The 55236-nt window shown below is 57.8% G+C and overlaps 1 protein-coding gene across 1 annotated transcript; it reads right to left on the reverse strand.

Annotated features, from left to right (window-relative positions):
- Nucleotides 1-2471: 2471 nt before the first annotated feature.
- Nucleotides 2472-51181, reverse strand: DCHS1 (dachsous cadherin-related 1). The gene is made up of 20 exons (XM_026063658.1): nt 49430-51181; nt 28364-28552; nt 28019-28250; nt 26768-27004; nt 25343-26362; nt 24977-25164; nt 20047-20143; nt 19709-19866; nt 17108-17942; nt 16539-16778; nt 15925-16050; nt 15410-15619; nt 14110-14973; nt 13505-13618; nt 9109-9320; nt 8782-8936; nt 7312-7442; nt 6506-6792; nt 5342-5480; nt 2472-5089 (listed from the first exon to the last, which is right to left on the reverse strand). Exons 1-20 carry the CDS (start codon nt 51179-51181, stop codon nt 2472-2474), a joined length of 9804 nt encoding a protein of 3267 aa, XP_025919443.1.
- Nucleotides 51182-55236: the final 4055 nt, after the last annotated feature.

Consider the following 55236-nt stretch of genomic DNA (forward strand, 5'->3'; position numbering starts at 1 on the left):
GGCACGGGGACAGCCACGGCACGGGGACAGCCGCGGTGAGGGGACACCGGTGGCACGGGACAGCCACGGCACGGGGACAGTTGCGGTGAGGGGACACCAGCGGCACGGGGATGCCCATGGCCCCGGCTGGGCTGGGGGCTGTGGCACACACGTGTGCAGAGGTTTGGGGCTGAAACGCTGGCAGACATGGGGCAGCAGTGACAGATGGCTCTGAGCTGGGAATAACAGAGGGGAGTGGACAAAAGTGGTGGGTTTTTGGCTGCCGTGGGGCTGGGTTGCAGCCACGGTGCTGACAGGTTTTGGCTGAAGCTGGGGGAAAAGGGGTGTGATAGGAAGGAAACTCCCAAACACCTTGTACAGCCCCAAAGCACCTTCTCGGATGGTAGGGGACCCCCCCCAGTATCACACACATGCTGCCACGGTGCCCCCGCACCACGCGCACCTTCGCGCGGGCCCTGGCGGCAGCAGCTGCAGGCACCGGGCGCCCCCGGCACGGGGCCACGCGCAAGCGCCGTGCCGCTGCGCACTGCCACCGACTGCGGGACCAGCAGCCATGGGGCTGGTCGCAGGCAGCACGGTGCTGGCGCACGGCTCCTGCACGAGCGGTGCCAGCACGGGGATGGGGACCAGCCCCAGGGAAGCGTGGCTCCGTCCCGYGCTCGCAACGCAACGGGAAGGAGCAGCGCACGGCAGCTCCGAGCGGAGGGCTGGGGCCCGGGGCAGGGGCTGTGGCACCCCCCGCGTCGTGGAGGTGTCCCAGCCTGTCCCATGCGCGCATCGCACCGCAAGGCCCTGGCGGAGGCCTATCACCCACCGTCCCACGCTGCGGCTGCCGGACACCGTGCCGCCCCCACCACGGCAGCCTGTGGCCGCGTGGCTTTTGGGGGAACCCCCCCCCCCCGCGCTTGCTGCCCTGCGGCAGGGGCTGGCTGCCAAGCCTGGGGGAGATGGGGCTGGGGGGGGGGGGGGGGGGGGGTGGCAGCACCCGGGTTGCTGGCCGCTGTTGATGAGCAGCCACCTTGCTGCCTTCCTGGGAGTCAGAGCGGCTCAGGGCCAGCTGACGCAGCCCTCGCGCTGCCGCTCCTTCCGGCCCTGCTGCGCAGCATCGCCCCGACATCCCCAGCCTGTCCAGGCAGCATCTCCCCGATGCCCCAGCCTGCCCGTGCGCCCAGGTGGCATCGCCCCCGACGTCCCCAATCTGCCTGCGTGCCTGGACAGCATCGCCCTGACATCCCCAGCCTGTCTGGGCAGCATCACCCCAATGCCCCCAGCCTGCCCGTGTGCCCGGGCGGCATCGCCCTGATGTCCCCAGCCTGTCCGGCAGCATCGCCCTGATGCCCCCAGCCTGCCCATGTGCCCGGGCGGCATCACCCCAATGCCCCCAGCCTGCCCGGCAGCATTGTCCCCAGTGTCCCCAGCCAGCCGGCACATCCGAGCAGCATCGCTCTGGTGCCCCCAGCCTGCCCAGGCAGCACTGCCCCAACATCCCCAGCCTGCCCATGTGCCCGGGCAGCGTCACCCTGACGTCCCCAGCCAGCCGGCACACCCCGGCAGCACCACTCCAACGCCCCCAGCCAGCCCAGGCGGCATCGCCCCAACGGCCCCAGCCAGCCTGCGGCCGGGATGGGCGCCCGGCCGACGGGCATGGCCTCTCCGGGAGAGGGGCTCCTGTGCAGGGCAGGGCCCCCGGCCTCCCAGCCCAGGCCCTGAGGAACGGGGCTCCCTGGCAGCCCTGGGAGGGAGATCCCTTACGGGGGGCGCACGCAGCGGTGGGAGGTGGAAGGGCTTGGAGGATCCCGAAGGATCCTTCCCTGCTCTCCCAGCCACGGACAGGCAAGCAGGCAGCGGGCACTGCCCTCTCCTCCCCCTGCAGCCGCGCTGGCATGGGGTTTGCCCGGTATCAGGAAGCGGCATCAGCCATCGTGGGCCCCGCAGGCAGCAGGGCAGGCGGCAGGCCACCGCAGCTGCGCCCGCTGGGCGGCACATCCCTGCCCTGGGACGGCTCCCCGGCCCCCGCGGGGAAGGGGCCAGCTCCTGGCTCAGCAGGGAGGGCCCAGCCTCCCGCCGCAGCCAGGCTGCCGTGCGCCGGGGCGGGGGCCAGGGAGGCGCAAGGGCTGCGGTCGGCAGGGCCGGCGCCCCCGGCCGCCCCCGGCCCCTCAGAGCGGAGTACCATGAAGCAAAGTCGCACCCGTTGCCGATCGGGGGGCACCAGAAGCAGTACAAGGAACCGCGGCCTCGGCGTGCCGGCGCTAGGATCAGCAGTCCACAGGGCATCGAAACCAGCACCGAATCTGCCAGCCCACAGGGAGCGATGGGAACCGACAGCCCCGGAGGACACGGGAACCCGCGGGGGCCCCGGGCCAGGCGAGGTGCTGGGACAGCGGGACCAGCACCCGTGCGGAGCAGCCCGGGCCTTGGCCCTGCTCCCAGCCCCGTGGCCGCGGGGGCAGGGGAGTCCACGGGGCCCGGGGCTAAATCCTGAGCTCTGCCTCCTCGGGGGGCTCCAGCGAGTGCTCGGCACTGATGGCGGAGGCGGACGGCCCCTGCGAGATGCCGAAGGGCGAGACCACGGGGGAGCGGGCAGCCAGCGGGGACAGCGAGGGGGAGAAGCTGGGCGACATGGCGGAGGACGAGATGGAGCCCTCGTGGCTGATGGGCGAGCGGCGCAGGGAGGACGGGTGCGGGAAGGTCCTGCCCGCCGGCGGCTTGGGAGGCACGGACTTGGCGCCCGGGTGGGCCACCGAGGTGATGAGGGGCGGGGGGTCGATGCGGGGCTTGGGCTCCGCCTTGGGCTTGGCTGGGAAGGGCTTGCGCAGGGAGCTCTCATCCTTGAGGCGGGCGATCTCCGTGAAGACGCTGGCCAGCGGCTGGAACTGGGGGCACCAGTTCAGCAGGTAATCCCAGTTGTAGCTGCCGCGGAGCTCCTCGTCGCTGGCCACGATGGCGGTGAGCGAGCCCTCCACGGAGGGCTTGCCGTCCTCAGGGAAGGCGTAGTCCTGGGGCTGGGAGGAGACGCCGAGGCCGCAGCGCACGCCCAGGAAGGCGCTGCCTCCCCCGTCCTCGCGGTACAGCTGCGGCGGCTGCCCCGGCAGCAGCAGCCCCGAGCCCTTCTTGCTCTTGAACCACTGGGCGCTTTCCAGGGCGGCCGGCTCGCAGGAGATGTCGGAGAGCTGGTCGGCATCTTGCTGGATGCCAGAGTCGGGGCCGCGGGCGGAGATGTGCTCCTGCATGGAGGCCGTGATGCTGGCCACGCGCGGGTACTCGTTGATCATCCGGATCTCATCGTCCTCAGCGGCCTCAGCAGAGCCTCGGCCGCTGGAGTGCGAGGGGTCCAGGGAGCCGCCCCGCGTGTAGGGCCCCGCCGGCTCGCCCCCGTACCCCGGCAGGGCCTGGTGGTAAATGTGCTCGCCGCCCGGCAGCGTCGGCTCCTCACGGCCAAGCTTCTGCAGGGAGCTGCTCTGCGTGCGGCCCAGCTGCCCGTCGCCCTCCGGCTTCTTGTGCCCCCGGCGGTGGCGGGAGCGGACCAGCGCCAGCACGATGGCCACGGCAGCCAGCACCACCACGACGCCTAGCGAAGCCGCCACGGCCACCACCAGCAGCAGGTTGAGGTCCGGGGCCAGGCCGAAGGACGTGTGCGTGACGTCGATGGTGACCTGCGCGGAGGCCGAGCGGGAGGCAGGCAGCGGGCTGCGCGCCTGCACCTCCAGGCTCATCTCGCGCGGCTCCCTCTTGGCGCGCCCAGCCCCGGCTTGGGGCTGGCTGTCCATGCGCAGGTAGATGGTGCCTGTGGTTTGGTTGACAGCGAAGTAAGGGGAGGGCTTTGCAAGGGAGTACAGCACGACGCCGTCGGCCCCTTCGTCCTCGTCCGTCGCCAGCACCCGCCCGATGCTCTGTCCTTTGCGGGCGCCCTCAGGGACCTCGAAGCTGAAGGAGGGGCTCAGGAAGATGGGGTCGTACTCGTCCTCCCCTGTCACCAGGACCCGCACGGTCACAGTGGCAGAGGCGTTGCCGGCATCGGTGGCCCTGACCAGGAGCTGGAAGGCCTTGGCCCGTTCGTAGTCAAAGGTGAGGCGCGAGCGCAGCTCCCCAGAGCTGCTGTTGATGGCAAATGCATCCCGGCCCTCTGCCACGCCAGGATCCCCCACCGGCTGCTCCAGCACTGCGTACTGCAGCTCCCCAAAGATGCCGGTGTCCGCGTCGACAGCACGTAGCGTGGTGACCAGCGTGCCGGGCGGGAGGTTCTCACGCATGCTGGCGCTCAGCACCTCCACCGGGAAGTAGGGCTTGTTATCGTTGACATCCTTCACCTCAATGGCTACAGGCACCAGCGCAAAGTGCCCCCCCGGCACGTCTGCGGCCTGCACCACGAGGGCGTGCAGCGCTTGGGCCTCTCGGTCCAGGGGCCGCGCCAGGCACAGGACGCCTGTGCTCTCGTGAAGTTGGAAGATCCCGTGCTGGTCACCCGAGCTGACGGTGTAGCGCACGCGGCCGCGGGGCCCCGAGTCAGCGTCCTGAGCCACGACGCGCAGCAGCTCTGTGCCGGGGGGCGCGCTCTCGCTCACCGCCGTGCGGTACTCGGCTCGGGCGAACACGGGCGGGTTGTCGTTGATGTCCCGCACAGTGATGAGCACGGGCACTGTGGCGCTGCGCTGTGGCAGGCCCCGGTCAGAGGCTGCCACGGTGAGGTTGTAAAGTGGGATGGCCTCAAAGTCCAAGGGCTCCACCAGCACCAAGGCGCCCTGCGTGCGGAGGTGCCCCCCCGCCCAGGCCACTCGGCTCTCCACCTGGAAGGCGTTGCCGCTGTTGCCGCTGACGATGGTGTAGTCGAAGCCGGCATTCTCCCGGGAGAGGTCCGCATCGCCTGCCTCCAGCGTCAGCACCGTGGTTCCCGGGCGCAGGTCCTCAGGGATGCTGGTGTTGTAGCGCGGCGCCTTGAAGCTGGGGCTGTGGTCGTTCACATCCAGCACCTGGAGCTGCACCGTGGCCCAGGCCGAGAGGCTGGGAGAGCCACGGTCACGGGCCTCCACCACCAGGTCCAAGGTGGGCTGGCTGGCATCGAACTCCACCCGCCGGATGGCGAACAGGGTCCCTGTGAGGGCACAGAGCCAGGGTCAGCATGGGAGCCGTGCAAGGTATCAGGGATAGCGGCTGGAGGGACGGGCATCCAGGATGCCACGGTGGGGAGGCTCATTGGCCACCACCACGTTTGCCTCACTGGCTGCCCTAGACAGCTGCCCGGTGAGGGGGCTGAGCCCGGGCCAGCACGGGGGGCACCTCCCTCCACAGGCACCGTTGGAGCAACCCACAACACGTGCCCCACACAGCAGCCAGCCCCACACACCATTGCTGGGGTCGATAGCGACGTCAGGGCTGGGCACGGCCAAGTGGTAGGTGACATCCCCATTGCTGCCCGAGTCCAGGTCAGCGGCGCTAACGGTGAGAATGGTGCTGCCGGCAGGCGTGTGCTCTGGCAACGTCACCTGGAGGAAGATGGAGCCATGGTCAGAACCCCCCCCCCTACGTGGGATCCTGCTCCCTGCTTCCCGGAACCAGCTGGCAGGGTGGGGAGAAGGTACGGGGCCAGCTGGGGCAGCAACGGCCAGGCTGCCCCAGCTCAGCCCCTGTCAGGGCCTTCCCCACCTCTGCACCAGACTGGGACACTAAGGGGGCCTGCCCCCCCACACAGCACCCAGCCTTGCAGGTGTGACTTCTGACCAGCTTCAGCTTCCAGTTACTGATCCTTTACCTTTCTCTGCTAAGCTAAAGAACTCTAATAGCCGATATTTTCTCTACAAAAGATAATCTAGACAAATCAAAATACCCCTTATCTCTTTGGTGTGCCAAAGGGAGAACGCTTGCAAACAGACAGTACTCCACCGCTCAGTGTTCTCCCACCCCTCAAGTATTTCTGTGGCTTCGTTCCTGAACAGCTTTCAACATCTTTTTTAAAACTGTGGCCACCAAAATGGGAAGCAGTAGCCAACAGGGTTTCTTTTTGAGATCAAATGCAGAAGTAGACCTGCTTGCCAGCTTCCTGCATCTCTGCTCCAGAGATGCACCACATTGCACTGGTTGGCTTTTGCCCAGTGACCTGCCTGGGGGGGGGGATGGGATGACGACCCAGGCCAAGCCCTCATCAGAACCACTTGTCCCGGTCATGACACATCTCCACTGATTCCGACTTTCCCACTGTTCCTCCAAGGATGGTGTGCATGCAGCTGCGCAGGCCTGCAGCTGCTGATTGCAGTGCTGTGTGCCTGGCCTCAGTCTCCTGCCCACACCACAGGGACAGCATGAGGGGCAGCAGGATGTGGGTGGGAAGCCCTGGAGGAGAGGGGCCAGGATGGGCTCAGACCCATCTCTGCAGGGACCTTTGCTCTGGGCAGCCCTTGTAAGGCCAGCTGAGTCATGCCAGGCAGCGCAGCAGGAGCAGCAGAAGGGGTCTGGCCTGGGAAAGCCTGCACTGCCTGGCACACGCAAGCTCAAGCGCGTGTGTGCACAGTACCTGGTAGAAGCCCTGGCTGAAAGTTGGTGCATTGTCATTCACGTCCTCCACGACGACGGTCAGGTTGGCCTCGGTCTCGTGGCGGGTGTCAGAGGCGCGCAGGGTGAGGGTATAGTGGTTGCGCTGCTCATAGTCCAGTGGGCCCGTCAGGGCGATGTGTCCCCCGTACCGCAGCACGCTGAATGTGCCCATGGCATCACCATCCAGCATAAGCGTATAGGAGAGCACGGGGCCTGAGTCCACGTCGTTCCCCGTCAGCTGGGCTATCTGGGTGCCCAGCAGCGTGTCTGGGAAGAAGCAAGGCATTAGCAAGTGCCCTGTCTCCTTGGCAAGGACAAGACAAGGCTCACACTGGGGGAAATCAGCTCAGCCCAGAGATGGCAGCACTGAGGACAACAGGGAGATGCTGGTAGTGAAGGGACAGTTCCCAGGGGCTAAGCAGGGCAGGTTGAGGCTGGCACGGGGACAGGACACGCAAGCCATGGGCAGAGAGCAGGCATGGCAGGCACGCGCAGTCAGAGCTGCTGTAGCACGGACAGGGGCCAAGGATGCACGGGGACCGCAGCAGGCTTCCTCAGGACATGGCTGCAGCAGTGGGGCTGTGCATCCCCGGCTCCAGGCCGCCCCAGAGGAGTCAACGCCTAAGGGCAGGGGGAGTTCAGTCAGCAAGGTCAGCACAAGCCAGGCCCTGGCAAGGGAAGGGACAGGCCTCTCCGGGGGCTTCTCCCCCACCCACAGGCCTCTGTTGGGCCTCCACTCCTCTGCTATGCAGCCCACATCACTTCATGGGGCTGAGATGCACTTACTCTCCGGGACTTGCACCTCCCAGGGCAAGGGGATGGTGGGGCTGTTGTCATTGACGTCCATCACCACAACAGTCAGCGTGGCAGAGCCCACAAGAGGCGGCATCCCTCTGTCCATCGCTGTTACCACCAAACTGTGGGCAAGCACAAGGGCACAGGATCAACACAGGCAGGACTCAGCATCTCTCCACAAGGTTCACAGACATGTGGCTGCAAGTGTGAGGAGCAACGCATGCACACGCAGCATCTGGAACTTGGGGGGGGGGGGCACTGCATGCATGTGCAGAGTCTGGAGTGTGTACATGTAATGGATGTGTGCACAGCATCTGTAATGTTTGGGGGGACGGATGTGTGCACAGCATCTGGAGTGTGCATGTGGGGCAGTGGTGGATGTACGCACAACATGGGGAGCGTGGAGAGGCAGCAGACAGACGCACATCTGGAGCACGTTTGGAGGGCAGTGGGTTTGTGCCCAGCATCTGGAGCATGCGAGTGGACAGTGGATGTGGGCACCGTGTCTGGATCACGTGGCGGGTAGTGGATGTGTTCACAGCCCCTGACACACGCGCATGGGACAACCCTCGTGTGGTTGGGAGCATTTGCGGGGCAGGCCGTGACACACCCGTAGCATTTGCAGTCTGTGCAAGGGGCAGCAGTATGGAATGGATGTGGGGCAATGCAGGCAGAGCATCTTGGAGGGTGCAGGGAGACGGGTCACAGCATTTGGAGCATATCTGGGTGTTGGGGAATGCATGGAGGCTCTGTGTGTGTGGAGAGGTGATGGACATGTGAATGAAATGAATGCCCTAAGCTTCCCCATGTCTGGGAAGAGGGCAGCGAGTTGTGTAGACATCAGAGTGTTTGTATGGGGGGGAGGGAACAGAAGCTGGGGTGGAGTGGTGGCAGTTGTGCACTATATCTGGACCACACATGTAAGAGGGTGGGGGTGGACTTGAATTCACTGTGTGTAATGTGTGCCCTTATCTTACGCACATGTGACTGGAATGACTGCAGGATGCCTAGAACATGTGGTGAGGGGCCCAGAGGACCTGGGCTGAATGCAAGAGGCCTTGCAAGAGGGTTGTGGGCAGTGCACAGCTCCTGGAAGATGTGATAGGGTAGGAGGGTGCAATGTGTGGGAGTGGGAAGAGACTTTAGCATACATGGTCTAGATTAAGGAGGCAGGAAAGGGAATGGCCCCCTTCAAGATCTTCTCGGATTTGCTGAGATCAGGCTGAACAGAGCACTGGCTCATCTCATGGCTGTCTGTCACGCCCTCGGGACCGTTTGCTACCCATGTTTCAACTGAGCCCTAGTTTCCACTGTTGCTTGGCAAAAGCATTTTACAGATCGGGTTGAAACAGCTTTGGGTGGCACCAAGTATCAGAGGATCTTCTGCAGCCTTGGGGATGCTGCTCCATAGCTATGACCCCCCCTCGTATTTGTGGCACAAGTTGGTCTGGCCCCACTCACCGGGTCTGGGACCAGATCTCCCTGTCCAGGATGGCAGCCGTAGTGATAGTGCCGGTCTGAGGATCGATGTGGTACAAGCCTGTCATCGGCAGGGACTGGTTGATGGCATAAGTCACCTGCCCATTCGCCCCCTGATCCAAATCATCTGCCAGGACCTGCAAAGCCACATTCAGCAGTAGTTGTGGAGCACTGCAAACCAGAGCACTGCAGGCTAGACCTACAGATGCATAAGTCCCAGCCCTAGCCCCCGGCACAGCCACCCGCCTCTTCACCCCATAAGGGGCAGGCTGAGGGACCAGGTGTCCCTGCTTGTGCCCCCAATGCTACCTGGATGACTGGGGAGTCATAGCTCTGTGACTCCCAGATGAACGCCACGTAGTTCTGGAGCTGGAAGCGTGGCAGGTTGTCATTCACGTCTTGCAGGTTAAGGTTTATGGCCATAAAGCCGAAGRAAGCTGTTGTCTCTGCCTGGACCACGAGGCGCAGCCGGGGGCTGGCCTCGAAATCCAGGCTGCTGGAGTCCTGAACTGAGATGGCACCTGGGAGCGGGGAAACAGCAGGATGTTTTGGGGGGGAGACGGGGGAGCGATGCACCACCACATTCATCACTTATCCCTTCTGTCCCCCTGTGCTCAGTCCATCCCTCCGCTCATCCATCCTTTCCCAAATACATGGAAAAATATACTGAGCTCCTCCAAGCCCTCTCCAAGCTGACAGCCTTCTGATCAGCCCCAGTGAGCTGCCCTGGGTGATCAGTCCTGCAGTTCACAACAGAGATGTGCAGAAAGCAGCTAAGAGCTAGTCTCCCGATGCAGACTCAGCAGCCTGCTCCGAGTCAGGCTCTGCTCCAGCTCTGCTCACCACCATGAGCCACCCCCTTTCCCAGGCTCAAGGTGGCTGTTTGCCTGTGTACCCCAGGGGATCTCACAGACCTCCTGATTCTGTTAGCTCTGCATGCCAATGCCTCGTGCATGACTCATGTTCTGCCCAAACTAGTCAATGCATTGCTCAGAAGAGTCAGCTTCCCCTTACATTCAAGTATGCAGCAGTTCTCCCACTGGAGACACCATCTGAGGTATGACCAGTTCAAAAAAGAACTGCCCTGTGTCAAATCCCGTATTCCCGAGTAAGCTTATCAAGCTTCAAACCAAAGTCACCTAATTGGAGCTGTTATTCTAGGCCTGGTCAAATCCCTACAGAGACACTGTGGGAGCTGTCAGCAGATCTCCTGCTAGTGGCCTGAGGACAGACATCCATTCTTATCCTCCTGAGACACTGTGCCTGGCCTCTCATAATAAGGAGGTATTGCTTTCCCATCCAAAAAAGTACACTAAAATGATTGGCAGCATTCCCACAGGGATGCATCCAAACGTAATGAGGAGGAACTGTGCTCCTATGGCTAAATTCCTGCCTCAGGGAGTTCTGCAGAGTCTCCAGTCCATTTCAGGCCTCTACATGCAACTACTAGGTGAACTAGTCAGGCAACAGGGATGCAAGCAGTGGGCATGTGGAACAGCTATGTGGCCTCAGACAAGCTTGGATCCTGCACAAGAGCTCTGCTGCCAGCCTTGCCTGATAACATAAGTGCAGATAAACACAGCTGAAACCAGGCCATACATCTAGGAACGGAAAATACAGTTTACAGCTTCTCTGGAGAACAGCTGCGTCCTCACCTCCTGCAACCCAAGGGCTGGGAGCCGGCTGTGCTCCCTTCTGCCTCTGGTACCATTTAGCTGCTGGAGAAGGCCCCAATTACAGGGCTTGGCCCAGAGCAAATACAAAGCAAGCAGTCAACAGCAGTCCTTTTGAAGGGCTATTCCTGCCCGGGCCAGGAGGAGCAGAGCCTGATGCAAAACTGCATGGGGCTGAGGATGCTCCCACGACTTCCCCTGCTCTGGCCTTGCCCACGGCAGGCGTTTCAGTCTGCAACACAGTGGGTGAGGGCTCCTCTCCCATGCTAAGCTCTCGCACAGCTCCTGGGGGCACTACCTCTGGTCCTCTCTGGAGAGGAGACAAGCTTGGGGACAGCTCAGCACAGTCACAGACCAGTGCCCACGCAGCAGCCCCCTGTCAGAGCAGGGCCAAAGGGACAGGGCCCAGCGTGACGCTGCCTGGCAAGCTGGCAGAGGGCAGGAGAGCTGCGCCGTGCCATGCCATACTGCGCCAGGCCCCCTCCAGGGAGCTGCAGTGCTCCAGTGAACCATGGCCAGCCGTAGCACGCAGCCCCTCACCTTGGGAGAGAGCAGGGCAGTGTCTCACAGACAGACAAATCGGACTCAAGGAAGGGCACATTTTAAAGGAATAACCCTGTATTCTGGGCACTTTGCCAGAGGGAACTGTTTCCTCACTGAGATGAAGTGACATTGCCACAGCAACCAAGGCACAGCCAGGACATGGCCAGGGTGTCTTGGGAAGTGCTGGCAGGCACAGCCTGAGCAGAGACAGGACGGAGGGACACGAAGAGACAGGGATCACAGTGAGGACGTGGGGGATGCCATTCTGCGACCAGATCAGGCCTTCCTGCAGCACAGCATCACAGTGTGCCGCACAGATCAGTGCCGCGGCCACGCAGCGTGGCGGAGCACTGCTCACGCTACCCAGGACAACAGGGATGAGCATGACTCCGCTCACTGGGTCTCATCCTCCCATGCTGGGGGAGCAAGATCCCAGCGCACAGGGTGAGAGGGGCAAATCCCAGTGCAGCAGGGGAGAGGAGAGGGGCTGTGTTGCCTGCACAGGGATTCAGAGCTGAGCTGCTGTGGTGGTTGCAGTGTTTGCAACAGCCTCTTTGGAACAGGTCTGCTCAGGGGCCCCCAAGCAGCTGCTGTTGTCGCACAGCCCGGCTCTGAACCAAGCACAGGGCAGGAGGCACAGCTCTGGTGGCCCTGTGGGCAGCCCGGGCATTGCTTGGGGCTGCCTTCATCTCTGGGTCACGACAGCAGCCATTTAGGCATCATCCGAGAGGCCTGGCTGCACGCGGGAGCATGGTGGCTGCTAGCTCAGGGAGCAGGGTGCTGCCAAGGGACCAGAAAGGATTGGCCAAGGTGCCACCCCATCAGCCCTTCCTGCACTTCATGGACACATCAGCTCCAGGCCAGCTCCACAGCTACCAATGTTCACTTCTGAACAGCAGCTTGAGATAGCCACATTCCCCTGGGGGTGTGTGAAGCCTGGTCCTTCACAGGTAGAAATCCCTGGGACTGAAAGTATGCAGGTGTCAGCCCTGAGCAGAGTAGCCCTTCACAGCTCAGTCTGGGGCAAGACCTGGGTCAAAGCGCTCTGCGAGCCTGTCTGGGGTCTCAGTACACCCAGCATTTGGCTCTGGTTTCAGGAACGGCAGAGTATCAGCAGGCTCTTGAGCTCAGTCCAGACACAGGAGTGGCTCTGCTGAGGTGCTGGTGGGTGCTGGGTGCTGGAGGAGTCATGGCCAGGACATGCACATTGCTTAAACCGAGGTGGCATTAGGCCCCGTGGGGCAGGCGGGGTGCAGGCAGTCCTGCGGGACAGGCCCTGTGGGGCAGCTCACGGCCGCAGCAGGATGCCTGCAGCCGTGGGTCAGGCTCCTCAGGGCCCAGCAGGTCTCAGGGCTCGCAGCGATACCACGGTGCTGAGGGTGCCTGTGCGGCAGCCAAGGGGATGTGTGGTGGCTCTGGGTTGCCACGGTCGCTGCGGCTTCCTGCGGGCACTTGTGCATGGCTGAGTGTTCACCGCCGTGCCCATGGGCCACTTGCAGCGGCCAGCGGCTAATCAGGGTGCCAGGGGTTGCATGTCGTGCCATGGATTGCTCGCAGGGCCCGCACGGTGGCCACGGGCTTCAGAGAGCACAAGCGCCCTGGCTTGAAAGAGCTCTAACAGCCTGGGACCCTGTCCCAGCCCCAGCTGTCTGGCAGGCCACAGGAGAACAGGGTCTTCACAGGAAAGCTCCAGCTTGACTGCTGAGATCTGAGGACTGACTTTTTCATACCCCGGTCCCTTCCGAACTACAGGGCAAGCACCAGTCTCACAGCAAGGCACTCCTCACCCTACCCTCAGCCTGCCCTTCCCTGAAGTCAAGGGATGCACAGCCCTTCAAAGGTTTCCTTGTGAAGCTCATGGTGCACATGACCCCAGCTTGTCCAGCATCACTGGGCAGCACCCTGTGACCTGCCTCAGTGCTCTTCCAGGGTTATCAGACACCCACAAGCACCAACATCCCGTCACTGCTCAGGGAGCAGTCTGGCACAGAGGGAGGGCTTCCTTTGAAATGCCCACTGGACAGCAGGTCCTCATTTACTGTCACCTTTGGGGTTGTACACAGACAGCTGTCATGGTTGCTACATGCACACCAGAGAATAAAAAGGGGCAGTCTAGACGCCTGACTCTGAGAGTCCGGCATGGGATGTGTTGTACGGCTGAACTTGCCATCTAAGGCAGGGGCCGCACTCAGATTGCCTCTTGGCAACGGTGCCTGGCCTCTGCTAATTCCTGAACCGGACCCGGGAATTTCTGATGAGAAGCCTAGTTAGCAAGGAACAAAACTGTGTGGAGAGCTTTGCTAACAGCCTCTGGATGATGACAGGACGGTGCCCAGGTCCAAGTCCCAGGGCTATTTAATTTTTTGGTTTAGGTATACACTGTGTCCCAGGGCCTCTGGGGAGCTCTGCGCTTTGTGATAGCTGAGCAGGCATCGGCAGAGCACAGGTGACCCCCCTCACTGCTTCCCCAAGGGGCCCCAGGGCTGTACCTGAACTGGGCTGGATAAGGAAAGCATTCTTCTCGTTGCCGCTGACGATGCTGTACGTGATGCGCCCAGACGAGCCCCCTGTGTGCATAGCTTGGATGCTCACCACCGCTGTGCCTGGAAGGGAGGGAGCAGTGTGAAGGGGCAGCAGAGCCTCAGGGCAGCCAGCAGAGAGGGGTGGGGTGGCGGGTGGGCAGCACGTGCTGTACCCATGGTGACATGGCTCTGCCCAGGGACACTGCAGCCAGGGGAAGTGAGATCCAGTGGAAAACTCTGGGCTCCTGGGGTCTGTCCACAGCTCTGCTACGGTCTGTGAACCCTGGAGACCTTCCAGGAACCACCAAGCACCTGTGATCATCTACAGTGACCCGAACACCCCAAGTCAAATCCCCAGGGATTACCACTGTCAACATCCTGGGCACCATCAGGCTCCGCTGTCCCCTGGTATCCCCAAGGCATAACGGGGCTCCCCGAGACCCTGCAGTGCTCCCCGAGACCCTGCAGTGCTCCCTGAGTTCCCCACAACTATGCTGCCCGGCACCAACTCATCCCCACCATCCTGTCCTGTCTCATCCCAGCACCCACTGATCACTCTGCCCAGCCGATACCTGGGGCAGCATTCTCTGGCAGAGCCACTTCGCTGGTGCTCCGGGGAAAGCGCAGCCCTCGGTAGGGCTCTTCCTGCAAGTGGATCACCACCACTCCGGTGGAGAAGAGCGCCGGCTGCCCCAGGTCCGTGGCCAGGATGAAGAGCGTCCGCTGGCGTTGGCTGAGCGAGCCCAGGGGCTGCAGCGGTTGGATATCCCCCGTGTAGGAGTTGATGGCAAAGGCAGGGTTGGGGGTGGCAAGGCGGTACAGGATGGAGGCATTGGCACCTGCGTCCCTGTCCTCTGCCCTCATGGTGGCCACGACCTGCTTGAGCGGTGTGTGACGGGACAGGTTGACAGTGAGCGGACTATGCAGGAAGGCAGGGGCATGGTCATTGACATCCCGCACCATGACCGTGACACGCACGGCTGCACTCTTGGGCTCCCATGGTGCCGAGTCCACAGCCTTGGCCAGGAAGCTGTAACTGGGGTGGCGTTCCCGGTCCAGGGCATGGGCACTTGTAATGCGCCCACTCTGTGGCTCCACCTGGAACATGCCCAGCGACTCATTACCCAGGTAGTAGGAGACTTGCCCGTTGGTGCCCTCGTCGGGATCCTGAGCCACCAGCTGCAGCACCAGGGTGCCAACGGGCAGGTCCTCTGGCACCTCCACTGTGTAGGTGGCCTGAGCGAAACCAGGTGCGTTGTCATTCAGGTCCAGCACCCGCACGCTCACTGACATGGTGGCACTGCGTGGGGGGGTGCCATGGTCTTGCACCACCACCGTGAGGCTGTACGAAGCAACTTGCTCCCGGTCGAGGGCACGTGCAGTGGAGAGGATGCCAGAGACAGGGTCTAGACTGAAATCCTGCCCAGGGTCTCCATCTGGAGAGAAGAGAGAGAACAGGAAGAAAGCATGACTGGTTCCAGCAGCTCACAGGTCAGGGCTGCTTCCACAGGTAGCCCACAGATAAGGCATGGCATGATAGCGGCAAAGAGACCTTGCTTTGCAATCTGTAAATTCAGCAGGCCAGAGTAGCCAAGAGGGGAGTATGGAGCTAGTCTGAGCCTGGGGAACCAGCCTGAGGCTGAAGCAGCAAGTGCAGCCTGTCCGCATCTTGGGGTGATCTTTACTGGGGCAAAGAAACTACAGGGCTGAGAGGAGGGAGCAGCCACCTGTGGTCTGGAACAGGAGAGCTGAGACAGAACAGGAATTGTCACAGCTGATGCTTCCCAGAGCCGCTGGTGTCCCAGGGAGAATAGCCCTCACCCGCGACCAGCGATGAAGTTGCAAAGCTCCCTGTATCCTTGTGCTCCTCACCTGCCACATGGTACTCCAAGCGCCCATTCTCGCCTCCATCAGGATCGGTGGCCCTCAGGGTGTAGAGCGCCACGCTGCTCTGGTTCTCAGGAACCTCAAGGGAGCAGGACTCGCTCTCCAGGTGTGGTGCGTGGTCGTTCTCATCCCCTACTGTGATCCGCACAGTTGCCTTTGAGAGGTTGGGAGGCAGGCCACCATCCCGGGCATAGACTGCAGGGACACAGCAAGAGAGCTGCAGGGACCCCACTAGTCGAGAGCTACTGCCAAGACTGCCACATGCACGTGCCCAGACAACTGCAGGGGCAACCGGGCACGGCATCACCAGCATTCCCATCTGCTGCACCCACCCAACAACCAAGCATGCCCCACAAACCCTGTCACTTCCCCTGGTCTGCCCCCCCCCCCCCCGCAATACTGCCCTACCCCAGCAGTGGAGAGCACCCATCTGCCTCCTCCACGCTCCTTACCTGCTCCCTCCTCCCATGCACCCCTCCCGTGCACCAGCACAGCCATACCCATCACCACATGCTGCTCCTGCTCCTCACGGTCCAGTGCTTGCGTGGTAACAATAAGCCCCGTCTGTGGGTGGATGGAGAACGGCCCTCCAGAGAGACCCCCGTAGGACACCTGCCCGTTGGCACCTGTGGGGACGAGTACCTTTGAGGACAGCCCAGTAGCAGCCCCAAGGACCTCTCACTGGGCTCTGAGCCCTGCATCTCCCTCCTCCCAGGCTTCCCACCCAGGGGTCGTACACATCGTGGGAGAGGACAATCTCACCCTCTAGCAAAGTTGGGGGCAGAGACGTGCAGTGCGGGGGGGAGGCCCCAACCCAACACAGTTTCTGGAAGGGAAGACGGGACAAGAAACCGCCTTAAAACAGCACAAGGAACAAAGGCCACTGTCTTGAGGAGCAGAGAGAGTCACAGTCCCCGTCCTGATTCCGAGTTTTCCCCAAGGATGAGCCCCTCTCTCACCTCCTCCAGGCCAGGTGATGATCCCCCCCCTCCATGGTTCCCCAGGCTTTCTGAACTGGGGAAGGGGGGAGCAGAGCGCACCCTGTCTGGGGTGCTGCATCCCCAAAAGGGCCCCTGGCCAAGCTGGACAGCTCACCCTCGCCCCGCATCCTCACCCAGGTCCTGGTCCGTGGCCAGCACCTGCAGCACAGGGCTGCCAGCTGGCAAGTTCTCCATGACGTGTGCCTCGTACTCGGGCCTCTCAAAAACGGGAGCCTCATCATTGACATCCAGGACGAGCACAGAGAGCAGCTGCGTGGCCGAGCGGCGCGGGAAGCCGTGGTCCGTGGCCACCACGGTCAGGTTGTGCTGCCCCACCTCCTCCCGGTTCAGAGCCCGCACGATGGAGAGCGCGCCTGCAGACACAGGGAGAGGGGCGAGCTGGGACCCGCACCCCGCAGGAGCTGACTGGTCCCAGGACAGAAGAGCTGCAAGGCCCCAGGCACCGGGGTGAGCCAGGGACAGCCTTGTCCGGAGAGAAATGGCAGAATCATGCCAGCCAGGTGGTAACGCTCAGGCCTCCCTGCGCCCAGCAAGTCTCCCTTACCTCCGGGCGACCCCGTGTTCCCCCGGCCATGGTCTCCTCCTGTGCACTGTGCCGCATCCCCACACGTCCCTGCACCCTCCTTGGCCCCCACATTCCCAGCGTCCCTGCCGCCCACCCTGCATCCCCCGGGCCCCTCACCAGTGCTGGGGTTGAGGTGGAAGCGGCCGTCACTGTTGCCCGCTCGCAACGAGTAGCTCACGCGCCCGTTCTCTCCCAGATCGTCATCCTGRGCCACCACATGCAGAGCCACAAACCCGGTTGGCTGGTCCTCCAGGACACTGACGGCAGCAGGCGAGAGGAACACAGGCGTGTTGTCGTTCTCGTCAGTCACAAACACGCGGGCCGTCACAGCCGCCGAGCGGCGCTGACTGACGTTGCGGGCCTGGTCCGTGGCCTCCACCACCAAGAGGAAGGAGGCGGCAGCCTCCCGGTCAAGGCCCTGGCGAAGCGTCAGCAGCCCTGAGCGGCTGTCAAGCTGGAAGGGAGCTCCGGGGGGCTCCTGGCGCAGCAGGGCGTAGCGCACCTGGCTGTTGGGACCCACACCATCCCCGTCCAGTGCCTGGAAGGTGAAGATGGACGAGCCAGCTTGGGTGTTCTCGGGCACCACGATGGTGACGGGGTCTTCAGGGAAGGTGGGCGCCTGGTCATTGCAGTCCTGCACGTGGATCTGTACCAGCACCAGCCGGCTGGAGGGATAGCCGTGCTGCGTGTCCTCAGCGCTCACCTGCAGCGTGTGCCGTGCCCCAGCTTCATAGTCCAGCTCCCGGGCTGCATAGATCTCCCCTGTCACACTGTCGACCACAAACGTGCCATCCCCACCGCCTCCTACCACCGTGTACGTCAGCTGTCCCCGCGCAGGAGCATCTGGGGGGGCCACCGAGCCGATCACAGACCCTGGCTTGACCCCCTCGAGGGGGTGCAGGGTCAGCACGGTGGCATCAGGCCGTGGCAGCACCCGGGAGGACGGCAGCACCTGTGAGGAGAGACAGCAGTGAGGGGGTGCTGCATGACAGGAGGACGCATCGGGGAGCCAGTGGAGAAGGGGACATGGGGCCTGCAAAGGACAGGGGGAGGGAGGCAAGGTCACAGGCCTTGCAGCCTCACAGAAGAACAAGAACCTGAAAAACACACTGAGAATAAGAACAGGTTTGACAGGGTGGAAGAGAATCTTCATCTGGGAGGCTATGGTAGGTAAGGACAGAGCGCACTGCTGTCTGGGTTAGGCCCTGCAAAGGAAACGGACACCAGCAGAAACCATTCTGCAGAACACAAGCAAGAGAGGGCAAGAAGGGAGGAAAGGCTCATCCAGATGGGAGATGTAGAGAAGAAAGACAATTCACAGAATCACAGAATGGTTGAGGTTGGAAGGGACCTCTGGGGATCATCTAGTCCAACCTCCCTGCTCATTCAGTATGACCCAAAGATAAATAAATACTATCACCATTTTTATTAAAGATACTGAAGTTAAATCAGGGGTGAGGGGCAGCTGCTGGTGGGAGTGAGAACGCACAAAAAGCAATAGTGTCATTTGAAGGGAAAATGTGTTGAAGGACTCAGTGAACCAGGCCAGGGAGACGGGGAAAGAAAACACAGCAAAACTGTCAACCCAGAGGGGTATCAGACCGCCAAGCGAGTAGCTACATTATGGGAATATGAATGAGCATTTCAGGGACAACCAACCTGTCAGCCTGGCCTCAGTACTTTGAAGGCTGTAGAACAATGTTGAAGACAAGAACAGCTACAGACATGACACATAAAGGAAACAGAATAAACATATTGTGGGAAAACATATTGCGGGATGGCTAAAGGCAGATGTGCCAGGCTAACGCAGTACTTCTCAAGCACAAAGGAAATGCAACAGATCTAACTTGCCTGGGTTTTGGTTGAACTTTGATGCAGTAGCAAATGGAAGATCACTCTTTAAACCGGCGAGAGGAGCAGTATGGGAATTGCCGTGTCATAAGAAAAAGACTAAAAGATAGACTGGCCCAAGGAAGGTCCCGAGCAGACCTCTGAGATGAAAAGAGAAGGCTCTTGGTGTAGACATTTGCTATTGGTAGGTGCAAGAGCAAAAGAAAGCTGCGTACAATATGAGCTTGCTAACAGTGTTAGAGGGCACTGCCAGCACAGAAAAGCAGCAGAACACCAAATGAGCAGAACTGAGTGGCCTTGGGAACTGCAAGGACAGGGACAGGAGGATGCGAAACAGCATACCGTGAACGTGCATTGATTAGGGAGAAACTGGAGTCTCTGCTGTAAGATGAAGCTCATTACTAAGAAACAACAGAATAAGGACTTGGCTGGCTGAGCCAATAGAGCAGACAGTGAGCACCAGAGTTACGCAGACATGAAGATAACCCCACCTGTCAGGAGCATTATTTCCAGTAGAAGCTGAAAAGAATTAATGCCTCTGTACAAAGTACCTCTAAGGTCTGTCCTGAAACAACCTATCTAGGATAGTGCTGGCCATCCCAGTCCAGGAAAGACAGAACTGCTTACTGTTAATGCTGATGGTGACCAGTTTACAAATGGGAAATTGCATGGTGGCAGCCAGACCCATCCCTTCCCTGGGTTCTCCACCCAGGTGATGGGGCTGAGCAAAGGCTGAGGATGCCTTGGGATGAGGGTGCTGGGGGTGAGAAGGCAGGGAGGAAGGCTGCCAAGTAGCTGAATGGTGCCCTCCAAGAGGTGGACGAAGGGCAGATGGGCAGGGATGAGGGGAGCTGGGGTGCTGGATACCTGAATGCGAACGACGGCTGATGTACTGCGAGGCACCGTGCCCCGGTCGCTGGCTGTCACAGTGAAGATGTACTCGGCACGATCAGGTCGGCGTAGCACTGTGGCAGTACGCAGCTCTCCGGTGGCTGTGTGCAATGTGAAACGCTCGGCCCAGGCTCCTGCAGAGAGAAGGTGAAATGCCGCAGGAAGACACAGGGAGGATGGAGGGCAGGGGACAGGTCGCAACGGAGGAGGAAGCGTGGCACAGCATGGTTTGTGTAGCAAGCACCCATCTGCCCATGAGGGTCACAGCTGCAGGGCAGAGAGCAGTGCCAGGTAGCCGTCTCTGCAGCTCATACCTGTCAGCGAGTAGATGATGGTCCCATTCTCACCCTCGTCTGGGTCCTTGGCCTGCAGGGAGGCAACTAGAAGTCCTGACGGCTTCTCTTCCAGCACCTGCAGTACAGCATGGGGAGCAGCTGAGTGGCACCGGGCACCCCCAAACTTCCCCCCAAGCACAGTGCGGGATCTGCGTGGTCCTACAGCAGCCCTGCACCTCACCCAAGGCACAGACCCACCCCAGCCAAGACACACAGGCTGTGCCCGGGGCTGGACAACACAGGGGAGTCGGCAGCAAAGCTGGTAAAATGAGTTCCTGCCTTGTCAGCCCTCCTCCCGTGTCGCCCTGTTTAATAACCAGCTCAGCAGCACTGGCACAGGCTGCAGCTGGGAGCTGTGCAGTGACGGGAGGACGCTACTTCGCACATGTTACATTCAAAGCCTCTACCTCCTTTAACCACAACCAGGGAAAATTCAGGACTCCGCAGGCGTCCTGGTTCTCTCTACCCCCGTCAGACCCCTTCAGATGCAAACACAAACGGTTGTGCTGACACACGCAGGGGCTGGACACTGGCAACAGAGGGAGATTTCCTCAGTTCCCACCAATTAACCCACCGGAGGTTTGCAATCTGCAAATGCAGCTGACGGCTCTTTCTGGGCCTGGATACCCTGATTCGTAGGGCTTTTCTCTCCGCTCCTTTGCTCCCAGTTAGCACTGCCGACAGACTGTCTGCAGTCAGTTAAGACTGCCGCTTTATGCTAATGCATCGCAGTGCCATCAAGACATTAATTATACACGTGCTCAGCTAAGCCCCCATTCTGAGGAGAGCTGCCAGCTTCCTGACAGAGACCAATAGGACACCTTTGCATGCAAGCACTTTTCCTGGATATTTATGGAAATGGATGTATCCCCACTACTGCCCCTCATCAGCTGTCAGCTTTTGGGGGTACCCTCAGCAAATAACCCACCGCTGCTGGCAGACCACTCTCTCCCTCAGCGCAGACTCCTCGCACTTATCCACACCTCACAAACAGAGCAGGTCGCTCACTCGGCACGGCTTCTGTGGTCCCTTGCCCATCACACGCGTTGCCACAGACCTCAAAGTCACATCCTACAGCGCAAACCATCCTCACAGATTCAGCCGTGCTAGGTGCTTGCTGTGGGCTACCACTTTGATGCACACATGAAAAGGACAAGCAGAATCCAAGCAAGAATCCAGGGAAAGAGGCCGCAGGCTCCTGAGAGTAGGCAAGCGTTAATGCCGTTGCACAAGCTGCTGGCACAAGCTCCACACTGGTGGTGCTCGGGAGAGGAGACCAGAGGAGCTGGACTTGTTTAGCCAGGCCAAGCAGTGATGTGACTGCACTCTGTAAACACTGGGGAAGGGGAGGGAAATTCCAAGGAGGGAGAAGAGCTATTTAAGCAAAAACACAATATTGGCACAAGAACAAATGAGTATGAAGTGGTCAGAAATTAGTTTAGGCTGGAAATTAAGAGACGCTTTCTAACTACTAGATCAAGAAATCTGGAACAGCCTTTCACAGCAGTGATGGAGGCAGAGGACCTTCTAAATATAGCTTGGCTGCTTTATGAAAATGAGTGTTCGCGTAGTCACCTCCAGCTGGGGCCATGCCTCCTAAGGGGCCTCCTAAGCCCCTTCCAACCCCTCTCCTACAAAAGGCTAGGGCAGGATCTGCCCTCCCCAGCTGTCCCTAATCGCCCCTGACCAGGACACAAGGGGCTCCTGCTTCACACGCATAGCCACGCTCCTCTCCCGCAAAGAATCAAGCTCCATCTCATCAAAGTAATGACTTGGTTGCAGGTGGTAAATGAGCAGCATCCACATGGGCTTCACGTACAAATGTCATTAGACGCACAAACAGCAGTAGAAGTGGTCCTGCCTCTGCGAAAACCTCAGCCTTGGTAAGACTGCTACCGGACAGGCTTGTCCAGGTCAGGTGTCTACCCTCCAAGAAGGTAGTGCAAATACCAGCTCGGTCTAAAGATCAAAATGCCATCTCACCCAGTGGCATAGCTTTGACAGTGACCAGCAGTGGGTATATAGAGAAGACGCAAAGAAATAGGACATGTATGGAGTAATCTGCCTCCGAAACCTTCCCAGCTTCCAGCAGTCTGTGGCTAAGTCACTTCCTGAGTCACAGATTATATTTTTGTCCAGCAGTCTTTGATGGATTTTTTTTCTTTCCATGAATTCATCTAATTTTGAACCTATGCAACTTTTGGCAATGATTTCACAATTTAATTGTGTTCTGCATGAAAAAGTACTGTTCTTGTTTATTTTAAACCTGCAGACTGGTCATTTCCTATGAAGCTGCTTAGCTCTTGTACTGTGAGAAGAGCAACTTTAATTCCCCTGTGACTTTCCCTGTGCCATTTACTGCACACCTCTGCTGTATCCCTGCACTCTCTTCCACGCCAAAGAATGTTCAAGCAATTTCTTTCTGCATGGAAACCATTATCTACTGCAGATCATATTAACACCCTTCTCTGAACCTTTTCTAGCACTGCTGCTGATTTAGTGGAATGGAGGCAGGGCAGAGAGCGTGTGTGCAGAATTTGAGACGGAGGGTAATAACGTTCTCTTTCATTCTCTGTTCCTTTTCTAATAATACCCATCATTTTATTTGCCTTTTTGACTGCTGCTGAGCCCTGAGCTGATATTTTCCCAGAACATTCACAGTGATACCCCCAATCTTCTCCTTAAGCTTCAGTAGCCAGTTCAGAGCCCACCGCTGTGTAAATGAAATTCAGATTGCTTTTTGTCATGTATATCACTTCCCAGTTAGCAACAACGAATTTCATCTCCCATCTTCTTTACTAGTTAAACGGTAACACAGGATCCTCCTGCAATTCTCCACAGGCAGTCCTCATCTTTATTACTCTGAGTAGACCAGTATCATCAGCAAACCATCACCTTTTCTGGAGAATATATGAAAATGCTGAATAGCAAGGATACCAGCGCTCGTCCTGGGCACCCCACCAGCAACATCCTGCCTCTGTGAAAACAGACCATTTATTCCTTCCCTTTGCTCCCTTTCTTTTTCCTAGTTATTAATCCCTGGGAGGACCTGTGCCCACTGCAGCTCTTGTGCAAACACCACATGCTCCTGACAGCACATTACCAATGTGTTCAATGAGCTCTTGTCACAGCATTCAGTGGGAGACACCCCTCTAGTTCATGCATAAAGAAAAAAGTACAGAAACTTCTCTCTGCTTTGTCTAATGAATGCTGATACGAATAATTCACTGAGCATGTCTGCCATAAATCACTGAGCTTTGCATTTATCATTTATTTTTCCCTTTTTCCTCTGAGTCTTTCTTTTACACCTAGATCATGATTAACACTGACTTCTTCCTGGGCTTCACCCTTCTCTGCCAGTGTTTCTAGCAGGAGAGCTTCAAACCAAAGTGTCCAGGTATTTGTTCTGCTTGGACTGTTGTAGCATTTACTTGTCTTCAAGACTCCAAATCTGGCCCAGCCTTGCCCTGTCTCCCTGAGGATGCATACGATTTTGCAGTACCTTTGCATGAGAAAAGACCTCCCCCCAGATCCAGCAGAGCACCCTCAGCGTTTCACGACTCCTCACACACTGGAACTGATTGCAGAGCCGGCTGCGCGGGTGCGTTGCAGGTGTCCCCGAGGACATGCTGCAGACACCCAGTCCGAGCAGGGGCATCCTGCAGAGGCTTTTCACATGGCAGGTCCCTGGCCTGCAGGGGTGACTCAGAGGCCAGAGTGCTGCTCACAGAGAGGATAAGACTAACTCTGCCTTCCTCTGCCAAGCCCCGAGAGGTGCCCCCATCCAGGCCAAGCCTTGCCAGACAGTTTTGCAAGGAGAGACATGCAAGAAAAAGGCTAGGCAAGGGAAGGCTGCGACCTGGAACAGGAAGGGAAAAAGCAATGAACATGTGCGGTCTGACTGGAGCTGCAGCGTCCCCAGGGTCCTGTGCTGACAGCTTCCCAGGTGCAGCAGAGACCTGCCAGCACCATCCTGCCTGCTCTGACCTGCCTCTGGTGTGCAGCTCAAGCAGGACCTGGGCCAAGAGGAAGACTACAGTCACCATGATGATTTAAACCCAGCACAGCGCAAGTGGCTTTAGGCGCGCTGCCTGAAGTGCTGTAACGGTCTGGTCCATCCCTTCAGCTGCAGATTCATCCCCAGAGGCAGTGAGGACAGGGCCTGCACTGCCCACCCAGCTCCATCGCTGGTGCCTCGCCAGCACCACTTGGCCGGCTCCAGGGAGCCCTCAGCGAGCAGCCGCTGCAGAGGGGCCAGCCCACAACAGAGCAGACGCAGGCAGCTGGGGGAGGCAGGGAGTAGATCCCTGCCCACTTGTATTTAGCAGCACAGACACAACTAGGGCTGCAGCACACTGCGCCTACATGACTGCTGCCATCAGCCAGCGCTCAGAGGGAAAGCTGGGCTGGGGCCCATAGCACACACTGAGACTCTCATTCTCAGGAAACCTTTGTGAGCGCAAAGCTCAGCTGGGCTGCCTTTCCTTGTCCTCTCAGAAAGTCAAGCGGCTACATTGAAAGTCCTGAGACCCAGAAGATAACAGCTCCTCGTGCCTCCCTGCTTGCAGGTGTTTCACCTTGGCTCCACCGGGTCAGGGTTAGGGCTCCCTTTCGCCTTCCCTCCTAACAGACACGTGTGAGCCAACTGCTTCTGCCTGCCAGTCACTCCTATCTGTCACGGAGCCCTTTGCATTCTTCACCTTCTCCATGCACATGCCCCTCTTAGCACATCTCCCTCAGATTTGCCAGACCGCCCTGGCTTCTGCACGCATGCAACTCGTGCTTGCTTCACCCCCACCCCAAAACTCTCCTGGAACCCCCTGCCCATTCCTCTTCCTCCTGCGGCACCCCCTGCCCCCCTGGGCTCCCATGCCCCTGTCTCCCCAGGTCTGTGGCCTGCTGCCCCTACCTGCACAGGCAGCTCCTGGCCGCTGGCCACGTGAAGGAAAGCGGGGGCATTATCGTTCTCATCCAGCACGGTGACATAGATCGTTCCTGTGGCACTGCGGGGTGGTGCTCCCCCATCCTGCACGATCACCAACAGCTGGTAGCTGGACTGCTGCTCCCGGTCCAGGCTATGTTTGGTGCTGAGCTCTCCTGTGAGGGAGAAGTAGGGACAAGATCAGCCCAGAAACCTCTTCGGAAATGGGCCCATACTCTGGTACCTGCTGGCAGATGAACATTCTGTTGCAGTGCCGGCCTGAACTGCAATGCTTTGGACCGGCCCTGCGTCTCCCCTGCTGGCCCCAGCCTAGGAACTCAGCAGGTCTCTCACCTGTCTGCGTGTGGATAAGGAAGTTGAGATCATGCTGGAGCAGGCGGTAGGTGAGCCGACTGTTCTGCCCGGCATCCCTGTCACTCGCCGTGACCCTCCCCACGCTGCTACCAGGAGCCTGATTCTCAGGAATGGTGAAGAAGTAGCGCTCCTCACTCAGTCGGGGGCTGTTGTCATTCTCGTCAGTGACGCTGATCCGTATAGTGCTGGTGCCTGTTTTCCGAGCTTCCCCTCCTGCACCACTACCTCCTGCCGAGGCCAGTACCGTGAGCACATACAGGTCCCGCATCTCCCGGTCCAGCGCACTTTTGACGTACAGCCAGCCACTCTCAGGCATGATGCCAAAGCTGGCAGCATCCCCGTCTGCACGCAAGTGGTAGGTAAGAGTCGTGGCTTCCGCGTCRCGTGCCAGGGCCCGCACCTGCAGGAAGCGGGTGGAGACAGGCACGCCTTCCCGCACCTCCACGCGGTAGGTAAGCGTGTCAAAGATGGGCCCGTTGTCGTGTTCAGCCTGCACGTGCACCAGCAGCGTGAATGTGGAGCTGAGCTGGGGGATGCCGCCATCCCGGGCCACAATGGCCAACCCGTAGGCAGCGCTGGCTTCGTACTGCAGTGCCCCAGTCAGTCGCACCGCCCCTGATGAGCGCTCCACACTGAAGATGCCATCGCCTCCTGAAACCAGCTCAAAATGCACCTGACCATTGGCACCGCTGTCCCGGTCCTCAGCTTGCAAAGTATACACCGTGGTCCCCGGTTCTGTGGCCTCTGGCAGCAGAATAGAGTCAGAGGGGGCTGGGAACACTGGCACGTTGTCATTCACATCTGACACAGAGATTTTCACACGTGTGTTGCTATAGGCAGGGGGTGAACCACTTCTGGCCTGGACGTCCAGAATGAGGACAGCCTGGGACTCATGATCAAGAGGCAGGCTGGTGCGGAGTTGCCCTGACCCAGAGTCGATGGAAAAATAGCCATGAGGATCCCCCGAAGAGATGGAATAAAAGATGTCATCAGCATGACCTGTGGGCATGGAAACGAAGATAGGAGTGATTTGTGTACCCAGCTCACCTCCTCAGCCCACTACAGACAGCGACAGGATCGGGCAGGGCTGCCTGGGCAGCCCTTGCTCTGGAGGTAGAGAGTAGCACTGTGTGTATGCGTGCATACGCACAAGCATGTGCACAAGTATGTATGTACACACATACTCATGCCTATCCTTGTGCGCATGCATCTGCATGAGCACGTGTGTGCAAGTATGCAATGGAGGCAGGGCAACAATCATGTGGGTGCGCATTCGGATTTGAGCCTCTTAGTGCTCGTGGGGCTCCCGAAAGGGGGTTGCTCTATGACGGAATGCAATACTGGACCTTCAAGATGATGCAGAAACAAGGAAAACGATCGTGTACAAAAAGGACCAGTCCATACCTGGAGGGTTCTGGGCCCGGACAGCCCCCACACTGGCACCTGGCAGCATGTCCTCAGGCACTGTGAAGAAGTACTGAGCCTGCTCGAAGACAGGGGGTGAAACCGTGCCCTCCACAATGCTGATGTTCACCCGGGCATTTGGCTGTGCCTGCAGGCCCCCACCATCTCGTGCAGAGATCACCAGTTGCACCAGGGTGTTGGCTTTGCCACTCAGGGACCATGAGAGGGAGATGACACCTAGGGAAGAAAGCAGTTCAGATGGTGCTATGCCTGCACCCACTGCCTGTCATCTTCCACCAAGGGAACAGGCCCAATGCCTTGCCAAATCACGGGCCTGAAAAGAAGGACCTAAAGGGGCAGCAAATAGAGATGGAATTTACCGTGGAAGAACTGGAACAAAGAAGAACCCTCCTGGGAAAGGCTCCTCAAACTCTCCCTCCTCACCCTGAAGCCCAACCCTGAGCTAAGCGGTGCTAAGGGCTCAGGGAGACAAACCAGAGGGCAGTTCTTGGGAGAGGGAAAGGAGGGAACGGAAATTCCAACCTGGGGGGCAGGGCAAGGGTTGGGGCGCAGCAGCAGCTGGCGGGATCTAGGCTGTGGGGAAGCTCCTGGAGGGCGGGTAGGACAGAACGACCTAATGGGACAGACCCTATAAAGGAGGTGGCCCTGCACTAGGTTGACCAGTAGGCCTGCCTTCTCCCAGTCTCATTCTGGGAGCTTGTGGACCAGTGTGGGAAGGGCCTGATGTCTGTGCTGAGCACAGGCCACCCTGCCTGTCCTGCTGAGAGCCCCTACTGCCACATGCAAGCGTGGACTCACCCACCCAGCAGAAACAGAGCGGAGCGGAGCAGGGGAAGCCAGGGAGAAAGGTGGGACCGAGTAGGACAGAGCTCTGGGGAAGGAGAGGGAACCAAGCAGGGAGAAGGAGCCAAGCAGGATACAGCCAGATGGGGCAAAGCAAGCAGCGTGCAGGAAGAAAAGTACAGTGAGTCAGGGATGGAGAACGAGGGAAGGGATGGGAGAGGGGACAAAGGAAGAACAGGGCAGGAAGCAGAAACAAGAGAGCAGAGAGCGAGTCTGGAAAGGGGCATACAGGGACTAAAGAAGCCGGGGCAGAGGTGGCATGTCGGGGAGAGGAATAGACACATTCCGGGGGCAGTCTGCACAGCTGAGGCAGCCCCACAGCAACCCTCAGGCTGGCTTTTACACCTGCCCGCATCCTGCTGCTCTGGCTGCCCTGCGAGCTCTCACCCGTGTCCTTGTTGAGGGAGAAGAGGGGGGGGGTGTTCCCCAGGACAATGCGGTAGGTCACTTTCCCGTGCAGCCCCTCGTCCTTGTCGTGGGCAGCGACACGCAGCACAGCCGTGCCCGGCATGCTCTGCGTGCTGATGCTGACAGCATACTCCAGTGGGTAAAACACGGGCCGGTTGTCATTTACATCCTCCAGGAAAACCTTCACGTACACCATGGAGTTCAGGCCGCCCTGGGGAAGGACCAGATCAGACATGGGGCAAGGAACGGGGACAAGGACAACTGTACCCCCTACACAGTGCCGAGCCGGCAGCATCGCATCCCTGCGGCCTCTCCAACACTCACCCCGTCAACAGCAGTGACGGTGAAGTCGTAGGCGGACGTGCCCTCATCGCGATCCAGAGGCTGCACAGTGCACAGCTGCCCCGTGTTCTCATCGACGCTGAACTGCGTGGGGACAACGCTGCCAATGCCGGAACCGATGGAGTAGGAGAGGGAGCCAAACGGGCCGCTGTCCGCATCCGTGGCTGTCACCTGGGTGGGAGGAGGCACCACATGAGCGGGGCCAGCAGCACCTCCCATGGCATCTGGATGGAGACCACCAGCCTGACAGACCCAGAGCACCACCACCTTCACAGTCCGGTGCTGCCCTCTGCTCTGTGGCCCACAACTGCCGCGCAGCCCTCAGAGCTGGCCGCGGCGAAGCAGACGGACAGCCACCACCTCGGCTCCGCGTTCCTTGTCCCAAATAAATCACCGCTTCCTCTGCGGCACTTCCCGCAGGAAGACACAGGGCACCCCAGGATCGACCTACGCTGGCCCTGGTCCCCAGGAGGGGGCACGGCGTCAGGCGAGCACAGCATCGCAGACTCCCAAGAGCTGCGCCACGCTTGCTATCCGCAGCACCACCACAGGTCCCTGCACCACCGGAGGTGCCTTGCTTCAGGTGACACCTCCCTTCTCGCACCTCTGGGGCAGCATCCACAAGCCAGGCCCATGGAGTTGCCCCAGCAAAGGGCAAGGACCACACTGGGGGCAGGCGGAAAGGCCAAGCCTCACACAGATGCCAAGGAAACAGCAGCCAAGCGTCCCCATCGCACCCAGCTTTTTCAGCCAAGGGCAACCCATGCTTTCACCGCAGCTGGCCTTGACCCTCGGCTCCTTCTCTCCCGCAAGGACTTCTAAGACAATAAGGGGAGCAAAACAGTCCCCTTCTTCCCGGCAGCCCAGGCTCTGTCCTGTTCTCTGAGCTCTGTACCCCATGGGCCTGGGATCTGAGGACGATGACAAGGGTGGTACCGCCTGTGACAGCCAGCACCCGCCAGTCCCCGGGGACACACGAGTGGCATTAGCTGTTGCGGATACAGCAGAAGGATCCAAACCGCTCCCCGACTGCAAGGGCCCAGCTCCTTGCAGCTCAGGTCAGCAGAAAACAGCTCCTTCCCCGCAACTCCAGCATCGCTGCCCATGGCTCATCCACCAGCTGGGAGCTCTGCAACGAGAACAAAGCTGGAGGATGGAGCCAGGAAGGAGGCAGCTGGGCCAGGCCCGGGTGAAGCGGAGTTCAGGCCTCGTCAGCCACAGCTCCTCCCAGCAGCAGCGCTGGGGCCTCGGCTCCCGTGAGCGAGAAGCGCAGGAACGTTGCGCGCGCGCCAAGGAAAGGGCCCAGCTGGGGGCTGCAAACAGCACTTTCCTCCGGGCAGGGCCTCTAACCTGAGCCATGCACCAGATCCTCAGAGACAGGGGAACAACAGGAGAGAGCACAGAACATGGCTGGGCCAGAGAAGGAGAAATAAATCAGGTACAGGTGAGACCTCCTCCCCACCAGACTTTCCTCCTGGTGCTCTGCACCCCGGGGAGGTGAGGCAGTACCTGAGATAGCCCCCTGCCAGCTCTTCTGCCTGGTAACCCACAGTCCCCGGAAAGGAGAAGCAGTACCTACAACACCTCCTTACCAGCTCTCCTGCCCTGCTGCCCGTAGCACTCTCGTGAGGCAATGCAAGAAGGGAGAAGCTAGGAGGACACCACCAACAAGCACCACATTCCCCATGCAGAGGACTCGCTCCCTGACTGCACAGCAGCTGCTAGAAGAAGCACCACCCCTTTTCCTGCTCCAGCCGCGGAGCACTCAGGACCACAGGTGCCATGAGAGCAGCCCAAACATGAGTGCCACAAAGCACTTGGGAAAACGGGCTCCACCTGCCTCCCCTCTGTTTTCAACCTCCTCCCTCCTGCTGCAGCATCTCTTGGTGTATCCTGCTTCCTCCTGTTCCAGGTCGCAGCAGCAGCAGCAGCAGCAGCAGCAGCAGCAGCAGCAGCAGCAGCAGCAGCAGCAGCAGCAGCAGCTTGGATGCTCCAGGAGCTCCCAGGTCAAGGAAGCTAGGGCTCAGGACCCTCACAGCAGGGTTTGGCTGGCTTCATGGGGCTCATGTGGCTGGCTGAACCACAGCAGTGCCTGGCGTGGGCTAGTGTGTGCAGTGGATGCTGAGTCTGGACGGCAGGCTGGGCAACGGCAGCTGTGTGGGGTGGGTTAGTACCTGCGGCAGAGGCTGTCTATCTAGCTACATCAAGGGTACAAGTGAGGTGCAGCACGTAGACCTTGAGTCTGGATGGGACTACTACAGACCTGCATGGTTCAAACCGGAAAATCCACTCAAAGACCCCAATATCATGCTGATGCTGTCAGCAGAGCAACAGGAGGGCATTAAGTGAGGGATCTGATGATAAGGACCAATGACAGTTGGAGCTGCTCATTTGAAAGTATAAACCTGACCTTGTTGTCATTGCTGAAACAAGGGGGAAAAAGCTAGGTAGCTGGAATTGAAATAATTGCTTAGAACCAATTTGGGAAGGGAGGGGGACATGAGAAGGTGGCATTATCTGCTTCTGAATCTGATAAACAAATTCCTCCACCATGAGCTGCTTCCACAGTTCATTTCCTTCTTCTTAAAAATACTCATCTTATTTGTAGCTTGCATTTGCCTGACCTCAGAGGCTGCCTCCAGATCTCCTCCTGACCTCGTCAGATTGAAGGGGGTTGGTATTTCTGGGAGCCTCCTCCTAGTTGGTATTTGGACTGTGGTGATGGGTGCTGCAACCCCTTCTTCAGAGAAACCAAACAGGGAAGTTGCTCTGCTCAGTCTCATAGGAGGACAAGTTTCTAGACTTGAAACTATTCTTATACCTCTCTTCTGACCCCCTGAACCGGACACCAAATCCAGACGTGGCCTCTTTAGAGGTGACTGGAGAGGCCGGATTACCTGTATTCTGGCTCAACGTTGGCTGTCATCCTGGGGTAATATACCTGAACCACTGCAGCTGAGCTGTGTGCTGCTTATTGTGCTGGGGTTTAAACTGATAACGTTCACAGGCATTGCAGATGGAAATGCTCCTGAAACTGATGAGCTGCCACAGCAGCTGAAATAGGCACTGTGTGGCAAATTAACAAACCCTTTCCTCCAAAATGAACTGCTTATCAGTCTCAAAGTGCTCTAAAATGCATGTCAGCTGCTTTAATGCCATGTACAGCAGCAAGCTCTGGAGCAAGAATAAGGCATTTTCCATTGGCTCCTCTGGCCGAGGGCTCTGGTGTTCCCAGAGCAGCTCTGATTCCCCACTCCAACCATCCTCTGATGGTTACCGTGCTAAGAAAGGTACCCACAGTGGCAGGTACCTGGAAACCCAGCTTTCTGACACAGGAGCTAGGTCAGGCTTTGGGAACAGGAGAGAAACAGATGAGCTCTTGCTGCTAAGCAGTGCAACATCATCTCCCCGGCTGCTTGCCAGTACCCAAAGCCATCTCCAAGCAGGATTGTCCCATGGAGCTAGCAGTCTGGCATCAGAGGCAGATCTAGCTGCAGAACCAGGCAAGGCATGCTCAGAGAGGTTCCCCCATTCACATGTGCCTGGCACCCCAGCTCCGCATCCAGCTGTGCTGCCCCCTCAAGAAACAGGGAGCCACAAAGCTGAAATTGCCCGTCCAGAATGACATAAAATCAACATGCCAGTGATTAAGTGGATTTTAAAAATGTGCAACTGGCAGCATAGCTGTAACTGTGCACCTATGGTCTAACACAAACCCTGTGCATACAAGCCCACAGGGCATCTGAGAGAGGTCGTGCCACTGCTGCACCAGCGCTGATGCAACCATTTGTGTCAGATCCTGTCTCACTTGGAGAGGTGATGCTAGGGTGTCCAGACAAAAGCCACAGAAACAAACGACCTGAAGGAGCAGCTAAATGTGTTAGCTCAGCATGGGACTGCCGGACAGGGTGCCTAGCGTCTCCACCACTCTGCAGAGAGGGATCGTGGCTGTGCCTGGTGCCCAGCAGCCCAAGCTCCCTTGCCTGCAGGCAGGCAGTGCCCGCAGCCAGCTGATGTCCCGTGCAGGCGCTCTGGGGGGACCAGGGCTGGCCGCCACCTCCGTGGCTAGCCCATGCGCAGCAGGGTCTGATGCAGCTTCCAGAGGCAGTGCCGTTCCCCATGGCAGCTGGGGCTGATGCAACCTGGGGACTTCTCTGAGTGGCAGTGCAGGATTTTATCAGCCACTAGGTATGGCAGATACCTCAGTCCAGCAGATGAGCGCAGCTGGAGCCCATGGCCACAGACTGCAGCAGAACAGAGTCTGGGATGTGGTACACATTTTTAGCTGTAAGGATAATTAACCACCAGAATGGCTCACCAAGCCTTTGAATTCACCACCTATAGAAATTTTAAAACCAAGGCTGGATATTTTTCTAGGAACTTTGCTAAGAGCTAATCCAGGGCAGCCCTGGGCCCTGTATTTAGCATTTACCCCAAAACTTGGAGTGACAGCCGATTTTACCATAACTTGCTTTGGAGGCTCATGAGTTTTGTTTGAGAAACAAGAGGGAAATGGTGTCAGGATATCTATGGGACAGCCCAGGAAACACACGATTCAGGGTAGTGAGAAGCCTGGCACTCAGACATGTGGGAGCAAGAGTCAGAGCTCTGAACCTGAATGAAGCCCCTACAGCTCCCCCACCTCTGATGTCTTTGAATATCCTACCACTACAGGGCCAAGACTGGCTGTTCCCAGGAGGAGCTGTGTAGTAGGAGAAAGGAGGGAAGAAGCAGGCTGCAAGGTCACCACACCAGTACGAGACCCCTGCACAAACTCAAAGGATCATTGCACTTTTGTCCAAGATACTTGTGTGTTGCTAGTGCATACAAGACACCTGCATGAACTCATAGGGTCAGCACACAGATATGAGATGTAGACGAAGCTGTGGGGGTCACCTCATGTACAAGACAACTGCACAAGCTCACAGGGTCACCACAGATACACCAGGCACAATGTGCAGAGGCAAAGCATGTGCAGTGTTTCTGCCCAAGACTATAGCACGTGCAGCTGCAACCCTATGTGCCAAGAACAGACGGTGTTCATGTGCAGTCTGGTGCAAGGAAGCAAGAGTATCTGTAAGTGAAAGCACAGAGCCTACTATCCTTGTGCCTATGCAAGAATGTCTGACCCTGCTGGGCCACCCTGGGAGGCAGGAGGCAGTTGCTGCTGTTGCCATCGGAGGGGGAGGAGAGGCTTTTCTCCCCATTCACTGTAGGTATGGGAAGGAGCAAGCGCAGGAAGATTCCTCACATTGGATGAAAATGGTCTGGTGCAGCCTCATGCGACAGCAGCGATGCCAGAGCCCAGCAGTCTCTCCCCACATTAGGACTCCATAGGTGCTCTTTTGGGCAGGGAGCCTAGTGACCTACAGAGCTCTGACATCGAGAGTCTGGACATTCCCATTCTTTGACCATCTCCTGTCCTGGCCAAATCAGCAGCGAAAAGGAAGCCACAGTGAATTGTTTCTGTGGTTCATTACATTCTCTGTTAAAGACCTATTTCTAACTACTGCTGCTACCCCTGACTCTACTTCTACCCYTGTAAGACTAAGGGGTGATTGTTCTCAGAAACACTGTGCGTTGGTATTGATGGGTAGACCAGGCAACTAGCTGCACGCTTGGAGAATTTTCCTGCCTGCAGCCTCCCTGTTCTAGCCTGTAGGACCCATTCTTCTGCAGCCAGGAGAGGACCCAAGACACTGCACATCAGAATTAACAGCAGAGGGAATTCTTCTGTTTCTTTTAATTTACGTAACCCCTGTACAAGGAAATCCCCTTTACAATGCTGTATTGAGAGAATAAGGTTGCAATGGGAAATCCTTTGCCATGAGATACCAGCTGCATGAACGCATCCTGCTATTGCATATGGGAGGTGTTTCTGACAGTAATCACCTCCTTGGTCTTTAAGACAGAGGGAGACTGAGCCCCAAGGTCCTGCTGAGCATTCTGCTCTAGCCCAGAATGGAGCCAGGGTCTCTGAGCTGTGAAGGACCAATGCACTTGGCTGCAGCCATGGTATTTCTCTGGACCCTGCTGCAGTTGTGCATAGTACACAAAGTATTATTTCTGTTATTCTTACTCCATGCCTTGCCCTCTCATTCTCTGTCTACAGAACCCTCCTGGGATAGCCCAGCCTTCTCACAGCCTTGCACAGAGCCCACTCAGCCAAGGGGGACACCAGTGTGCCCCAGCGCTGCGCACCCTCCTAGCCATATCCAGGCCCCAGCCCCTCTCCCATGTCCTACAGCACACCCCATCCCTACCCACCTCTTGTGCCTCACACAGTCCCACTCATGAAGGGAGTAAGGAAGGAGTAGCAGACCCTGGAGCTGAAGCAAGCAGACTTCAGCTTGCCAGGGAACTGGCAGGTGGGATCCCATGGAAGGCAGCTCTGAAGGCCAAAGGAGCTCAGGAAAACAGGCAGGCCTTCCAGACAGCATCCTCCAAGGACAAGAACAGTCAATCTCAGTACTCATGAAAACAAGGAGATGTATCAGGAGACCACTTTGGMTAAGCAGAGACCTTATGGCTGAGCCCCAGTGCAAAATGACAGCATACAGGAGATGGGAGCAAGGAGGATCTATAAAGGAGAAATTTAGAAATATTGTCCAGACATATAGGGATGGTGTCAGGAAAGTTGAAGATCAGTGAGGTTGAGACTTGCAAGRAAAAAAATCAAGGTGATAAGAAGAGCTTCTACCACTACAATGGTAGTAAAAGGCTGAATAAGAAAAATGTGAGCTCTTTGATGAATGGGATGGCTAATTTAGTAACAGCAGGCACAGGTAAGGCTGAGACACTCAATGCCTTCTTTGCCTCAGCCTTCACCAAGACCTCCCAGGCCTCTGTGCTCAGTGAAAGAGTTCAAGGAATTGCACTACCAGCTGRGGATGAGGACTGAGTCAGGGATTACTTCAGAAAACTTGACGCATATGAGTCCATGGGACTCAACAGGATGCCTCCACGGGTGCTGACAGAACCAAACTTCTAGGACTGCTCTTTGAAGGGTTGTGGAGACCAGGGGAGATCCCTGACAACAGGAAGAGAGCAATTGTTACACCCCACCTTCAGAAAAGGCCAAAAGGATGATCTGAGGAGCTACCTCCTCGTCAGCCTCGCTTTGGTCCCTGGGAAAAATCAGAAGGTAAGTCCCCTTGGAGGATGTTTTTGGCCACATGGAAGAGAAGGGGATAGGACCAGCCAGCATAGATTGAGCAAGGGTAAATCATGCCTGACCAGCCTGATTGCCTCCTGTGATAAAGTCACTGGATTTGCGGATGAAGGGAGAGCAGCAGACGTCATTTACCTCGACTTTAACAAGTTTTTTGACACCGTCTCCCACAATATCCTCACATCCACGTCAGCATGTCACAGTTCGGACAGGTGGATAACCAAAATGCGTTGGACTGTCAGGGTCTGAGGGCGGTGGGTGGTTCACAGGCTGTGGTCCGCCCGAGGCCTGGTGACGAGTGGCACAGCACAAGGGGTGTTCGAGCCAGAAGCACCACCAGGAGACGGAGAGGAGGGATTAGCTCCCCCCACACACACACACGCTCAGCACTTGTTAAGCCGCATCTAGATACTCTTTCCAGACACAGTTTGGGGCCCCCAGCACAGAAAAGGCTTCAGGAAACCGGGGTGAGTTCAAGGGAGGCCGCTGAGACRGTCGGGGCTGGAGCACCTGCCGCGTGGGGCAAGGCTGAGGGACCGGGGCTTGCTCATCCCGGGGGAAAGAAGACTTCAGACCTCGGAGCAGCCTGCCAGCGCCCACGCGGAGGTTATCGAGGAGGCAGAGCCAGGCTCTTCACGGCGGTGCCTGGCGGGAGAACGGGAGACAGCAGGTATAGGCTGAAACCGGAGAGGTTCGGACTGGATACTGGGAAAAGTTTTCTCTCYGTGGGAACAGGCCAGCACTGGAGCAGGYTGCCCGCAGAGACCAAGAAACCTCCATCCTTGGTGGTTTTCACAACACAACCGGACAGCCAYGAGCAGCCCGGTCTGACCCCAGAGCCGCCCCTGCTTTGAGCAGGAGGTCGGACCGGAGACCTCCCGGGGTCCCTCTGCCCCGAATTCCTCTGACTCAGTGATCCAGCTGTTGCAATCTTTCCCCAGCACAGACCGTTAGCAGGTTACTGGGCTATACAGAACTTTGTGCTGATGTACCACAGCTACTCTTTGGTTTCTTGTCCAGCGCTCACCACAGTCCTGTGCTATACAGTTCCTTATCTTGCACAGTGTAGGGTCCCTATCACAGGACTCACAACTGTCATACACTCAGCAGCAGCCCAGSACTTGCTGCAGAAAAATCCAGCCTGTCACAGCAAGAGATGCTCCCCTAGCTTTCGTCTCAGTTACACACAGACTAGTTCACAATTCCTCCTTTGAAGCCATGGGCTCCTTCCCTGTGCCCATGGGGGCTGGGCAAATGCAAGGCATTTGAGAGGGTTCCAGCAACGGAGTCCCTGAATCCCTGTTAATCCTGCAGGGAGGGGACTGCAGAACTAGTTGGGTTTTCCTCATATCTGCATCCCTACGAGAGAGGGGCCTTGCCTCAAACCAAAGGCATGCAGCACCCTTGCACCCCCAAGAGCATATCCCTCCATGGGAGCCAGCGATTGCCCCCACTTCTGTCCATACTCCACATCAGGCGTCATAGTACACTGGGGTGCTGTGGGGAACAGCAACAGGCACTGACGACCAAGAGGTCTTTCCAACAAAATCTACACCTCCCAGACACATAACTATGGCCTTCGCAAGCAAGAGTCATTCAATATATCACATCYTCCAAACTTGCCAGTGTCACAAACAGAGTTTACACATGCCTCTCTGCTCRTTCTCCTTCCTCTTAGTATCACCTGCAGGCTGTTTCTCCCCTGCAGCATTGCCTTGGTTTCACTGACCCCTTAGGCTCAGGCTGAGCCTATTTCCAGAACCTCCTGAACTTCCTTTTTGTCTGCCCTGAGGTCTGCCTTGGGCCTTCTCACAGCTCCAGCATGTCCAGCRTCCATGTCTCATGCCTCACAGCACAACTGTTGTCCACTCATGGGTCCCAGCAAGGGTGAAGCCTCCCTGTACTGGCACAAGCAGAGAGTTACCAGGTGGGATGTAGCCAAGGAATTAAAAAATACTGCCTGGGGAAGAGAGAAAGAAGCAGGAATCCCCTTCCCAAGGGCCATGGGAGACCCACTGTATTTGACTTGGAACAAGTTGATATGAGCCAAAGATGCAGAACTGAATTCCAAGCCTGTATCTGTCATCAGATCCTGAGGGGTTAGGAGCTGCCAGACATAGGTTGCAGGGCTTGCAAGGGCCACAGCCACCCCTCTGTCAGGGAACAGCAAGGTCTGGCTGCTCCATAAGGGAAGGTAGGTGACATGAGCACAGGCAGTGCCCTCACCAATGGCTGCAGTCTCACAGGGCCTGAACAAGGCAGGCAAAGCCAGGTGCAGGTAACGGGTCCACAGACAGTCCCAGACAAGGCAAGCAATGAACCAGGCCCTGGGTCCATCAAGGGAATCCAGTTAGGAGCAAAAAGAGACAGGGCCAGAGAGAGGGCTGGAGAAAAGGCTGCAATGAGCATCTGAGGGGTCCATCCAGGAGACAAGCTACCCACAACACAGGTTTGAGGTCCATCCAGGAGGCAGAGCCAGAGATAGGGCTGGAGATGGGTACACTGACAACATCACTCAGACCAGGACTGGGGTCCCAGGCCTGAGCTTGAATGGAGTCCTTGGACCTATGGGCAGAGGGGATGGGTGGGGGTCCCAGGTAAGGCTGATCAGGACCATTAAGGCCTATTAGTGCCCTCAGGGCCCAACACCCTCAGCCACCTGCTTCTTTCAAGAAGGTGTTAGTTTATGACAGGCAATGTCAGCCCTGCACTGCTCTGTAGCAGATACCACCCAGGCTCTTCTGCCAGCTAAGCACAGGACAGCAGTGGTCAGCAGGATCCCATGCCCTTAGTTAGTTAATGCTTCAATCCTAGTTCAAACATGAGTCCTAACAAGATAGGTTGGCAATTTTAAGGCTTACATGGAAATAGGTTGCATGCCTGGTTTTTGTTGTTTCCTCCTTACATCAGACAACGGAAATAAGAGAATACAAGAGAGAACCTTCAAAAACATAATGTGCATCAGCATTAAGCCAGAGCTGGGCTGTGAAGGAAAAGCTGATGGAGGGGAATTATGATTTTGCTTACTGAACTGAACTGAAACGAGGACGAAGAAGGCGGGGAAGTCAGGGAGGATATACCCCTTTGATAAAAAGAGCCAGCCTGAGTCAGATGTCAGCATCCCAGCGCAGGAATTAGACAGCATGGAGGTTCAGCTGGAGACCAGGGGACTGGAGATGGAGCTCAAGGCCAGAAACCAGCAGCATCCCTAGGGCAACAGATGCTTTTCATTGCAGACTTCAAAGCCAAGATGTTCAACACAGGCAGTTGTTATTCAGTGTTGCAACCATGCCCCAGAACAGGATGGGGGAGAGGGGACAAAGGCACTCAAATGCTAACAGCTGGTGAGTGGACAGTAAACCCTTAGAGACAACCCCAGCAGGACACTTTGTGCATGGGGCAGCCCCTGCATGTCTACAGAAGTCGTGTGTGATTGCTATAGCAGCTGCTGCTGACTCTTGCCCTTTGTTGCAGGGGTTGTTCAATCCCTTTCCCAGTTAGAGGAATCGCTTATTTTTTCACAGGGACTGGGATTCCTGGAGAGGCTTGTGTGATGGGTCACTGACATGGGAACAYGTTTGCAAAATGCGGGAAATTTTACAGCTGCCAGCATTTGCCTGAGGCCACATGCATGGGCCTCTCAGCCCTTCAGGTCTCACATGGGATACACAATATGTTTACCACCCTCTTTTTGCTCAGCAACTCAAAAACACAGTTAATGAAGGCAGGAGCAACAACCCTATCTTGAAGAAGCGCTGAAGGGCAAGTAACTGCTCTCAGCATTTTGCTGCACTTGTAAGAGTCCACAGTAGATGGCCAGCCTGGGTGATAAGGGTCATGAGACAGACCAGTTAAACAGTCTGGAGTACCACTTACTCCAACCTGGGATCTGCCCTCACTATTGCTATATTAAGGGCACTGTGATTAAAAAATCAGTGACCAATTCCATGCAGTTGTTTTGAAATCTCTTGAGACTGCAATATTGCCAAAGCAGGACACTGCCACCCATCCCCTGAGATAGTCTGGCATTTGGAGAAAAGGTGCAAAGGCCAGCTGACAAGAGATGGAGACGGGCTGTGAAGATGCCTGAGCAATTCTTTGCAAAAAAAGAGAGAGAGCTTGAGCCTGAGATAAAATAGGCTGCACAACAGACAGTCAGGAGGCTTGAAAGCACAGTCCTATTCGTGTAGATGATCACAGCTCTGGAGAAGTTTCCTCCTTCTGAGAGAATATGCAGCCTGAAAATAAAACCAGTTTATGATGCTCCAGACCATACTCTGATTTCCAGCTGGAAGGCTCTAAGGCCGTTCAGCCAGGATGGCTGAGGAGCTCACCAGTGGTCCACGTTTATATAGCTGCTGAGACAAACAACAGCGAGCCCTAGGCCAACATCACAGTCCCATACACAGCATGTGTGGAGAACAGCACCATGACATTCCTGTGCCAGATGTGATGGAACTGGTAAACTATGCTGAGGGGCAGAATGCAAGTGCTGCAGTAAAATGAACGTTAAGGAAGATGGAGTCCAACCATGTGGTTCGAGTGGGTGCTCCATGCTTGGATGCCCATGTGGAGCATCTTTTACATTTTAGCRGTGACTCTTTCTGAGGGAGAACTTGCTATCTTTAAAAACAATCTCATTATTTCTAACCCTTTTCTCAGTATCAAATCACTGCTGCACTGGCAGCACTAACTGCCTTCAAAGCATTGCATGTGGCCACTCAACGACAGTGAGTAACACTAATGGGTGAGTCTGCTAGCCTTGGGTCTCGCAAGCTGTTGCATACTCTGTCCAGCTGGCACATTTGCACTAGAGCTTGGGCTGGCCAAGTTGGAAGCTTAGCTGTGGCTGCCTGGGCAGCAGGAATAGTCCTGACATCCAGGATGGATTCAACCCTGAAACTGAAGCTTCACCCCATTTTACCATGGGCACTATTCACCAAGTCTGAGGAGCAGCGCAGAAGCACATGGGAGCTCTTAAGTCCTGAAAGAAAATGGTCCACAGAGAAACTTCGGCTCTGGTCTTCTAAAAGAAACATTCAGATACATGGGATGAGATTCATCATATCCAGCTTTAGACAACCACACTACTGTGACCACAGTGCAAGCATCTGCTTCTGAATCAAACATCCTGGGTCCTCTATAGACCAGAATGGAGAGAAATGGGCATGTGGGCTGTTTGAGACACTGCTCTAGTCAAGACGGAGATGTCCACACAGAAACTTCCACCATTCACAGTGTTTCAGGAGCACCAATGACTGACAGCCAAGGGATGGGGGGAACTTGCCTTCAAGGACATGTCTGGGCGAAATGCCTTGGTACCAGGTCTGTAGCCTGCTCTAGCAACATGTCCAGAAAACAATGCATGATCTCTGCTAAACAATGAGAACACACTCAGGGACTATCTGCTCCTACCTTCATTGAGGAAAATGCTGCTGATGCCAACTTTGATGCTAAGGTTGGTGTCTGTACCAATGATGCCAGTGGTATCAGGTCCCTCCCTAATATCACCTTCTCTGCAGGAGCCAGAAGGTGTGCCCAAAGTTCACACTGGGACCRTCCTCCTCAGGACCTATATAAAGTATCACAAGTTGTCTCAGAACATGGAATTACAGCTCCACATTCTGCAAGCTGCAATCCTCAGGAATGAGCTAAAAACACTACAGTTGTGTCTACTACTGAATAAAACCAGGCAGGGACTGTTCCCTGGCCCTGTGGCCAAGTGGTCTSGAATGCCTGTGTTGACACTGCTGTGGGTTGGCCCTTCTGAAGCCAGCCAGAGCCAAGACAGGAGCTAGAAGTGGAGCAGCACAGATAACCAAGGGCCCAATGCTCAAATTCCCACCCTGATCCTCTTTTATACAGCAACATAAGTATCTCTTACTGGCACCAATCCCTACGGGGGGGGGGTCAACTCATTGCCAACTAACCATGGCTTAGAACCTGCAGGCCTCCAACTACACCAACTGCCCATGGGTCCAGGAGCTACATTTCAGCCCACGCCTGGGCCTTCAGTCCTTGCCTGAGCTACACTGCAGGTGTGCCTGGTCCAGCCCTGTCCCCTGCTCTCCTGGCTTGTCCAGATGGGCCTTGGACCTACACTGTAGGTAGCTTGTCTACAGTCCTGTCTGTTGGATGGACCTTGGACCTATTCTGTAGCCTCATCTCTGGTGTCGTCTCCTGCTATCCCTGAACGGACTCCCTGGATCGATCCTTGACCTGATTCATCCCCTCATCCTGTCTGGGGCTGTCGATGGAGCCTGTCACTGTCCCCCCAGCCCCGTTTGAGTGCAGTGGGACAAAACCCTGGTCAGGGAGAGCACAAACCCACCCATGCTGTGGTCACCCTTGACTCCTGGCTTGCACTCCCTCACAAATCAACCCGCTCTTGCTGGTGGGGTGCTGCTGCAGGCAACAAAATGTGCGGAGGATAACAGGGGCAGTACATAGGGGCGTGGGGGAAGAGCAACTGGACAGTAGAACAGGCAAAGTGCATCCCTGGAATTTCCATCCCAGACAGCCTTCTTCTCAGATCAAACTTGGCTCCCTTGGGAGATCTGCCCCCATCTTCCCAGAGAAGGAGTCAGTTGCTAGAGTTGGTATCTCAGTAGGGAACACTCTCTGGAGCACCCAGTGCCAGAACAGAGTCCCAGACAGGCCCAGGAAGGACTGTAATGCATTGTGAGACATCAGCAAGATCTTCCTGCACTCTCCAGCCTGTGACCCAGGACTATTACCCCAGCCAGGCACAGGGGCATCAAGAGGGAAAAGGCTGTACTACAGGGGAACTGAAGTAGGTCTCCCGAGACCTAGGGAACAGGGTAACCATTAGACCATCCTGCTCCATCCCCAAAGATGCCTCAGTCACGGTGCTATCGTTCTTTGCACAGAATATTACAATTGACCCCATATGCTCTGGCCAAAGTCAATTTTTTCCCTCCTCACAGTTTCCACTATGTAAATGATTTTAATAGTCAGTATTCGTGTGTTCCGCTGTGACTTGACTGCTGAATCCCTCTGAGCACAACAGGCAGCATCTGAGCCCTAAGAGCTGGCAAAAGGAAAGGTGACTGGCTCCTGCGGAGGCAGAAAGGACTCCTCACCGATAGCCCCTGAGCCCCAGCATCAGAGCAGGAGGCGAGGCGGCCAGAGTATTGTGTTCCCTGCCCAGGACATGCACGGGGACACGAGGCTCACAGAGGCTGCTCCGCACACAAAAACATTCAGGCTTACGTCGGCTGATGCTGAAAGCGACGCTGACCTCCAGCCAAAGGCCCTGCTGAGCCTCCCAGCCTGGCCCTTCAGCTCCAGTCCTTCTGGGAGAGCCGCTGTGCCCACCCAGCCCTGCGTGCAGCTCTGGCACCATTGCACAGCAGTGTCTGCTGCCTGCCCCTTCCTCCCCACAGCACTGAGGTTTGGCAGGAGACCTTCCTTGCGCACCGTGAAGCCACTGCAGCCGGGCCTGAGGGCACCTCATGGGACTGCTGTGGCCGAAGCAGAGCAGAAGCAAACGGCAAAGAGCAGCAGCAAAGTGTCTTGGGGTTAGGGAGAAAGGAGACACAGCAAAAATCCCAAGGAGCCCTGACTGCTGTGAAGGAAGGAGGGCAGGCACTGGGCAGGCGTGCGCCTCCCCACCGCAGGGAGCAGTGGGAGGACAAAGACAGGCATCAAGGCCTCAAGGTCATTTTGCCCCCTGCTCCCAGTCCCCTGGCAGGGCAGGAGGGAGGAGAGAAGAGCCCCAAGGCTCTTACATTCTCCCAGGGCAGACGGACAGAGAAGCGCAGCCCCACACTGGGGTTCTCGACTGCATCACCTATAGGAGTCAAGACTTGTCCTTCCCACGGACCCATCAGGAGGGCTACGCCAGAGCCCGCAAACATCGCCCTCTCAGCCCTGTTGCTGGCCCATGCATCTCCCCTACACAGTCCACAGCGTTGGAAAGGGATGGAGCGCTTCTCAGCAGCTCGGGGCTCCATTCCCCAGCTATCCTTTCCATCTCCAGTGAGAGCAGTCAGCAGGCAGGGAGCTCATCTGGAGCCCTGCCCCGACTGGATCTCTGCTACGCACATGTTACACTGCGGCTTTGGCAAACATCTGGCTCTGGGCTCCCGCCCCTCGGAGTGACGGCTCTTGGTGGGAGAGGAGGGGAGGCTGGCGCCAGTGCGGTCAACGATCCCACGCACGGCTCCCTTTGCCTGAGCGTATGCCAGGCGTCCTGCCCTCCCCAGCCCTGGCACAGCTGCTGACCAGCTAAAAGCAGCCAGGGAGTGGCCACAGCTGCTATTTCAGGAGCGGTCTCCGGCTCCCGGGCTGCGTCTCAGCCTCCGGCCTGCCCGGGCCTCGGGGGAGCGCACGGGGTCAGCATCCGGCCCCCGAGATCGCCCCGCACGCGTGGCTGAGGCGAGGGTCAGGCCCCGAGGCGGCTCGGAGCGCTGGTCCGGGGGAGCCGTCCGCGCAGCTAGGGGCAGCGCTGGCTCCCCGCAGCCCCGGCGGCCGTGGGGCGCGGGCACGGACCGGCGCACACGCAGCCGCACGCAGCGAGATGCCGACAACAGGGGCAACGTGGGGCCTCCGCTACCGCTCCGGGATGGGGCAAAGCCCTCAGGCTTGAGGAGGAGGCGAGCAGTCTAAACACAGACGTCGGCAGGGAGTTAGGAGCGTGGAGGGTGAGGCTGTGGTCCCGGAGGAGGCTGGGCGGCCACTGCAGGAGCCCGGGCCAGGCACCACCCTGCCACCCCCCCCCCCCCGGGAGCCCTGGCACTCCTGAGGCGGAGACGGAGCGAGGCGAGGAGCAAGACACGCCGGCACCTGCTCGTCTTTGTCGGTGGGGCAGCAGGGAGCTAGAGGGCACCGGGAGCCCCAGCAGAGCGTGGAGGAGTTTGGAGCTGAGCAGGGTCGGGGGCAAGGCCTCCGCAACGCAAGAGCGCTCGGGGGGCCTGCAGGGAGGCGGCAGCGGTGCGGGGCGGGGAGCGACAGGGTCTGGCCATGGTTTGCGGGGGGCTCCGACGCCAGCAGGGACTCCAGCCCGGGTGCTGGGCCGGGCTCCAGCCGCGCGCAGCTCGGGCGCTCGCAGAGCAGGTCCGGGCGGCCGGACGAGGCGCCGCGGGGCAAGGGGCGCAGCTGAGGCTGGGGGCTCGGGGCAGCAGGGGACGGGGGTCCAGGCAGGGCGGCCAGGGGAATGCCAGGCAGCAGTGGGGAGCAGGCAGAGGCCAGGGTGCCTCCAGGGCCAGGCAAGGGAGAGCTGCCCCGGGGGCAAAACGGTGGGGGTCCCCGGGGGCGGGGGGCAGCAGCCGGCAGGAGCCCAGGGTTGCGGAGGGARCGGAGGGAGCGATGCCCGAGGGAAGGGGAGGGGGAGCCCGCCGGCAGCCTGGGGCTCGGGGAGGAGAGGGGGCCGGGGACTGGCACCTTGGGAGGGAGCGCGCACCGGTGCGGGGCGGCGGGGCGGCCGGGAGGAACGAGGGCGTGCGCAAGGCTTCGGGGGAGGAAGGGGCGTTATCGGGGCCCGGGGCGCGGAGGAGAGGTGAGGGAAGAGGGGCAGCCGGGAGGGGGCTGGGGCTCAGCACAGAGGAAGGAGGGAGCCTGCGAGGGGGCTGGGGCTGGGGGAGGAGCGGAGCACGGGGGGAGAGGAGCGCGAGGGGCTGGGGCCTCTCGGCTGCAGTGGAAAAGCTGCTGCAGCTCCAGGGGAAATGCTACTTGAATTAATCATGGCGCTGGCTGCTGTGCCAAGCCCAGGAGGAGGCTGCTGGCAGCGCGAGGAAATAACTTTCACAGGAATTTGGAACAAATGCAGCTCTTCTGGCGGTAACAGCAGCACTCACCTCCCCCACAATCTCCCCATGTACCAGCATCTCCCCCGTGTCCCTGCTCCCCATGTACCCCCAGGCTCCCCCGCGTTACAGCCTGCCCTCCCTGAAGCATGATGCGCTCCCTCCCTTCCATCTCCCCATCCTGTCTTGGGAAGCTTTTCTTCTCGTTTCTGAGTTGGGGGAGGCCTGTTTTATGTCGTACAAAGGTCTGAAGATAGGTTAATGCTAAATCCCTTGTCCCAAGAAAACAAATGCACGCAGCAATGTCCTCCCCACCTCCAGCCACTCTCTTCAGCTGCAAAGCCAGCGAGCACTATTATTCCTCTTGCTGTTCCAGTCCCCACGCGCAGCTGCTCCCATGTCCTCTTACAGCTGCCCCCTCCGGCAGCACCACCCATGCATCAGGATCATCCCCTTACAGCTCTCTCTCAGTGCTACGGCATACACGGCCTGGGCTTTTCTAGAGCACTTCAGGCAGGACTCACTGCCCAGGGCACTGCCCAAGAGGCTGCCCAGGTGAGGTGCGCGCAGCACAGCCAGCCCCGCGGAATCACAGATCGGTACACAAACTTCAAAACTCATGAGACTTGCCCTCAGAACTGCAAGATAACGATATACATTTGGCATGTTCCTGGTCAGTTTTTGATTTCTGATGTTTTTCTTCCCCAGCAATTATGTTTATGTGTATGGGTGCAATGCAGATATATAAGCCCTGCCTCCAAGATCATTAATATTGGATCTATGCGAGAATCAATAACCTACCGTCTCATCACATTCGCATTTCTGTCAAATCTGCCAGTTCTCACAACATGGAGTTTACACAGCTCTGTGCTTTATGCTGGCTGCCAGAGGCCAGACGATACTCAATTTAGTTTGAAAAGTTAGAAAGGCCCAGAAAGACAATATCTGACCATGCACACAGCTTGCTGGTACAAAATCAATCCAACATAATGTTTAAAACAAATCTGAGCCAGCAGGGTGGATTTATACCAGAACTGTGCTTCACATCATGTAACCATAGCATTTGAATGTGGTACAAGGAGCCCTAAAGCTTCTACATCATCAACCCATGGCCACAAAGAGAAACAAAGAGTGAGAGAAATAACCACCTAGTGACTATCTCTTGCTCTGCTTTCTGCTGGTGTGGTGTCCACTGACTCCTTCAGCTCCTCCTCTACCGGCGTTCCCCTCTTATCTCAGGCTTGAACTGTGAGTTCGCTATTTTCTCTGTTTCGTGCTTGTACAGGATCTGCTACTGTGGGACCTGGCCCATGATAAACACAAGTAATAAATAAAGAAGATGTTATGAGATTTTTTTTCCTTATAGTGCTCAGGGGCTCTGGCCAGCAACCTGCTCCGCTCGGCTGCGTTCGTATACTGAACACAAAGACCGACCTGGCAGAGGGGACAGGGAGGAGCGGGAGGCATGCAGCCGTGCCTCAAGTCTCCCTGGTCACTCACACAAGCTCCTCATTTCCTCATCTTTCTGTGCTGCCCATAGAGAGCAGATGTCGTCATCTGAAAACAGACCTGGTCCTCTCAAGGTCTGTTGCTTAGAAACACAATAGTCTGATGAAGAATCAAGTCCGTTCTGTGACCTCGGGGGCTGCCCTGTCTCCTGCACGTTGTGCTGCCAGCGGTGCTCACGGCCCGGGCTCTCACGAGCAACGTGTGGGGCTGGACCAAATCCAGTGCTTGACACCCCAAGGCAGGATGGGCTTTGATGCCTGGAAGCCACAGACAGGCTGGGTCAGGCAGGCATAAGTGCACACACAGGACACGGGGGCAGCGCGTCCAGCCCAGGCGAACCCCTGGGAAACGGTGCTGGCTGGTGGCCACCTGGGGCCCCAGCATCTCCTAAGCCCTCATTCGGGGCGAGAGGGACGCCGCAGCCAGAGGTCCTGAGGGGTGGCCAGCCTGGGCAGCACAGCTCCGCGAGCCCTGCGGCTTCCTGCCGCGGCTCCCCAGCCTGGCTTGCTCCTGCTGCGGCCCAGTGCCGAGCCGGCAGCCTGGCCAGCCTCCTTTCCCATCCTCTCACGTTTCCCGGCTCAGAGGAAGCAGCAGCAGATGTGTGAGCTGTTTGCTTTGTGCCGAGGCCACGCGGGAGTTACCTGCGCTCAGCCCAGACGCGCCGTTTCCAAACGAAACACAAGGGCTGAGCCAAGACCGTCGAAATCCGGCCAAACCTTCAGCCGCTGCAGGCCACTCGGCCGGCGCCTCCCCCCAGCGCGGTGCGGAGCCGGGACTGGCCCCCTGCACCGTACCGGCCCTCAACGCAGCCACGCAGCCACGTGCCGGCCYGGCCTCTCCGCACCGTCCCCGCGGCCCCCGCAGTGCCCCAGCGCCTCTGCGGGTCCCTGCGCTCCCTCCCGCCTGTCCCCACCGCTCCGCAGCCGGGAGCCGAGCCGCCATCTCCGATTGCATTTCCAGAACGCCTCCCCACACGGCGAACGGCACCGAACAGGAAGGCACGGAGAGCGAGAGAGAGGCCTCCCTTCGGGGGCTCTGCAGCTGAGATGTCCCCACGAACGCCGGGGCCTCGCGCTCACTCGGGGCACGCGGCTCCCACCGCAGCCCTGTCCCTGCCCCCTCTCCGTCCCCGATGCCATCCCCGTCCCTGACCCCTTCCCCACCTCTGTCCCCAGCCCCGATGCTGTCCCCGTCTCCAAGGCCATCCCCATCCATCCGGGAGAGTGCGGGTGTTGCCCTGCGCAGACGTGCCCTTCCCCCACCAAATCTCCCTCCCCGTCTCTCGCCCTGACCCACGCCACCCCATCGCATAGCTGCCCCATCCGAGACGCGCCCCTGCCCCACACCCCTTCCCCACTGTGCGCCTGCCTTTTGCCCCCACCCTACGCCCCCATCCCCCCACACGCACCCAGCCCCGCACCTGCCCTTCCCCAACTCATAGCTCCCCACCCCGGCAGCGCCCCCGGCAGCACACTCCTCCATCAGCTCTTCTCCTCACCTCCGCTTCCTCCTCCCGGCCCGTTTGGAGGCCCCTTCCCCTGGCCTGGCTGCCGGACCCGTGGGGCAGGGGCTGCTCCCACCTCATCTCACAGGCCCAGAGCTCCTGTTTCCCCGCTCCTTCCTCCCGGCCCCATGGCCACCGCTCATCGCTCAGCCTCACAGCCCGCCACGGCCCCGGATGACCAGCCCAGGGCCCCATGATTCCAGCAAGGAGTTGTCCTAGCTTCACAGGCGCTTGCCCTGGCCGACGTGCTGGACGCTGCCTTGGTTGGCAGTGCCCTGCTCTGCTTCCACACCACTGTGCCGCCGCCAGCCCCATGCGCCCCGTCTCCTCGGTGTGGCTTGGGCAGGCTGCAGCACCTGYCTGCAGCAACCAAGGCTCCAGGGCCTGTGCTGTGGCTGAGCAACAGCAAATGCAGCGCACGTAAAATGCACCACATGTGGCATTGCTAGCACAGCCAGAGGTCCACAGAGCCTGCCAGAGGGGCAGCACCTCTCCAGGCCTCACCCGTTCTCTCCCACTATGTGAAGGCTGATGCAGCACATAATATCACAAAACTGCTGCTGCCAAGGTAATATAACACCAGCCGTGCATACTTAATGCTAATATTCGCAACCGGCCTTACAAACACTGATGAACTTAAGCTAATGATCTCACGGGGAGGGGGAGAAGTTAGCAGCCTGGCCAGCAGTGGCTCTCTAGAGATCAACTCTTTTACTTGAGTCTCGTTTCTAGTACCCTGGCCTGCAAGGCAGCTCCACACTTGTGTGAGCAATGCCTGGCACGGTGGGCGCCAGTCTCAACTGTGGTCAACACACTGCTTGGCACAAAGGACATCCTTGAGGTGTGCCTGCACTATCAGTGATATCACCCAGTGCTCACATGCACTGGTGCTCACACGCAAAAAATGGGCAACAGTGCTCTGCCCCATCTCCCACTTGCACTGGGCAGGGGAAGCTCTACTCTGGCATTCTTGTTGCAAACATTGCCCAGCTAAGTCCTGGCAACTACACCTCAGACATGTCCTTCAGTGGCAGCTTCCCCACCCCAAGCCTCCCACAGGATAGCCCTCCCTGAACTCATCTGGCAGTTGTACCCACCTGTAAGAAGCAGGTCCCAACAGGGGTGTTCTCCTTCAGGGACACATTGTAGAAGTTACTCTTGAACACTGGCTCATTGTCATTGACATCCTGCAGCACCACATGCACCACAGCTGAGGAAGAGAGGGCAGGGGTTCCCCTATCCRTGGCCAGCACTGTCAGCTGGGGCTGAGGATCCTTCTCATAATCCAGTGGGGCAGCAGTGGTAATGATACCTGTGGCTGGGTCAATGGCAAACCAGCTGGAGTGGGTGTCACGGCCGTGCACAATACTGTAACGCACTTCCCCATTGGGACCCTGGTCCTTATCACGAGCTGTCACCTGCAGGACAAAGCTGCCCGGGTACACAACCTCAGGGATGCTCTGTTTGTATTCCTGCTGGTCAAAGAGTGGAGGATTGTCATTGATATCCATCACTTGCAGCACAAAGGCTGATTCTGCCCGGAGCGGGGGTGTTCCTGAGTCAGTGGCTGTTACCCGCAAATCATAGGAGTCTCTTTCTTCCCGATCCAGAAGTTGGTCCACACAGATCAGGTAGATGATGTTGTCCTTGGTAGTGAGGGCAAACTTGCCATCCCCTCCCTCCAGGGTGACATTGACATTGGAGTACTCGCCATAGTCTGGGTCTGAAACAGAGATGCGTGCCACATACTGGCCTGGCTGGGCTCCCTCAGAGATCTGAGGGGAACCATCTTCGCTCAGGAAGATGATGGTCATGGTGGGCTGGTTGTCATTGTAGTCACGCACATGAATGGTGACAAAGGCTGTGGTGACCTCAGGATGGACAGCCTTATCCCGCGCCTGCACCACCAGCTCATGCACCTTCCTTACTTCGTAGTCCAGACCCTTGTTGAGCTTGATGACTCCGGTCCGGGAGTCGATGGTGAAGTACTGGTCAGGATCGCTCTGCCGCCGGTTGATCTCATAAACCACATCCCCATTGTCACCTTCGTCTGCATCAGAGGCAAAGACCTGCAGGATGCTGCTGCCAGGCTTCAGATTCTCCGAGATGAGAGTATGATAGCGACTCTGGTTGAAGGTAGGGGCGTTGTCATTGATGTCCTGGATAGACACATCCAGTGTCATCTGGGTGCTCCGGGGAGGAGAGCCACCATCATAGGCTTCCAGCAGTAGGGAGTATGATGAACGGTTCTCCCGATCCAAGATGTTGCTGACCACCAGGTCCAAATACAGGACCCCGTTGGGTCCTCGGCGCGTTTCCAGGCGGAAGGCCTGCCCCACATTCTCTCCCTTAATCACGTAGCCTTGGGTATTGAGCAGGCCACTGTCAGCATCAAAGGCTGGGTCCAAGGGGAACCTACTGCCTATAGGTGTATGCTCTGGGATCTGGAAAGTGCTGTGTCGCTTGGGAAAGGCTGGAGCATGGTCATTTATGTCGTTAACTTGGATGTTCACTTCTACTGTGATGCCCTCTGGGGTAACAGCAATGAAGCTGTATCGGTCTCGGGTTTCTCGGTCCAGGACACGGGCTGTTTTGATGATACCTGTGTTCTCATCTATCCCCAAGTCAGTGGTAACACCGCTGCCCTCCTGTGCCGAGATAAAATACATGTAGGCAGTGGTGCCAGGAGGCAGGCCAGCACTGATGTCCCCAATGATGGTGCCAGCTGGCTGCTCCTCGTCTATTTGTAGATCCAAGGTGCCCAGGACAGCAGAGCCCTTCCCTGCTCTCAGGCCCCCAAGAATTAGCAGCTCCAGCAGAAGCATGGCTGATCCCTTCATCTGCTCCATTGCTAGTGACTTGCAGAACAGAGGGTGGCTCAAGCTCCTTTGCAGTGTGTTCTTTAATCCTGCAAGGAATGCAGACCAGAGGAGGATGGTTAAAAGGGAGCAGCAAAGGAAGGACAGAAAAAAAACCACCACGGGGACAGAAGGCCTGCCAGGTACCCATTGACTGATTGCACTGYATCACCTATCCCTCACAAGGAGCCAAGGTGAAAGTGAGTTAGAGCAGAGTGTGCCCATAAGGAAGGCCTGGGACAGCGCCTAAAGTAGGATAAGCAGAGCACACCTAAATCAGTGTGCTGAGATTACTGGCTGATACACTACTCGCATAGGCCAAATGTTCTTCTCAACCACCAGCCCTCACATCTTAACCACTGCTGGCAGCACTGGAGCCAGCTGCCCTAGAGCAGAGGCTTCCCATGCCTCTAACAGACGAATGTTTCCTGCAAGGCTGAGAGCGGCTGTCTGCAAGACTGCAGAGATCTTTGCACAAGCMATAGCCTAGCACCTCTCCACCCCTGAAAAAAAAACGGTCTCAAACTGGGAGACAGCCCAAAGAGTGACACCCGTTGAAACCCCCCAGTAGCATGCCTTTCAGGACCACAGGGATTCAGCTGCCAAAAACATGAAGTGCAAATCTGGTGTTCCTGGGAGGGGGCAGCAGAACTAGAGCAGGCTTCCATCCAGCAGCCCATAAATCATAACGGCTTTATTGCCAAGGATGTACCCACAGCTGGGAATGCCCAGGCTAAAAATCCCATCCTCCTAGGATTCATTGTTTGGCCTGGCACAGAGATCTGTGGATGCCCCAAGCTGGTACCATGGAGGGTGGTGGCAGTAGAGCAGGAACGCAGCAACTCACTCTGAACTGCCGGCTGCTCTGGCTCCTTCCCGGTCCCACACCCTGCACTTCTCACTCTCCTCCTTTGTCTCCTTCTCACTGCTCCTCGCTCATTCTGGCTCCTTCACTCCATTTCCCCCTGCCGTAGCTTCTTTTCACTGCAGCAGTGGGGGAGGGACGAGCAGGGAGGAGCAGCTCCCTGCAGCAACACCACCACTGGACACGCTGGACACTCTCCCAGGGCCCAAAGGCTGCCAGCCCCCAGGGCTCTGCTCACCCTCCCCGTGAGTAGCCAGAGCAAGTCAGCAGTCAAGGAGCTTGCAAAGCACACCAGCCCCAGTGCTGCTTTTAGCCCCCGGTAAACGAGGCTTAGTGGTCTGCAGGGATGGCGGCAGCATGAGCTCACACTTGGACTCTCTTGAAAGCATTCGCTGCTGGTCCCATAACCACACTCAGGAGCTGTTCATGTCAGACATGGGATGGCAGGAACCTCCCTGTCTTGGGGGATGGAGGTGGCTTCCATTGCCTAGTTTGGGGACTAAGAATGGCAGATCTTGGTCTAAAGAACCCAACAGCGGTATTAACCCTTTCCAGGGGGCATAGAGTGATTATTTCTGGGTCCTGTTTCCCACTTCAGAACAGCTGATAGGGTGGACATTTGCCAGTGGAAATCCAAGGTTAGTGACAGGAAGAACGATCCCAAAGAAGTGTTTCCTACATGTAAAGATATGTTTATTTACTTCAGTGAGCTATAGGAACTAGAAGCATATGTACACACCCAGTGCCCAAGGACTAAGGCAAGTAAATCCACACACTGTTCCTACACCCAGCACACCTGAATACTCATTATCTCTCAGGAGCAGAAGTCAAAAGAAGATACTCATATCTCTGTGGGCTGCTAGCTGGGGATTTGCACTAACTCAGTGGTCCTGGACAGGTCCCTCTCTCTCTCTGTTGGAGTTAGCTCAACTTCCACAGCTGAAGTGGTAATACAGGCATGCAGAGCATGCAGTGCTGGGGAAATGGGGTCCAAGTCCGCTTCTGTGATGAAACCCATCCTAACTGTGATCCACCTGCTCAGGTACAGTGCAGAGGGTTTTAAGCCTTGCCAGGCAAGTAGACCAAAACCCAGGAAAAGGAGTGCAGTCAAAAGGAAAAGGGTAGGGGGGAGTCCAAAAAACAGTAAAGGGACAAGGCTTCTTGTGGCAATCTCAATGGCTCAGGGGACAACATGAAGCTGAAAGGTCTTGAGTAGTGCCTGCCACAGATCAGGGCACAGATATGAGAAAAAATTTTGTTTGATTAGTGGTGTGCTTTTTGGAAAGCTGAAAGCAGTGTAGCAGTGTGTTGTGGGCTGCCTGGGGGAAGGAAAAAAGCTGGCAGAGTGAATCTGGGGAGCRTGAAGAACAGTTGAGACCACTGGAGCAACTGGGGAACAGACGCTAGGCCTTTGGGCTGGGGAACTGGTGGTAAGTCTGCACAAACTTTTCCCTTTCCATCCTCCCTGGATGCAAGTGGGTAGGTTCAGAGCCTAGCTACCTCATGGGTAAGAGATTTTACTGCTGGATTGCACCCGTCCAGGATGGGCAGAAGGCCATCCATGGTGCTAGCAGCCCTCTGCTCCTACGAGCTTCGCAGGCTTGAGTCGGCAGGGAAGACAGCAGTGACCTCAGTGGATGCAGAGTCACCAAATCTGAACAGCTGCTTCCAATTAGCAGATAGCTCAGCGCTAGGGCTGGCGCGGCTGGTCCAGGCCCAGCCCGTGTAATGTGAGCCAGACTGCCCTGCTCCCTCTCTGTCCCTCCCACCACTGGGCACTGAGTTCCCTAGTAACAAATGGCAGCAGAAGCCTCTGCAGAAAATTGTCAGCATGAGAATGTGACTGGAGAGGAGGTTGGGGTCCAGAGCCATAGCAAGGAGGTCGATAGGAAAGGCGGATAAAATGGAGTGGCCTGACATACACAGAAGCGTCTCCTACCCTGGGGCTAACATGCCAGGGCTCCAGGAGAGCCAGGCCTATGGTTAGGAGAGAAGCCACATTCAGCAAATAAGATAAGGAATTATGGAAGGACCACTGCATGCCTCCCTGCCTGCCTGGCAACACCGGCCCCAGCAGAGAAGCTGGAAAGACAGCACCCACTGTGCATGCCACAACCAGATGTCAGAGTCCTTGCTGTACAAAAGCTCCATCATAGCTACAGATGACACTGATGCCATACCCAGAGCCTCACATGAGAGGCCATGACTCACGCAATGATGTTTTTGGGACTCCAGTTCAGGTCAGGAAGGATGCAGAAGCCCATTTCAGCTTTGCTGAGCACCAGTCACTGTCCTGGAACATGCTCTTCTCTTCTACATTCACAGAGATTTCCTCTCTCTCAAGAGTTTCAGATTATCTGCCCTCAGAGCCAGGCACAGCCCAGCCCTGCCTTCAGTGCAGCCCTAAGTGAATCCCTCACCTTCAACCTCTACTTAGTCTGCCAAGACCTACAATCATCTCCCTGCCTCCTGGCTCTCCTACCTTCACCCACCTGGCTCTCCAGGACCAGCACCCCAATCCCATCCCCTCTTGCTCTCTCCCAGCCTAGCCACACAACCTCATTTCCCTCCAATATTAGTCCCAAGCAGTGACAGCCATCCTCTCATGAGGACATGGTCAAGCTCCACTGCATCCCTGTGCATCCCATTTCTGTGCCACACCAGGGCTTCCTGCAGACTGCCCTGTCTCTGAAAACACTTCCCACCCCCCAAAAAAAGCACTAACAAAAGTTCTTCACTCGTTATCCAGTTCCCACAGCCCTGGCCCACAAGCACCTCAGTGCGGAGCCAACCCCTGCCACGCTGGATGCCCATCGCAGAGGCCACCCTTGCTCCCTGTCTGTCAGGGCTCCCTGTCCCCTAGGACTCCAGGCTGTCGGGTCTCCCTGGCATCGGGCCTCTCCGGGCATCAGGGCCCCCTGTCCTTTGGGGCTCCCGGGCCGTCCAGACACCCTGGCAGCTGGAGAACTCCAGCCCTCGGAGCTGCCTCTCCCTCAGGGCTCCGCAGACGCCGGGGCCCCCCGGACACCAGCGCTCCCTCGTTCCACGCACAGCTCCGTCCCCGGGCCCTCCCGGGGGCCCCGCACAGCCCCGGCCCCGCGCCGCAGCACTGCCAGCCCCCACCGACCTCCGCTCGGGCCCGCAGCCCCCGCCCGCCGCCTCTGCAGCCCCGCCAAGCGCC

Source organism: Apteryx rowi, unplaced genomic scaffold, assembly GCF_003343035.1.
Source record: "Apteryx rowi isolate R43461 unplaced genomic scaffold, aptRow1 scaffold_1004, whole genome shotgun sequence".
Taxonomy (NCBI): domain Eukaryota; kingdom Metazoa; phylum Chordata; class Aves; order Apterygiformes; family Apterygidae; genus Apteryx; species Apteryx rowi.